Source organism: Canis aureus, chromosome 31 (genome assembly GCF_053574225.1).
Source record: "Canis aureus isolate CA01 chromosome 31, VMU_Caureus_v.1.0, whole genome shotgun sequence".
NCBI classification, from domain to species: domain Eukaryota; kingdom Metazoa; phylum Chordata; class Mammalia; order Carnivora; family Canidae; genus Canis; species Canis aureus.
Window position 1 is genome coordinate 44,930,525 of NC_135641.1, and position 72,089 is coordinate 45,002,613.

Consider the following 72,089-nt stretch of genomic DNA (forward strand, 5'->3'; position numbering starts at 1 on the left):
AATCACAAGTGTGATTATGTCATGCTCCTTCTCAAACACTCTTAGTGATTTTCCAATGTTTTTAAGATAAAGTGCAGACTTCCTTGGAAGGCCTATCACTATCAACAATAATCACAACTAATATTTACTGGACACGTACCATACATTAAGCATTAAGCTAGGTGCTTCACATATCTCAACTTTCCAATCTTCACCAAAACGTGACAACATTGGTATAGCATCATGCTCAAGTTGTAAATAATAAAATTCGGACTAAATGAAATAACAAGGCTTCACAGACATTGAGCTAATGTTCAAACTCAACTCCACCTGTTTTTCTGCCTAAGAACTTTCCATTATACCATAATTCCATGTTATGGCCTTCTAGTTATCTTTGTGGCTCAACAAAAGCTGACATTTAAAAAAAAAAAAAAAAAAAAAGGTTGGTGTGTGCATGTTTTCTTTTTCAAGATATTTTACAAATTTCCCCAAATTGAAGCAAAGACAGGTAAATTAATTTGTCGAAGACCACACATTTAGTAAGTGGCAGAGCCCTAAAATCAGGCAATCAATCAGATAATCTGGTCTTGAGCTATATGACAGAAATACTGCCCTCCTTCCTTTATTGAATATAAATTGCCAAGGAGGCATGGGTTTCTGGATGATACCTGAAATCCCCATGAAATCAAGTAGAAGATTTCAGATAGTAGGTTAGGTATGGCTGGAGCCAACCAGAGAGGTAGCTATGATCTTGCTTGCTTAGCCATCACTGTCATCCTCATGGCCTCATTTCCCTTCCGCATGAAGGCATAGCACTCCTAGTGCTCACGACAGTGAAGCCAGTTATTAACAGCAATGGGTGACGTTTGGTGAAAATTTTTTGGTGTTTAGCAAAACAATAAGACATAACCACTCATTCCAGACTAGTGTTAGAAGTACAGGACTGGATGCCAAGCTTGACTTGAATTCCAGGGGCAGCCACCTGCAAGGGCAGCAGGATTAGCTAAGAGCGATCATATTACAAGGGGGTAAAGCCGCTTAGTTGAGGCAGAAATCCGAAGTCAATTGTCAAAGCCAGGTTGAGGGCCAGAGAGGTCAGTAATCACTCCTAGATGAGAGGCTAGAGTACAGCCATAGAGAAGTTAAGAGTGAGACAGTGAAACAAAACATGGTAGTCAAGAATGGAGTGTGGGGGTAGGAGACAGAGGACAACGGCCAGGTGGTTCTACTGCAGTGCTACGCATGGTCCCTTTGCTGGTTATGATAGAACAAATGAGTCATTCTTGCTCCGGGGCTATACCAAGGTTTTCTTGATAGTTACTCTCTTTGACACCATCTACCTCGTTCTGTCCTATGCGCACATGTTTATTAAGCAGCAGAACTGAGAGCTCTGCCACTTAATGGATTCAGGGAAGGGACAATCGAGGGTAGGATGTCAATACTGAAACCCATCTTGTTAAACATGATCTCTCTGGACTGCTAAGGTGAAAGTAGAGAGAATAGAGCCAGTGTGACTTGTACAACTTTGGATATAAAACCTTTGCTTTTCCTTTTGAGCTAAATAACACTATCTCAAATCATTTATCTGCAAAATGGGACTGGTATTAATCTTATGGAATTCTTAAGAAAATTAGATGAGTTCATGTACGTAAAACACTTAGATGGTACTTGGCATAGTATGCAGGAGAAATTAAAAGATAAACTCTAAAGCACACCATCCATACTTTTAAACATTTCCCACATCCTTCACAACTGACAGCTCATTCTAAAGAGCGGAGGCATCATCACAAGAGACAAGAACCAGCAACTGTGACCTTTACCTCAATTTAAGACATTTATCCAATAGTGTGGTGAGTCTTACCCTGTATCTCACCCCCTGGAGAGCTCTTGGCATCTTGTATCACAGAATCCTGAGCCATGAGCAGTGAGAAGATCCTTTACAGAGAACTAGGTGCTCTGCCCATCAGATAGATATCCCCTCCCTCACATGCAGCTTTGATAAACAGCACAAAGTGATATTAATCATAAAAATCACAGCTCAAATGGTATCATAATCACAAAAGCAGCCCAAAGTGAAAGAGAAAAGAAGGTGTTAGAGAGTGAGAAGAGCCCAGAAGAACAAATGGAAGGACAACACAGGTCACTCCAAGCTATCCAAAGACTTGAATGGGCTGGGCATGATTTTGTTTTATTTTTTTTTTTTTAAATCTCTTTTTAACTTTTCCCAGGGTAGGACATTGAATGAATGAAACTAGCAAGCACTTTGACTCATGATAGGACTTCTTACCACTCCATCAGCGCTGACTCAATAAGGTGACTGGTGTCCAATTTGACTTTGCCTTTACCTACAAGGCAGCAGATGGGTTCCAAGAGAGAATTTCTGGGAGACCGCAGGCAGGACCCCACTTGGTAGTTCAAGAGCCTAACAAGTTAATTCTAGCTGGGGCTTCTTCACATATCAATAACTTGAAGATAAATTATTAGTATCCGTCTTCTGGGAATTTAGGGGAAATAATTTCTTCCTCAGGTTTCTATAGATTTTACTTCCCGTTCCATTATCTTTCAGATTTTAGTTTACTTCTACACAGGTGGTTCTTCTTTGGTTTTACATTTTCCTCACGTGTGCTGTGAACACACACAATGGGCTTCAAACCAGAGCATTTGATCTCTCCCTGTGCTTAACTTTCTGGGAAGATGTCACAATTGCCCCTTCATAGTAATCAAAGGGCACTTCTATCTCTTCCTCAGAAAAATCACAGCTCTCAGGTGGGGAGGCAAAGGGAAATGGTACATCTTTCACATCCTTGGTTCAGTTATGAGAGTGAGAAGAGATAAAAGAAGATGAAAACGGGCTTCAAAACACACAGAAAACTCCTGTCTTTACAAAGGAAGAAAATGGTGGCATTCAAAACACTACAGAGCAATGTAAGCAATCCTTCTAACTCCCAAACAAATAAAAGACCTTTCACAAAAGAAATCTTATGTGACCTGAGACAATAAACCCCTATACAGTTCAGCAGTTGGTTTTATAGCTTAAACAGTCAAGCTTTGTCTTCACACATCCACAAATCTGGTACTTGGAACTTTTCAATACCTATTGTGTTCAAATTATTGCTACCCTATAATTTTCTTGATCCCATTCACCTGAAAATAGAAGGTAAAGGTACCCTATGTTAAGCAACCTGACTTTCCTTCATAGCAGCCATTTAAAACAAGAGGGGCTGAATGTTATATATACATGGTCTTTTAAGAACTTCCTAGACTTACATGAGAAATGTTCTATTCTGGGCAAGTAGAAGTCAATGATAAATTCATGATATGTTTTATTTGTTTTTTAATTAACAAATTTTTATTTTTTTAATTTTTTTTACAGGGGAACAGGTGCAGAGGGAGAGGGAGAGAGAGAGAGAGAGAGAGAGAATCCCACGCAGGCTCCACATCCAACATGGAGCCAGAGCACATGGGGCTCAATTTCACTACCCTGAGATCATGACCCAAGCCAAAACCAAGAGTCAGAAGCTTAGGTGACTGAACTTAATAAGATCTTAAGAAGAACTGTCAACTTAAATAAAAGCTTACCAGCAAAAAAGAAAGAGGCAAAGCAGCTGTAATGGAAACAGTGTCAGAACTGGAGAGTGGAGGTCAGGCAACCCCGGGAGGAGCTCTGACTTGGGTAGTAGGTGTCAGCACTAACTTGGAGGGAACACCAGGGCAAAGTGGGTGATGGGGAGTGGCAGATGGAGCAGGTGGATGTTAGTGCCAGAGCATGTGGCGTTTGGCGGCAGGACTGGTGATGATTGTCATCAGAGACATAATCGATAAGGTGAAGTCCCCGCAAGTAAGGGTAGGCTGTGACGGGTATCTGGGACGGTGACCAACCACAGTCAAGTCTGGCAGTCACGGGAGAACCTTAGCTCCTGTTGTGTAGCAGTGAGATTCTGGTGACTGAAGGAAAGTGGAAGGAGCAAGTGATAGTTCCAAAACAGAAACCAACAAACAAAACCCTGTGACCATTACCAACCACCACCACCAACAGAGGTTCACCCAAGGAGCACAGAGGGCCAGTCCTCTGCCCATGATTAAATCAATCATGTCATTCATGAAGCACTAGCCTCAACTGACAGATGAGGAAACTTAATTACTCAGTCTTCCCAAATTCTCTTAGCTGGCAAGTGTCACAGGCAGATTTTTCCAAAGTCAAACGTACTGGGCTCCAAAACTCTCAAACCTTGTAATTAATTTATGCTTCCACGCTAGAAGAACAGAGGCACAGGGAACTCAGCAAACACAGAACAAAGCTGTGGTTATAAGATGTTTGCATTTGCGTAGCATTTTCACAGCTTTAAACATGAGGAAACTGGAGCCCAGACGGCTAGCTGACCTGTTGAAGATGACACAGCCAAGGAACCTAGAGCACTCCAGAACCTGCCGTGTACTTTTCGCTTGAAGGCATGGTCTTAGGGTCAAGATAGAAACCTAGACTTTCAAGGACCCAGCAGACCAGCGAGGCTGATTTGAACATTAAGTCACCCTAAGTAAGGCACGCTTACAAGAATAGAGGAGGGGGACATTTTTGAGACCTTGGTTTAGGCGGAGTTCTTAACACCAAAGGCATAAACCATAAAATAACAATAGTTAAATTGGGCTTTATTAAAAAAAAACTTTTAATCCATGAAAGACACTGTCCATAGTGTGAAAAACAAGCCATATTAGAGTTTATTCACAATCACAGATCTGGCCAAGGGCTTGTGTCGAGGATGTGTAAAGCACTCCCATTAATTAAAAAGAAATCTTTTTAAATGGGCAAAAGATTTCCATAGACACTTCCGCAAAGATCTATAAACGGAAAATACGCTCAACATCGCTGGCCATCAGGAAAGCAAAACTGTAAGTCCCGATGAGATACCATCACACATCTATTTGAACAACAAAAAGCAAAAGGACTGACAACCTCAAGTCTGGCGAGGATGGAGCAACTGGGTGCTCACACCCTGCTGGCCGGGATGCACAACGGTAGAGCCACATTGGAAGACAGTTTGTTTCTTGTATAGCTAAACATACATGTGCCACCTGACCCAGCAATCCTACTCATCAATATTTATACAAAAGAAATGAAAACTTAAATTCACAAAAACAGCGGCTGTCTAAAGCATTTTATTCATAATAGCTAAAAAAAATAAAAAATAAAAAATAAAAAAAACCTGGAAACCAGCAAAATGTTCCTCCTGGTAAAAACTGTTGTACATACATTCAATGCCATACTACTCAGCAATGAAATATCAAACTATTGATATTTTCAACACGAATGAATTGCAAATGCATGACACTAAAGGAAAGAGGCCCGACCCAAGGACCCAAGTCCTGGATGGACTCATTTATGTGACATTCTGGAAAAGACAATGACCCTCAGCCAGAGTACAGATCAGTACTTGCCAGGGATTAGACGGGTTGACTACCAGGAGGCAGCACAAGGATAGCTTTTTCTTTTATGATGAAACCCTGTGTCTCTTGATTATGGTGGTAGACACCAGATCCTATGTATTTGCAAAACTCAGAGCCCTACACACACACACACACACACACACACACACACGCACACACACACACACATTTGACTGCTGTAAATCAGATAAATTTCTTAAAAAGAATTTTTTTAAAAAAACTGTGTATGTGTGTGTAAAGAGAAAAAGAGAAAGACTATGCCGAAAGACAGATTTCACATGAAAGTTGGAAAGCGTGGGCCTTTCCCCCGTGGTGTGTCTTGTGCACAGCAGCCCTTCAATAAGCATTTATTTGTTAAGTCAAAATGAAAAACTAAAAGAAGAGCAGAGGACACAAGTTACCTCAAACTAACTTCATTTGCAAAATATAAATACCAAAATTAAACAATTAGTGCCATTCTTAATTGTCTCAGGAATGATTCAGATCAAGATATTTGAACTTTTACCATTCTCTACACACCAATCTTGGAGAGTTACATAAAAGCAACAAAATCGATTCAATTAATTTATTAGCATATTTAAAATTCAGAATGGCCACTGGTCATTTTTATTGTCACTTAAAGTTACAAAGTAGCAATTTGAAAAGTGTAACAGTGAAAAGAAAGGATAAGACTTATATGTAGTATGTATAATTATGATTTTCCAGACATATTAAAATTCATCTTTATTATAATTGATGAATATATAATATAGAACATTAAATTAGAAGAACAACGTGGGCACAATGAAAGTATATCAAATGAACAATAATTAATAGGCTGAGTGAATTTTATATTTTATTTTTAAATCCAAATGTTTTTAGAATGATTCAACAATACTTAAAAAAAAATAAACCACCTGTAAAGAATACAAATTACAGTCATTATCATGATTTGTTTTAAAAACAGGCCATTACAACTAAATAAGTTTCATAAGAAGGAATCAAGTACAATTCAAAAAGCAAAAGAAAGTATTGAGAAAACCATCTAAGTGTAGTATTAGTGGACATGTTTCACTTCTGAATATAGATAAATATTAAATGAAATTATCTTTTTAAAGTATAAACTTTTATGAGATTATTCCAATTAAAAAAATAGTCACAGCTGTTTAGTACAAAAAAAAAAGTCTGATAGTACTCATTGACATGCACTGAATTGCAAAAATAAGGTATTCTAGTGAAATGAAAGGTAGGTACATTTTATTCAACTTCAAGACACTTGTGTATTCCCTAAACTTATGCTTGTTTAGTAGGAAGCAAGAATCAGATTAATAATGCAGCTATCCTCAGCCTTGAAAGCGGAGTAGAAAATGCTTTTTTTTTAATTATATCACTTTGCAATTATCTACTCCAAGTTTACTCCTACTTTGCAACATGAAACACTATTTTCAAGATAATCAATGCAATCTCACATATTAATACTTAAATTGCAAACGTTTTGGTAGCCACTTGATGTGGGCCTACTTAAACAGTGCAGGCACAAAGATACGGGACTTAAATCCAACACATTTTTTGTCCAGAATAATTAGTGCAATGTTTGCCCCTGAACCAGTAATGCATTTTAGGGTGATTACAACTACTGCTTTCCTAGAAGCTCAATATATATTTGCGATAAGAATGGTAAGAATGGATCACACAAAAGTTATTTTAATTTATCTCAAATATAAGCTTAAATATTTGGAGAAAATGTTAAACCTTCTGTCACACACCCAAGATGATGATAAATTATTCTCAATAGATTGATTGTAGTAGGTGCCACAAAACTAGTACAACTTTCCTCCAATAAAAGCTCCTCTAACCAGATTTACTTATCTTCTGTCTTTGTCTCTAAAAGTAGTTGACCATGTATCCAGTGACAAAATGTTGACTTTATCGAAAATCACAGATTCTTCATCTTTGTGTACTCAGCACACAGCACAGTGACCGGCCCACACAGCACACTGGAATAAAAGTTTATGGAATTTTCTGGAAATATAAGTGAATTCTACATTGTAAGACCTAAGCAAAATTATGCTCTTAGGATATCATGCGGAAGTCAGTTTTCAATAAAATGGGATTGGGTTGGAGGTATTGGGAATATTCTCCTACACTGCATGTGTGAATAAAAACTTATACAAATTTCCTGATGGCGATTTAACAAGATCTTTTTTATTTAACAAGATTTTTTAAAATTTAATAAGATTTTTTTAAAAAACGTTAAAAATGTGCATACGCTCTGCCCTAATATTCTATTTCTAGGATTTAATATACAAATATTTGCATATGTTTTTAATATAAGCAAAAAGCTGGAAATCATCTCCTAAATATACAATAAAAAATAAGTGGTTAAATAAATTTGACAAAATCACACATTGAAATATCTTTCAGACCATTAAAAATGATGCTATGTTTTAGGGAAACTTGTTAATTTGCAGAGTGTAGAGTGTAATCTCAATTTCTGTACCAATATACACATGTGCATTTATATACAGAAAAGGGATACACACATTAAGTTGTTCTTTATGGTTATCTCTGGATGGTGGATCTAATTTTCTTGGTTTTTGTCCTTATCTGATTCTTATAATTTTCCAGTGGTAGACCCATATTGCTATTAGCAAAGGAAAATGCAAGTAAGAATGTGAAAAACAGATGCTTGGAATGAAATTGTGGCAAGGCCACTCACAACTATCAAAATAACAAGTGTCCCTTCTGACTAACCTGAGTGATTGCTGCTTCTTTACCAGTGCAACCTGCAGCCTTACTTTAATCTTTTCACCCATCACATAAAACGTACTGAGAAATCCAGTCATCCAGCTGCCCCTGTTTCTTGATAGCAACCAATCCAGATTGAGTTTCTGCTCTGTAATCCAGCCCTAGAATCATCAGCACACACCCACATCCTATAAGAAGTGCTTCTCAACCCTCCCTTCCCGAGGTGCTTTCATGTCTACACTTGTAGGCATTCTCAGACTCTGTAGCACCCAGTTAAATTAACCAGGCTTTGTGACTGGGTGTGTTCCTGGTGGGCTTTCATTGTTTCGGGTGTTGTAATGATGGTAGCAATGAAGGTGATGAAAGTGATGCTGGTAGAGGTGGTGGTGATGATGATGCCGGTGATGGTGGTGATACGATGGTGGTAGGGGGAACAGTGACAGTGGTGGTGGTGGTAGAGATGGAGGTGCCATGGTAACGGTGGTAGTAGAGGTGTGATAATGAGGTGGGGTGATGATGGTCATGGGATGATGATGATGATGATGGTCATGGTGGGCTGATAGTGCTGGTGATGGTGGGGTGGTGATGGCAGTGGTGGTGGTGGGGATGGAGGGGTGATGGTGATGGTAGTGATGGTGGTAGTCATGGTGGAGACGGAGGTGTGATAGTGACAGTGATGGTGGTGGTGTGATGGGGTGCTAGAGTTGGTGATTATACATGTCTATTAGATTGGTGAGCTTTTAATACTAGTAGTATCTGGACCTCAGGAAACCAAAGAAAAATGTTCTTTTATCTATGTTACAACAATACTATAACACGTCCTATTACTCCCAGCGAAATAGAGGCCATATAGTGAAGCAGAGAGTATAGCAGGAGCTAAGGGCTATAGGTCAAGTCTTAGTATTGCCACTAGTTTAATCTGTTACCTTAAGCAAATCACCCAGCCTCTCAGGACCTCAGTTAATTCACCTAAAAAAAATGAAGGAGTTTACTGGGTTAACTCTTAAAGTAATTTCTCATGTTGTGTCATTTTGTGTTTGCCCCTTTTCTTCAAGTCATGAGAGTCAGAGGCGTAGATGGGATCCTATGTATAGTAGTCTATGTCCACTGCCTGGTTTATAAATAAAGCTTTATTGGGACTTAGCCACACTTGTTTACACATCGTCTACAGCCGCTTTCACATTACAATGACAGCTGACTGGTTGCAACAGAAATAGCAGGGCTGGAAAAGCCTAAAATACTAATCGTTGGTTCTATATAGAAAAGGTTTGCTGACCCTTGGCCGATGGTCTCGGTGTATGTTAAACAGGAGTTTAGCATGTTTAAGATGTACGTATCTTAAAAAAAAAAAAAAAGATGTATGTATCTTATTAGCAGAAGGTGTACTTCACAAGGTAGAGACTTCAGCTTATTCTGCTCATGACTGTTTCCTAAGCACCCAGGACTGTGCCTAGTACCAAGCAGAGGCTGAAAAAATACTTATTAAATAAATGAATGCATGAGAATGGGTGATTGAGTGAGTGAATGAATGAATGAATGAATTGTAATCTCTGCAAGCTTGAAGTATTTACTCATCAGTAACCTTCCTGCCATGGCATGGTTTTTATTTGCTGTAGAATTTAAACCATGCTCCGACGGGGACATCTATCCGCAATACCCCTCTACGGCGTTGTTCGCAGCTTGCCAACGGCACAAAACTCCAACTGAAGTGAATTTCAGCATGAATTTCAAATCCAGTAGCAACATAATACCTGATCCCGCTTAGAAGATGAGCATGGATTAATAAAGGTAGACTCTTATATTTCTGGAAAAATACTCTTTTTTTCTCCTTTCAGATGATAAAAGAATCAAACAAAAAATAGAAAATAGTTATCAAATACTATAATCCTAGTACTAGTATCCATTATTTTCAGATTTCTAAAAGTAAGTTTTGGTGCTAATAAAAGAAAACTCATGAGTAAGGCATGTAAGTCGAAAACTAGGTTTACGGAACTTGCTTTTGGGGGTTTTCATAGACTGGCACATTCAGTAAACTTTTACCTTCAGAAAAATTTATTCTCTTATTTTTTTTCTTGATAAACAAAAATGTTTTCATCATATTGCATATCGGTTTCATGTTTTGCTTTGTTTATTTTTGCTTATTTATTCACGTTGCAAGTCATCGAAGATGATGTGATAGCTACCAACTAAAAAGCACAGCCTTTGGAATCACAGATCTAGGTCAAATTTCTAGCCCCATAAGTTAGTTATTTGCTCTTGTTAAATTACTTAACCTCACTATGGCAGTTTCCTTATCCTTTAACTGTGGATAATAAAATTTCCTTTATAAAACTGTTCAGGACAATAAATAAAATGACACATGTAACAGGCCTAATACCTTTCTCTGCACAGGTTTGTACTAAAAAATTGACAGCAATGATCATCTCTACCTTGATATACTGTATATTTAAATTATTGTCGTACATCACATAACCATATTGTAATATTTGTGGCACATCTCTGAGAAAATTGATTGCAAATTGGAAGAACAAAGTGTTTTAAAGTACTGTCTGATTAAGGTCACTTTTACTTTGGGGTTTAGTTTTCATCTTTTGTAGTGTCAGCAACACCCCAAACATTTTTCCAATTATAAGTCTTTTTTTTTCTTCGAAAAGAAAGGCTGTTGAATTGTTTCACCAGTATTCTTCCTTAATAATAATGCCAGGGAGATTTGCTCTTCCTTTCTCTCAAAGAGGTCATAAAGGTTCAGCAGTGCTTCAGGAACTTCCCTAAATAAAGCCACTCTCATTCCCAGCTGGCCATAGAGTAGATGCCACAGAAGTGCTTACATGAAGACACAGCAAATGGGCATCAGTTGCTGGTATCATTAAGGAGTACAGAAAATGTTTTTTTATTTAAAAGTATGCTATAAAATTCTGAGTGCGTACACAGTGCTATTCAGAAAATAATTCTCCATATCAGTATAAAAACCACCAGAATCGTCTTGAAATGATGAACTGTTTTTTTTTGTTGTTGTTGTTGTTTTAAGATTTCTTTTTTTTTAATTTATTTTGTTTTGTTTTGTTTTAAAATTTCATTTCCAAAATATCTGAGTGCTAATTGGAGTCTCAGGTTGTATTAGGTGCATACTAGCTACAAGGATGGATGATGTAAACTTCTGGAAGGCTAGCTCTCTTTTCCTGTCTGTTTCTACTCTTTGGTTAATACTGGATCCAGCTTGATTACCACACCTTCCACAGAATTTACATATTGTTTTATATTTGTAGTTTAAACATATCTATTAAATAGCCTTGGAGATGTGTGGGCAACTACCTCAAAGGCACTTGGTGACGTTCGCTTATTGATCTGAGTTTCTTAGAAGACTAGAAACACTGTCTAAAAAAATGTTTAAGCTCTTGTGTGAATTCAGGAAGTACACTCAATATTTATCCCTGTGCCTAAATTACTTACGTTCTTTCTGACCATTCTACATGGCCAAAGTTGTTAAAGAGCATTGTAGGAAAGGCAATGCAGAAAAAAATGTGTTGTGGATAGAAAGAAACATTAAGACTTTCACAGAATCGTGGAATTTTTAGGAAAGCAGATGATGCATATTTGGTTTTCCAGCTTTTAAAATTTACCTTGGATTCTGTAAGGAATGCACACCATCCTTCTCCCACCCTCCTGAACCCACCAATAAACCCTGAACCGTAGAAAAACATTAATGGTGATCAAGATTAAAATAATAGCATTTTTGGAATAATGTGTTGATGTCAATCAAGGGTTTATACTTTTCTTTTTTGGAGAGAAGACATTTAAATCATTTAATTCAGGTAGCTCATTCCCCTGGGATTCATCCTCATTTTGGGACTCGCCTTATTTTGATTCTATCTTCTCCAATTCATTTAGGTGGATCTGGCTCTACTCTGCTCAGAAGAGGCTCAGTCTTCAGAAGGTGCTTAGACCAGAAACTAGGAAAGAAATAGTCCCATGTTACTTTAAAGAGATTTTCCTTGGAATTTTCATCTTGCTTGTTCTCATCATCTCACTTCTTGTTCTAAAATCAAGACAACTGAGCGTAGACTATAGGCATTGGAAAAAATACACAAGTCCTCTGGGAACATCAGTCATTTTTTTCCTCTTAAAGCTTTTAATTTATTACATGAGGCCCAACACATTATGGTAATCTGCTTTATTCAAAGTCTACTGATTTAAATGTTAATCTCATCTAAAAATACCTTTGTGGTACATCTAGGTGCCTTGGCCTACCCAGGCTGGCACATAAAATTAAGCATCACATACTTCTATATAATTAGCCCCGCCAAGCTAAAGATTTAAAATGTGTACTTAACCTTTTCTCAACTGAAGATATGTAGAGAAGTCTCTTATTTTTACATAAGCTGATAAAAATTGGAAAGCCTTATCAGGTGTCCCATTCAAAAGAAATATATAGACAATAACAATGAAAGAAAATCATTGAAAAATATTTATTAATGTCTCTAGAAGAGGCAGCAGAGGGAAACTTCCATTCAAAACACACAGCAATGGCATGAAATATAGTTTCCCAATATTTTTTCATTATCTAACATAATATAGCTACCAATAGCCTCTGGTCTCTAGCTTCTAGGCTCATGTGTTTAAAGTCTTCAAAAACTCAAATTCAGCTTTTACTGTGCTTTTTTCCTCTTTTTATTTCCATTCTTTCACTTTTCCGAAGATAGTCTGTAATGGACTACATGCGACACCCCCCCCAAAATTCATATGTTGAAACCCTCGCTTCCAATGCCATGGTATTAGGAAGTATGGACTTTAGGAGGTGATGGGGTTATGAGGGTCATGAATGGGATTAATGCTCTTGAAAGGAGCTGAAGAGATCGGAGTTCTCATTTTCCACCACATGAGAACCCAGCCCAAAGACAGCTGTGTATGAAACAAGAAGCAGTCTCTCACTAGAGCTGAGTCTGTTGGTGATTTAATCTCTGACTTCCCAGCCTCCAGAACTCTGAGAAAGCAAATTTCTATTGTTTGTAAGCCACCCGCCAACCTATGGTATTTTTGTTATAGCAGCTGGAACTAAGCCTCCCCCAATTATCTATCATTTATAATTCGTCCTTTTTGCCCTTTCCAGTTTCCCTGCACTCATTACTCTGGTGGACATATGAAAGGTCTGAGCCTGGCGGACACATAAAACAGAAGGCAGGAAATGCTGAGAGGTTTTTAACACTCCAATGTTAACTACTTTTAAAGTTTTCCTTTTTTTCGGGATTTTTTAAAAATTGTCAATATTAGGGCTGAGCCTGTGAGTTGGACAGGTGACATATCTTTTTTCCACGGGTATAAACTTTTCAAATTCTACCGAAACCCACCTGCCCTACCTCCAGAACTCAACCTCATCTTCCATCTACTTCTCTTCATGGTTTATGAACTTCTTTTTTTTTTTTTTTTTTAAGATTTTATTTATTTATTCATTCATGAAAGACTGAGAGACAGAGAGAGCCAGAAACAAAGGCAGAGGGAGAAGCAGGCTCCATGCACCGGGAGCCCGATGTGGGATTCGATCCCGGGTCTCCAGGATCGCGCCCTGGGCCAAAGGCAGGCGCCAAACTGCTGCGCCACCCAGGGATCTGGTTTATGAACTTCTTACAATCTCTGAACACACCTTGTATTTTCTGATTTCTATGCTCTTACATGCTATCTCTTTGATTTTCGTAAGCCCTCTCCTCTCTTTTGCCTTCCTGACTGTCCACACAAAATTCAACACCTAGCTCAAATACCATTCTCTGAAGCCTTCACACACTCCCTTAAGACACGTTTCTTTCTCTTGTCTGGTTCCACTACATTGTGTACATACCACAAACAGTGCTTTTCGTATTGCACTGGAAACATGGCTTTATAAATCTGTCAAATCAGGTGGAATTACTTAAGGGCTAATTTTTATTATGGCTGCATATTTTATCTATGGCTACATCCACAATTTTATTAATCTGGACTTTTGACTATAAGAGATAGAAATCCAACCCTAACAGGAAACTAGTGAGAAACTGATACACTCTGTGATCTCACGTTAGCAACTGAAGGAAAGCAAACCTTCTTTCCCAAACATCCACAGATTAATCCCCCTGAGTCACAGCCTCATCTATGAATTTGTCACTATGCCGAATACAATGATTGCCTTAACCTAAGTCAAATGCCTATCACTGTGGGCTCAGAGGACATTGCCTTCATGACCATTCCCCTGGGACCAAAAGGTGAAGGGGGAGCTGATGCAGAGAGGGAGGATACTGACATCAAGGGAAAGAGGGGATACGGCTACATGAAAGACAGCTGAAAACCAGGGCAACTGCAGTTTGCTACTCCAGAACCTTGCCCAGTATTTGGTACTTGATAGGTGCTACATAAATGTTGAATTAATAACTAAACACTAGTTGTTCTCCTGTGTCCTAATAATGTTCTCATTATTAAATGATCTATCACCAAGTTTAATACATTGCATTTCCAAGGTCAATTACCCACAATAATTCACCTCAAATTTCACAATATTAAATTCTGATACTTCATGGACCGATCAGTTTCTCAAATATTTCCAACTCATAGTGGGAAATCTAATATTGATGCCACTTAAAAAAGCAATTTAGAAATCCTACAAATAATCAATAAAGCTTTACAAGACTTAAATATATATAAATATACTACATTAACATATATATTTGCACACATACATACATTTATATGCATGCACCCATATTGGAAGAGGTCATTGTCATATTGGAGAAATAAGTTTTAATGTAGAATCACCAAGCTATAAACTTGATGAAATTCATTTTGCAATCTGCCCTACAACTACATACTAAAATTTTTTTTTATTTTCTTATGTATACATAATAAACAGTGTTTTATCAGGCAAAACTTAGGTTTAAAGAATAGTTCCTCCTGTTTGGGATAGTTTAGGCACTGTTTTGTCTCCAGAGAAAGTGGCAAGTGAAATGAGCACAAAAGAACAACTGAATAATAGATAACACAGTGAAGGTAAGCTTTCATGGCCCTTTTTTCTGCTGTCATATTTAGATCACTCTTACATTATTGAAGGACACTGTCTTTAGCAATCAGATCATAAAAACATCTTTCAAGGTGCAAATCTTTATGGTTTGAAAAACTAATTAAAATAAGTCATGTTCTTTAACTTTGTTTTACAAAAGAAGCCATTAGCCTTAAAATATCACTTTTAATAAAAATCCAGGATTGACACATAATCAGTGCAAATAAAAGCATAATCCCTCACAATAACATTTTATAGTCTCTCATTCTCCTTTCACTACCTCTTATCCTTACAGTTATTCTCAGCAGCATCAGAAACCCAGAAATTGTGTAGAGCAGATATTTTGTCCCAACTTGTCAAAAATAAGCAACAGACATAGTTATATACAAATAAAGCCATTACTGAATCCACAGGAGCCAAATGAACTATACAAGGTGTTAATTAATTTTGCATTTCTAACATTTCAGTCATCATTTCCTTGGAAGTGGACACCTACGCCAAGAAAAGAAATGTAGCCACATGTAGCTATTAGGTACAAAAACTATTCTTAATATACAAATGCAAAACTTTTCTTGGATAACATTTATATTTTCCATTAGCATCTGGCTCTTTTTCCAATAAAGTTCAGTATTTGTGACAGCCTTTCTTTCAGAAATGTGAAGGCTTTCTTGCCGAGAGCATTTCAAATGTTCAGAAATACCAACTGTGATTCAAATGATTTATAAGGTCATCACCCAAGAAAAGTCACATACACTGAATCTCCAAGTAGCCAAACTGAGGGAAAATATAAAGAGAGGGATGTGTGTGAGAGTGTGTGAACTGTGGGGGAGGTGGGGTTCAGGCCGACACTTGGGGGGGTAGCTTCTAAAATAGATAGTGAGACAATGCAGTATTAAGTAACAGAAGTAAAATGTAGACCAGAAAGAGTTCTTAGTTTCTAAATATTTCTTTAGCCTTCCACACCATCCAGCCCACTGCCTTACACATAGTAGGTGCCCCATAATAATTTGTTTGAATTGATTTGACAACGTATAAGTAAATTTGTGTCAGTACGTAGAGTAAAATAGGTGTAACTAGTCTCCTTTCCAAAAAGAACAGCTTGTTCTACTTTTATTCTTAATAATATCACCAACAAATATTTGTTTAGTGCTTACTATCAACCAGATGGTGAGAGATATACTTTATATGGTTGATCTGATTCAAGTCCTAAAGTCCTCCTATGTGACAGTTACTATTACTGTCTAAATTCACGTGTGAGGGAAAGGAAAGCACAGGGTTCCGAAGAATTCTCATTTGCTATGTGTTCCTCTCCTCTGTTCAATCTCAGCTTAAATGTTGGCTCCTCACAAAGGCCTTCCCTGAACACTTTTGCCCCATATAGTTACACTCCATCCTGTTTCCCTTACAACACTTTACTAAAATGTTATTAGGTAGATAAATAAATAGATATAGATATGATCTCCAACCACTCTCTGTCCCCATAATTGGTCACCCGTCTTCCTGTACTCCCCGGGTTACAGCACTTGTATAGATAGCACTTGTCTCAGTAACAGCTTGCTCATTTGTCTCTTACATTCTTTATACTGTGTTGTCCAAGGTCCTTTTCCATCTTGTTCACCATTGCTTTCTCATCACTCAGAAAAGTGCTTAGAATATGGTGGGCACTCAGGAAGAATGAACACAATGAATAAATTAATAGGCAGCACTGCTGGGAATCCAACAGCTCAAGTCTGGAGTCAAGTAAATATCTGTTGGAATTCCCTCTCCACGCTTGTTAGATCTGATATATATATATATATATATATATATATATATATATATATATATAATTTTTTAAAGAATAACATGGGTGGATCTTCAAACTTTTATAAAATTTTATAAAGAATAACATGGGTGGTATCTTCAAACTTCCAAAGAAAGCAAAAAAGAGAAAAAAGGCCAGTAGGCAGAGGCCAGGTCATGAAGGTATATGTGAATGAATTAAGCAATTAAGAATTTAGGCTAAGAAAAATGGGACACAATTGAAAGAGAGTGACATAATATTATTATATCGCCTTTTGGGGGTAGAGATGCTGAGATGAGATGGGGGCTGGAGGCAGCAAGACCTACTGCGGTGGCCTTATTAAGAAATAGTCCATTATAGGGGCACCTGGGTGGTGTGTTGGTTGAGCATCCAATTCTTGATTTCAGCTCAGGTCCTGATCTCAGTGTTGTGGGATAGAGCCCTGCATCAGGCTCTGCAGTCAGCTAGGAATCTGCTTGGGATTCTCCCACCCTCTCTCTCTCTGCCCTTCCCACTTATGTTCCCACTCTCTCTCAAATAAATAATCTTTTTTTTCAAATAAATAATCTTAAAAAAAAAGAAAAAGAAAAAGAAATAGTCATCTATTAATAGGTAATAGCAAGAAGTATGGGGAGGAAATAAGCACATCTGAGAAAGATTGTGGAGATATTTAGAAGGGAGAATCAACAGGAATTAATTGATTTTGTATAGAATAAATGAGGAGGAAAGGAAAAAGCAAACTAAACTTCTGGGTTTATAACTTGAGCAACCAGATGTCAATACTGAGATAGAAAAAAAATAGAAAATTAAACTCCCCAGGGCAGTGGAATGGCCAATGGGTCAATGTGCTATGGAAGACAACTGGAAGCACGTGTGGAACATATTGAGTTTGAGACCTCTCTCAGACCTCCAAACTGACAGATCCAGTACAAAGTTTTATACAGGCCTCGGTGTCAAGAATGAGTTCTGAACTGGAGCTGTAGATTTTGTCTTCATGAGTATCTAGATGTTGCCATGTCAGACATGGGGAGGTGCTAGGAAGACACGTAGAATGAGATGTCCTAAGGAACAAAAGTCAAGGGAAGTATTGAGAACGGGAGCTTTAAAAAGAGACTAATAAGGACCATTTAGAGGACAGGAAGAAAAGTAGGAAGTGCCACAGATGCCAAGGAGTGAAGACTCCAGAATTAGAGGAGCCCCACAAGCCCAAATGAGTTATAAAGTACATGTGGATTGAAAATAGCCCCAACACTGACAGAAAGAAAGCAGCAATAAAAGTTACTGATGTACCTACCATGAGGCACCTGGCTGGCTCAGTCAGTTGAGCAGTTGACTCTTGATTTTGGCTCAGGTCATGATCTGAGAGTTGTGGGATTGAGCCCTGTGTTGGGCTCCACACTCAGCGGGGAGTCTGCTTGAGATTCTCTCCCTCTTCCTCTGTCCCTTCCCCCCTTCTCTCTCTCTCTCTCGCAAATAAATAAATAAATCTTTTTTAAAAAATTATTGATATTCCAGGACTGAATGACCAGTTAGGTGGAGCCAGAATGGCAACAGGACATGGAATGGCAACGATAACTGGGAGGCTAGTGCTTAAGACTTTAACAAACAGCAACTGGGTGTTCATGGATGACGATGATGTGGAGATGATAGAGCACAACCAGAGGCACGAGCGTCACAGGGCAGGAGTTTTTCACTTGGGTAGAGGAGAAATGGTGTGCACAGCAAAGCACAGTAAACATTAGCAAATCCACTTCCCAACTTAGAAACACTCAGTTGGCCTTGAAAAAGTGTTTCTGACACATGGAAACTACACAAGGTCCTTTTATCATAAGACATAATTTATTCAACTTCAAAACCTATGTAATGTTCTGAAAATTTTCTATATCTTTTTTAAGTCAGGAAAATATATATGTGCCTACTGCTTAAGATATTTCATGGAAATTCCCACACATCTCAATGCTTCAAATAAGGACAGGTATGATGATCTTCTAGATTATCTTCTAGATTTTGAGAGAATGCCACGTAAGCTCCAACTTATGGAAGTAATTTTGAAAAACCTAGATAGTAAACACAATTCTCTCTTCACTGAATTTAACCTCTTAGAGTTCTAAATGTATACCTCACTGCCTTCAAAAACTCTCAATTCATTCATTAAATCCCAGCAAATAAAAGGGCATTTCCTCTGGTGTTGGCAGGTTTCCTTAAAAAATATACTAAGAATAAGATTCATAACAGCATTTTCATCCATTAGAGAGAATTCATCTTGGAAATGGTAAGGATTTAAACTTTTTAAACTTTCACACAGATTTATTCTTTTATTCTGGGACTAGTACCCATTCATCTTTCAATCAAAAACTTTAAAAGGGAATTTTATGTTTTAACCTTAGATGTTCCATGTTATTAAGAGTTTTAAATTATCTGTGTAGGATTTGCCTTTCTACACAACCCTTTTTATCCTTGATCTCCATAAACACAACTTTTAACTAAATTAGCTTCTTTTATGTTTGCATAAGGTAAAGAATCCAAGGTTGCAGATTTTCCTCTAGAATAGGAGAAAAAAACAGAAAAATTAACTCACATACATTAAAACAAAAATTATAGTTACAATGGACAACATATGAGTCAGTTACTTTTCCCACCACACTCCCACAACAAGAGGAGATAAGCATTGGGATTGGGTAGTGCCAAAAACAGGAAAAAATATGCTATCTCGTGCCTCACATCAACTTCCTCCACAGTTCCCTGGACAAGGAACCCCACAGTTCAACAAGAGAGTTTATCTGAATAAAGAATTTGTTTTCTACACATTTCTAAAACTGTCATTGTCAAATAATCTTAGGCACATATAAAACAAAACAAAACAAAAAACCAATGGTGACTCCATGCTCTAGTCTGAACTTAGTTTAGAATCTTTTAAAATAAGCAGTGTAGGTAGACATTATAGGACTCCAAGAGGCCTAGAGACCAGTCGGTTATTGTGCCAACCTTCATGGTTACCTGCCCCTAATTTCACCCCCTACCCCCATCCCTTGGTTGGCACTTGATACTCGATCTCTCTTTAACGTGGTTATGTGTCCAGACCCAGGGGGGACAATGAGCGCTCCCTGAGCTCCAGCTTCTATTACATGTAAAGGTGCCCACACGGTGCAGCTGGAACATATGAGGCATAAAGAGAAGTTTCCTTGAGAAACTTGATAAATGTTTGCTTTCCTAGTGAGAGGGGCTAGATGTCATTGGCTGCTCTTCTTCTCTTGTCAAGCTGGACATAATACCTGGCACACGAGCAGCCATCCTGTGGTCAAGAGGCTAGCAAGTGCACGAAGAGGGATCAGTAGAATCAGATGGCAGAGAAGAGGAGAAAGCATCCTGGTCTCTGATAATAACTTGAACAGCTGAACCCACACCAAAACAATCCACCTTTGGATGTTTGGTTTTATAGGAAGAATAAATACCCACTGATGTAGGCCTTTTAGGCAGATTTTCTATTATTTGAAGCTAAATGTATTTACAACCGATGCATCCTTTTGTTACTTTCTCACATTAGTCACCTTGATTTTAGCACTTTGCTTGTCAATTTTTTTTCCTTTTTTTTTTTTTCTTTCCAACTGTCTGAGCAGATCCAAATCTTTCTCTCACCCAACACCCCCTATGGAGTGTGACACTGAGGATGAGTTCCCTCAGCTTTCAGAACTGTTCTAGCCCTTTCCTTTCCCAGGGGCATAAGTTACCGAGTACAGTGAGGAAAGTCCCAACTCCCTACTTCATTTGCATGGGTTCATTGGTCAGGTCCCACATCAAACGGCCAACTAGACCAATTTAGGGATAGAAAATTCTTGCAGGAACTTTGAAAACATCTATTTCATTCTTTGCCAGAATGTAAAATCTATCATTCAGGGAATAGTACACACAAATATTTTCATAGCTTATTAAAAACAATAATTAACAGAACCATTATAAATGTATATTTTTTCCAAGAAAGAAAAAAAAATCATTGCCTATAAGTTCAAAGGAAGAGGGAGCCTGAGACCTCTGAGGGGGAAGCTGATCAAAAAGTAAGATTGGTCTCTCCATGGACAGGACAGAAGGGAGAGCCCTAATATTGGAGGAATTAACTCACTTAAGGCAAGAGGTAAAAAGCAATGTTCAGAGTTTCCAGACTCTGTGGAAAGTACAGAGCAAAGGGAGCAGTGCAGGAGAAAACTGTAATAAGAGACAGCATTATGGAACAAGACCGCCTTCAGCTCGGATTAGGGCATGTGGCCGCTGAGTCCGAGGCTTGCAGGGAGCTGTTTGAGGTCTCAGGGCTTGACAGCCTGTAGGTGATACGCTCTAGGGCATGAATGGAGGCCATTCTCACACTCTGAAAGATTGATGAAAGCCCTGCAGGGGGATCCCTGGGTGGCGCAGCGGTTTGGCGCCTGCCTTTGGCCCAGGGCGCGATCCTGGAGACCCGGGATCGAATCCCACGTCGGGCTCCCGGTGCATGGAGCCTGCTTCTCCCTCTGCCTGTGTCTCTGTGCCTCTCTCTCTCTCTGTGACTATCATAAATAAATGAAAAATTAAAAAAAAAAAAAAAAAAAGAAAGCCCTGCAGGACATCTTAAAATGGAATATAATATTTTCTCTTGCGTCCCAGTGCCTAGTAAACATGTAATCAGTGTGGTAAACTAAAATGAACTTTTTTGAGACGATGTCTTTAAAATGTGTTTATAGTTCACATTTAGGCCACCCTTTCCAGGATAAAATGGCTTTAGACGTGCTCTGTTCTAGTTTTGATTTTTCTCCCCTAGGTAGGGGACTATGCAGCACACGTGCTATCAACAATCGGAAGTTTCTCCATCCAAGTAAGTGTCTTGAATATCTTCATTGTTTAATCTAATCTAGTTTAATTTCTTGATTCATTCATTTTAGCATTTACTCAGTTTTTAACTATGTAAAAACAAAAAAGTAGAAGGGAACACAATTCCACCACCTATCTGTATAGCAATGTAGAAAATTCAAACAGTAGACAACAGCCTCCAACTCCCTCTTACTAACAGTAACCATTGTTAGCACCTTACTGTGTCTGTGTCCAGATTGTCCTCACCCTCCTCCCAAAAACAAAAAACAAACAAACAAACAAAAAACCCAACTTTTTGGACATCTAGCTAGATTCTGTAGTTTTATCTAAAGAATACCATCTTGCTTATCATTGTTCTTTTTTCCCCCCTCAAGTTCAGATATTTATTAATCAGTGTAAACCCCAACATACACATGATTCCGTGCATTTAGAGGGGAAATATTTCCTGGATAGGTGAAAATTGTGTGGGTGGCTTCTGGAAGACCTTCATGCTAAGCAGCTTTACAGTGAGACTTTTCATTTAGAAGTCTGGACCTTAAAAAAAAAAAAAAAAAAAAAAGAAGTCTGGACCTTCTTTCTTCAGTTTGCTGTAATCTACACTCATTGAGTAGAACTTGTACTGGTCATTGGGACCCAGTTTGTTCCAGGCTCTGGGTTATTCTTCCTATCTGCATTGACATCTGGATTGAACAATGCCAGGTGCAAGACATACAGCTCTGCTCTACTAAGTCCGCCCCGATAAATAAGAAGAGGGGGATCAAACTCACATGCTTCTTGGCCTGAGGATCTGGTGTAACAGGTTTGCAGCAGAGGCCTCCAGTCCAGGAGGACATAGCAAATCTGCAAGGCCCAGCACTAAGTAATCCCCATACCGAGTGCTGATCAGCTTGTTCAAGTAAGTACATGCACCCTCAACCAATGACACCAAATACAAGCATTCCAAGTCCTCATTAGACAATACAGCAATCCCAAACTATCTATGACCTGGAAAGTTTGGTTAAACAGAGTGATTTTCCATGTCCTTGAAAGTTTGGTTAAATGAAGTGATATTTCTTTGAAGGAGATAAAATGTTTTATTATCTTTGCATAATTTTAATTTCTATGCTTACTTACATCAAGCAACACAAATTTCAACTATTGCCTTAACTGTCCACTAAATGATCTTCGTTTGGTTCCTTTGTAATCTCATGAGGCCAACATTCATCTTAGAGATAAAGGAAATAGCTATTTTATTTTGTCCTCCTTATTTTTATTAAAATATTGTTTTGGACACTATCCACCAAATCACTCAGCTCTCCCTACATAAAAAACTAAGTGAAAAACATATCTTTTTAATTTATTGCTGGGAGAAGCATGACTTCCCCTAAGCAAATGACAAGCATCTTCTTCTCTGATAACAAAAACTGTGTCACTGACTATATCTTTCCAATTTCAAGGAAACTGAGAGTTAAACATAATTTACAATAACCTGATAAATCCTTATTAGTTGCATATGTGTGTTCTTTTTCTCTTGACTTTCTACTTTTATGTTTTCTCTGGACTTGTCTTTTTTATTTCTGCACTAACATTTATTTTATTTATATTCTTATTGCAAACATCTTCAATTCCTCCATAAAATATATAAACAAAAACTAAAGCTATAAAATCTTATAAAGAGATGTAGATAAATGAATGATAAAACCATTACTTTCGCCCAGTGAAATCTGAGTTTTCTATTTTCTCCCTTCCATCTGCCAATTCCCTACATTCTCACTGAAATGGAAACCAACTAAAAATCCCCAAGCTAAGAAGATACAATTTTCCCTCATGTAAATATCCCTCCCCAGAGTATGTCCATTCTACGTTTATAAGTAAAATTTCCACACAGCTCTTAATAAAGCCAATGTGAAACTTTTGGCCAAGTCAGTCAAGGTGAAAGAGTCAACAAAATGAAATTTAAGGGTAGGATTCTGTTGAGTAAGCCACAGCTCAGCCCCTGCCAGATGTAGAGGTCATGAAGATGGCAGAGGTTCCAGTGGGTCAGGTTAGAATAGAGATTGAGTGGCAGAGGGAAGAGGAACCCAGGCAGTGCATTGGGTGACAGGAGAGCCAGAACTAGGAAGATCTATCCAGGAAGCAGTTATCAAGCAGTTATTGTATGATCATAGCCACAATTAACTTACAAAGTTTGCATTGAAACCAATTTCTAAGCTTGTGAAGTATCATAGCCTAGCAAAAACTAGCAAAAAGGCTGAATTTGAGTTTGTTTCTCCACTCTGTCACTTACTAAATGACTGACATAGAGTCTTTCTTATCATCATGAATTTCATTTCCTTATTTATAAAAAAATGTAAATAATAGCACATATCTTAATGATAACACATAGGTTATGTATGGGTTATGTATATTACATATATAATCATATATCTATATATTGCATATGTATATGTATTTATTTATTTAGGACACAGCTAATGATAAATTATGTTGTTTCTTCTTGCCTTTAGTAGCATTGGCCTTGGATTTGCAATAGAAAAATTAGAAGTGTTGCTTTGAATTGGGATGAGAGAGTAGAAATGAGAACATAGCTGGTTACAGTTGAGTGTACTATCTGTCCTTTAGAGTTCAAAACTGGTTATGGTATTACACTGCTTTTTATTTTCCAGAGGAGAGCTTTAGGAATACATATTTAAATATTCATATAAAATGATATGATGTCTGGAATTTGTTTCAAAACACTCCAGAGGGAAGAAGGAAGTGGTTGGGAGTGTAGATAGAACAAGACTGATTGGTCATGAGTTCAAAATGATTGAAACTGAGTGATGGCTACATGAGAGTTAATGATACTACACTACTCTTACAAATATTTCAATGAAAAGTTACAATAAAAAAAATACATAAAATACTTTATTAATCAAAGATCAAATAAAAATTGAAAATTAAATTCTTGAAAATATCTATTTTGCTGTAATATGCTATCTGTGCAATTATTGTTTTACCCAAAATTTATCTTTTGGAACTTAGACCAATAAAACTGGATAAAGTATATTTTTAAATTAAATAAATATATAAATCTTTATAGTATTTATTCTCATTTCTGACACACTCGATTTTTTTCTTTTACTTTTGGTTCATATTAGTGGGATATTAGAAAGAGACAATCAAAAGAATTCAGAGTGGCATTGTGATCTGAGCAAATTGGCCCCTTGATGAAAAGAATTAAATTAAGTGAAAGTAACATTAAAAAAAATTATTTTCGTGCCAGGTCATTACTAGAGAAAAGAGATGTGAGACTAATCAGGGATAATGGCAAGAAACCAAGAACTCTGAAGAGTAGGTGTTAAAGGAGGTCTGAGATAAAGCTGAAATAACTTTACTAATTTATGTAGATGATACAATGAAGCTAAGAATAGGGAATGTGTGTGTAATAGAATCAGGTTAATTAGAAGGAGGGAAATGACTTCAGAAAACCACACTGAGTTCAAAATTGGAAGCAAAACTAAAGAAAGTAGAAATGTAGACATTTTAGGAGAACATTCTGAGAAAAAAAAAAATCAAATGTTAAGGGTATTGGAAATTTTGAAAGGTGAGGACAAGAAAAATGCCAAGCTGTCCTGCAAATACAAATGTTTGAAGGATTGATCATGGGCACATGGCACCTATTTCTGAACTCTGCGGGCCAGTGGTGGGTGAAAGGGCCAAAGGGCCATCATATGAAAGACTAAATGACCTCTCTGCGGTAAAGACACGTTTCAAAAACTCCTTGGAACCTCCACGGCAGCATAGACTCCACCGACAGAGGATAAAAATTCTACAAAACATAATCCAATCACCTCCTGAACCTTCAAATTGCATGTTACAGTTAATAGAAGTATTGATTCAATTGTCAGAGTCACTATACAATTCTTCATTGAACAGAATCCTGGATGGTGAGAAGTCTAAAGCTGGGCACAAATGAATAATGCACATTTTTCTTGATTTTGCAATTATATGGGGAAATCTTACCCTGCTGTGTGCACACACACATACACCCACACACACACACTCAACACCAACTCCGCCCTATTCTCATTACATCAGTTCTTGATAAGGCGCCTACACAAATCAGTGGCAAAGGTTACAGCTTTTGAATTCAGGTTGATCTCAAGTCCTGTCCTAACTCCGCCATCCACTGGCTGTATTACTGCAGTCACGATCCTTAACCTATCACCTACTCCGTAGGATTGTAAGAATTGAATGTTATAACAATTACACAGCACTTAGCCTGGATTGCAGCACATAATAATTTCTGGTGTGGTGGTTTTCTCAGGCTGCTATTAGAAAGAAAGAGCTACTGAATAGACTCAGAAATGTGGTAAAGTGTTGCTGGGAAATCCCGAGAAACAAAAGCTACAAAAGCCAAGGAGTGGTATGTACCTCAGCCACCTCTTGGTGACATCAAGCATGTTGCATGAGCAGCTCTCACAAAAATATTAACCGTGTCCAAAGTGGTAGAGATTTGTGCCTATGGTGTGATTTGGGGACCAACTCAAACTATTCTCCCGTCACTCTGCTGTATTGCCTGAAATTTCCTCACTGAAGACAATTCCTTTGGGGAAAAGAGCATGAAAATAAGAATTACACTGTAACTTATTTTTAATCCCCAGCTCCTAGCACAAAAAATTATTCTTAAAATTTCATTGGATAAATATATGTTACGTATATACTATGCCTCAGACACCGTGCAAGGCTTTGGGGAGACAACAGTGAACAAAGCTACCTTACAAAGAGTTGCTACCCTTACAAAATTTATGATCTAGTGGATAAAAGAATTAACTCATTAGTGAAGTCATGAGTTTAGGGGCGCCTAGGTGATTTAGTTGGTTAAGCATCTGACTCCTGATTTCCACTCAGGTCATGATCTCAGTGTCTTGAGATTGAGCTCTGCATCGGGCTCCACACTGGGTATGGAACCTGCTTAGGACTCTCTCTCTCCCCCTCTGCCCCCCTCCCTCACTCCTGCTTGCTCTCTCTCTCTCTCTCTCTCTCTCCCTCTCTCTTAAAAAAAAAAACTGTTTAGAAGTTTGGATCACGCAGCCTTCAAATCATGTTAATGTTTCACAATATGTAATTGATAAATCTCCTGCTGTAATTTAGGATAATTGTAGTAACTACTATAAAAAAATAACAAACACGTTAAGAAAAAAACCCTCAGATTCATTTTCCTTAAAATGCATTCTAAAATATCTAAAACTTCCCTCCTCCCCTTCCATTCTTATTCCTTTCACACGACAGCTTCACCGAATGAGCCAAATGTGATCAGTTTCAGAAGCTCTTCAGGATCATTTTCCAATTTTAAGATACGATCTTCTCCAGTGCATGTTTATGACTGAGTTGCCTAAGCTGAAGTTGGGGAAAAGGAAGGGTGGGATGAAGCAGAGATCATGAAAACCATCTGGCAACAGAAATTGGAAGATTACCTCCTCAAAAACCATTAAAAGGTTTAATGTCAAAAGAAGCAAGCACTCCATAAGGAAAAACGGTGAAAGCTAAGGAAGTGGACCAAGAGGTTAAAGGGTGTCTTCAATGGAAACTGCATTGTTTAGAACACACTCAGGGATAAATTTTATGGAGTTTGTACCTCCCATTGTCTTTAGATATTTTATAATTCTGAGAGATATACAATAACTGGCAGAAAACACAGTAATCCAAAAAATTATTGGTGTTAGGAACACAGATAAATTCTGTCCAGTGGAGGTTCAGTGGAATTCCCTCTCCACTGTTGACGTCAGCTTTGCTTCTATTAAGTGAATTCAAACCTGCCTTTCTGATGAGTTTATATATTAGGTGGCCCTTTAGACTCCTTCATACCCATTAGTTTTAATATCTTTTTTGGTTCCTTCATTAATTAATGAGTGAGATAAAATGTTTGACATGTATTCATTCTATATCTGTGTGAGTCATGATTATATTCTCTTTCAACATTCATCCTTTACCAATAAACCAAGTCCTCAAACCAAGTGAAAAATCTCCACTGTGGTCTTTATAACTCCTTTCCCTTAAGATAAGTGAAGGTTAAGACAAGTTGAGCCAGAGAAAGTGTTATTTGATCTAATAAAAGAAGACAGTTCCGATGGACATGAATTTGATAATCACCTTACCTCCCTGAAAGGAGTCAGAAAGGGCATTTCAAAAGTCCTGAAGGAACTATACTTTGCCTGCGGTGGAAAAATAATAATTATATTAGCTGCAAACCATGACCCCAGGCTGGTTTCAGAGGACTATGACGAACTATAGGCATAAAGCGAGTAGGTACTTATTATCGTATAGCTCTATTTAGAGATGTTTGTCTCGAGAAATGAATCAAATTTTATTAGTTTACTAACAGATTTTGCCTCACCAAAGTTATACCCATATCCAAGTGCATTTCCCTTACTTGTAGAAGTTACAGAGCCCACATTCCTTCCCATTCTTTTTTTGTCACATAATAAAGCCATTCCAAAAGTGGAATAGCATTTCTTTCTTTAATGTGTTCCTAACGTGATTTGTGAAATCTAAGATATAATTTATGTTGCTGCTAAATTCCCATTATCATGTCATTATTCTTGGCTTGATTATTATAAAAATTGAACCTGGCTAATTATTTGAGACTGGCCACATGACAGGTCTGAGATAGTGACTCTACCCGCAGGAAACAAAGTATGAAGAGGCCCAAAGACACATGAACCAGGTCCCTGGATGACATAAACCCTTGTGTCAGATAAAACTAAGATCAGACTTTTAAACATGGACTTTTAAATATAAAGCATATAATTTCCAGATGTTACTGTTGTCGGTCTAAAGATTTGAAATGTTATGAATAAAGAAATGGAGATGAACATACCTAGAGAAATGAAGACTTTGTAGCTAACAACCATCCTTTTTTCATTATATTTAGTAGAAGCATAAAGATTTGGAAACCCAATTCACTCCCATCTGATTCTAATTCTAAATCTATGTAGTGAATAATTACACTAAATGACCTTCAGGATACTTTTGGGCATTTTAAAAGTGTGTATTTTGAAGTAATTGGCAGTTCTTCATAAAAGTAATTAAAATTTAAACAGTGAATTTTGAAAAACAAAAGAAATCCTTGAACTCAAATTTAGCCAGGAAAAAAAAAATTTAATAAGATTTTCTTCTCATTTCAATCATTTTCTAAAAATCTAGCACAAGTCAAGAAATCATAGAAAACTTAACAAAGCTCTCTAGAGCCTGAGTACATGTGATAACGACTTGGTACAAAAACATCAAAGGATGGAACAGGAAAAGCCATAAGCTCAGTGTTAGACAGGTTGGGTCTGAGGTAGAAATTCCACCAGGTATGTGAAAATATAGACCTGGAGCTCAAGAGAGATGTCAGGGCAGGAGACATAAAGTTGAGCTCTGAAGCCATAAAAACAGGGTACATTCAAAATTGATGGCATATTGGAAAGGGAAGCTCCTGAGAGTGAACCCTGAAGAAAACCATAAAATAAGAACGTGAACAGAAGTGGACAAGCCATCCAAGAAGACAGAAAAGGCCTAAGAAGTAGGAGGAAAACTGCTCCACAATTCTCCACAGTCAAGGAAGAGGGCGGAGACTCAAGGACCATGGACAGCGAAGGCACAACTGCAGCCAAGTGCCCCTGAAATCTGGCAAACTCGGTCCACAAAGCACGTGATCATGGCGAGCTCCCATTTGCAAATAAAATGTATCACTCCAGTCCTCTCCTCCTAAAGGGAAAGACAGTAATTCTGTATTTTCATTCAAAAACAAGAGTATGCAACATTTCGTTCTAATTTGGGCAAATACGTGTGAACACTTGCCCTTTCCTACCATATATCAACCTGGGATCACACAAAAAGAAGTTTTCCGTCTCCTTGTTTGTTTACTTGCTTATTTGTCTTGCAGAAGGTTTCAACTAGCAAATGGGAAATTGAGATTAGAATTCAAAGTGCTGCCAAAACCATATGGCTAAGAGTCATTTGGATTAAAAAACACGAGATTTGTCTTTGAAACACACCTAATGTAGTTATCTACACTTACATAATACGCATAAACATGTAAAAGACTCCAGATTCATTTATGGCTAACAAATAATGAAAGAAAACTAATCATTTAACAAATGTTAAAAGAGCCAGACACAATAAAAATTAAACAAAAATCAAAAAATAAATTATAGATAGATAGATGATAGATAGATAGATAGTAGTGGTTTTGGTTGGGAGGGATGAGAAACAGGATTTTTGTTGTTATTTGTTTTTAAATAAAATCCAAAAGCTTTTCCACAAGTTTGGTGGTACAAAGAAATAGCAGCCTGAATAAAATAAAATCCCAGAATTTAGTCAGGCTGCCTATAGACATTTACGAGCATTATTTAAACAGATAGCTGATTCTTATGCTGTTTAGCTGCTATTTATGCCCAGAATCTTCTTCCCCTGGCCAGACCACCATCACATCCAAGCAGCGCTTGCTCATAATTATTCTCAAGGCAACTCACAGCAGAGAGCTGGAAACAGGAGTCTCAGTGGAATAGTGCTCTTCCGATTTGATAAATGCCCCCTTTGGTCTATGTGTACAGTGTCCCGTAACATTTACAAACGCTCAGTTGTACCAAAGAGTCTTGACAAAGCTTCAGATGCACACAGGTGTGCTTTCTCTTTATTTCTTTTTAAGTCAGAGTAGAGGGCAGGGTATAAGGTGGGGAGATGTGATGGGGTGCTGCAAGCACCACTCTGAGACTAAGAATGTTTCCCAAATAGAAAACAATAGACATTGCTAGAAGAAGGATTTCTAAAGCCGTTGCGCTTGTTAAAAAGACATACAAAGAGCCATATGGAAAAATAACAAACCTGCATTCAGTTTAAATCCCTCCAAGGGATTAATGTAGGTAAACTAAAGCCCCATCACATCTCTAATTGCAGAACTATATATTCCATCTCTAAGTTTTACAAATTATTACATAATTTTTATCACACTCAGACCCTGGCTGCCTGATTTTCCCTAGATTGGGGATACTCAGGAGTCCACTCCTCCCTCAGCCCTCAGAGTCTAGGCCGTGGGAACACAGGACTGTGAGATTAAGAACAAGGCCCTGCCACCAGTGAACGGCCTTGGGCCAAGACCAGGGTAGGAAGGGAATTGTGCAAAATCATGCCTTATCTTGACATCGGTGTGTGACCCCTAACAATGGAGTTTCCTAAGTGTCAAACTAAATGGTATGCTATTTTAAAACCCTAATATCACACTTGAATTTAAGACAACATGATGCCACAACACCAAGAGGAAAAAGCAAACCCGTATGATACTCCCACAGCGTAAATGTGTGATACCGGCATAGTGTGATTTAAAGGTGAATATTAGGGGCACCTGGGGGGCTCAGCAGTTGGGCATCTGCCTTCAGCTCAGGTTATATCCCGGGTCCTGGGATCAAGTCCCCCATCGGGCTCCCTGCAGGGAGCCTGCTTCTGTCTCTGCCTGTGTCTCTGCCTCTCTCTCTGTATCTCTCATGGACAAATAAATAACATCTTTAAGAAAAATAAATAAAAATAAATAAATAAATAAATAAATAAATAAATAAATAAATAAAATGTGAATATTAAGCAGGGTTTCACCAACTGTCAAGCATCTTACAAACTATTTCACACTAACAATGCTTGTGGTATGACTAAGCATGTGGGAAGACATATAATCCTTGTTCCCCCACCCTCGCCGCCCTAGATAACACAGGACACCCCACGCTCCATGTTCACAAGTCCTCTCTTACCAATTCTCGCTAAGACCAGTTGACCATGTATTTACTGTGTCGTCACTATTCTGTGTGCTGACTGGATCCTGGTCCCATCGGGAACACTCTGGTTATAAAGTTAAAAAAGAAAAACAAAAAACCAGGCTTTCAAGTCCATAAACCAAATCTCAATTCTACTGCTTAGATCGATTGACCTTTCCAGATAGTAGAAACCGTTACCTGTTCTCTTGTAAAGTCAAAGCCTAGGGATTCTTCTGGGATGAGCGAGAGGCACACTCCCTGGCAGCTCAGACCCTGCCCCCAGGCTCCCATGTATTACAGGTCTGAAGCTCATCCTTCCACGACCTTCCACTTTGATCCTTACTAAGGAACCCCTCTCTATGCTGCAGGGGCCCCGACAGGCGTGGACAATGAAAAATGAAAATCAACCAATTATTCATAGCTTTTATCTTTGTCCTTATATTATCAGCTGGAGGGCCTGCCTCTGTCCCGTGGTCAACCAATAACGCCGTGGTCCACGTGGTACTGATTGTGTGCCAGCCACTTCACACGCTGTCTCGTAAGCTCGTGAGGGTGAGGGCTCTTAGCATCCCCATTTTGCAGATGAGGAAATGTGGGGCTGAATGTTTCACCTGGTGTTCAAAGGCTATCCAGGAACCAGGTCAAGATTCAATGCAGGTAATGTGACTCCGGAATCTGTACTGTTAACCACCACCCTCTACGGACTCAGAATAATAGTACTGGACTAACCAAGAAGAAATGCCGTCTCCCTGTGCACAGTGAGGAGCTACAAGAATAAGAGAAGATAAAGGAAGAGAAACCAGGTTTTATCAAGAAGACTTAATTAAGAATAGGCATTATGTGTACATCAGTGCAATAAATACGGAGAGACAACACGTATAGGGGCTTAAATAATAGCTAAAGAAAGAACACAACAGTGTAATTCTCTCATTGTCAATATGTAATAGAAACTTCCAAGCTCTACAACAATGCCCCCATAGTGTACCGTAATTATCTATTTTCACACACGTTTCCCTGTTACATTGAGGCTGTAATCAGGGTCCCATTCACCATCGTATCTGCAGAGCCTGGCACCTGGACTGGCACATGGCAGATATTCAAACCATGCTGAATGAATGATGGCTGAGTGAATCAGTGCTTGAGACCCAAGTTAACAACAACAGATGCCAAACTCTTGGGAGATTTTCAGGGACAGAAGCAAACTACAGAGGGGTGACGCAGTACCATGTCTCAAGGAAGTAGGTCTTTACCCGGGTTATGTAGAATGAGTGGAATTTTACCTTGAGAGGAGAGCTGATTGAAAGACAACAAGCTGTCACTTTTAACGGCAATGCCATCCTCGCTCACCTAAACTTGGCAATTTCAGGAAAAATTCGTAGAAAGACAATATTGTTTTCTTTTTTTTTTAATTTATTTTTTTATTGGTGTTCAATTTGCCAACTTATAGAATAACACCCAGTGCTCATCCCATCAAGTGTCCCCCTCAGTGCCCGTCACCCAGTCACCCCCAAATATTGTTTTCTTTTAAGAGCTAAGTTGAGCAATCTTGGGAACAAAAAGCAATGAATAAAAGATATAGGAAATTTTGGCCAACTATAAGAAAGGTGCTAAAGTCAGGCTAATTAAAAAGTATATTTAAAGAAAAATTCTAGAATTGTATCCTCACATAACTGCCTACGGACTTTCTACTGTCTGGTAGGAATACTGCAATATTCCAACAGCCTTATAATTTAGATCTCTACCCCTCCCTAATTCTAATGGGTGTTTAAAGAGTTTCATGGTCTTCTGATTATTGCTTTAAAAAATGCGTTCTCATAAAGAATACACAGTAATGCTGCTTTAGAATCAATATACATTTTCATAGTTACTCTTTCCAAGGGATATTGAGATTATAACAAAATGTAATTTATTCCAACCTGAGAAGCATACTCAGAACAAGCCATTACTCTTCTGTATTTCTAATACATCATTTTCCTCATTAGATTTTGCTGGCACAATCTTCCCACTCGTATGCATTCTTCAATGATATAAGTTTATATTCAATTTGATTGCTTGGGGCAATCAATTCTTTAAAAGCTATTCTTAGATTAGATGCCTGAGTTTACATATACAGCATAATATCTAAGAGAAAAGCTAAATTGTCATAATCAGCCATGGACCTGCAGTTTGAAAACAAAGGAACCAAACTGGAAAGGAGAAGGGAGGTTAGTACAGTAGTTTTACCTTTCTTAGTGTAGATGGAATCACTTGCAGCACCAACACCTGAGAGGTCTTAATGCCCATCAGTTATTTCATGGCCTAATTTTTACCTTTTCAAAGATTTTAGGACTGTGGTGTTGAGTTAAACTCCAGAATAGTTTTTAACCTGTTTTTGTATAAGGAACACCACTGAAATGTTGACGGAGCATGGGGATCCCTTCTGTATTAGTCTCCTAATGCTGTTGTAAATAATTTAATGGCTTGAACCAATATGTATTTTATTACAATTCTGTAGGTCACAAGTCCAATATGTGTCTCACCAGACTAAAATCAAAATGTGGGCAGGCTGCATCCATTTCTGAAGGTTCTAGGAGATAATTTGTTTCCTACTTGTTTAGATTACAGGCTGATATTCAGTTCTTTGCAGTTGTGTGATGATAAAGATCCCCATTTTCCTGTTGTCTGTAGCTAAGAGTCTTTCCCACTATATTCTTTGACTTATGGTTGCTTTCCTCCATTTTCAATGCCAGTAACTGTAGTTCCAGTCCTCATGTCTCATGTCTCTGAGCCAATATTCTTCCTTTCTCTTCCACTTTCAGGAACTTAATTATTAAATGAAACCTATTTGAACAATCTGGAATAATCTCCTGACTTAAATGTCCTTAACCTTAACATATCTACAAAGTCCCTTTTGTCAAGTTATATAACAAATTCATTAAGTATTAGGATGTGGACATCTTTGAGGTCATTTTTCTGCCTGCCATACCTCCTCAGAATAATTTTATAAGATAAAAATAGATAAAATCAAAAAGGAAACCAATTATATCTAAATATGGTTAGTAAAAAATCATTTCAAAACCAATTTGTGATACAGTTACATATGTGCTTCTTCACTGGTGCAATAAATAGTAAGACCAAGTGGTAAGTCTACCAACTAGTGAACTTTTCAATGTTGAACAAAAATGATATTGTGATTAATGGCAAAAACTGCAAATGTGATATAAAAATATATGTGAGTTCGGGACACCTGGGTGGCTCAGCAGTTGAGCATCTGCCTTCAGCTCAGGGCATGGTCCTGGAGTCCCAGGATTGAGTCCTACTTTAGGCTCCCCTTGAGGAGCCTGCTTCTCCCTCTGCCTGGGTCTCTGCCTCTCCCCGTCCCCCCCCCCGCCCGCCATCTCTCATAAATAAATAAATAAGATCTTAGAAACAAATGTATGAGTTCATTGGTACCAATGCCCCAGGGACTGCCAGTTTCGTTGTAGTTTGTTGCTTATGTTTATAATTGAAAAAAACTGCTAAATTTCAGTTTGCAATTAGTAAAAATAAATATATATTTGTGTACCCTTCCCCCCAAATTCACAGAACCCCTGGATCTTAACCCCTGATTTCTTGGTACAAAAATCCTGAAATTCTGGTTTGAAATGCTCTTCACCCTCACCCAAAGCACACTTTAGTTTGGACTTCTTGGACAGAGATTTCTAGTTAGAGCAGTTAAAAGACACAGATCATCAGAGTAGATCAGAAAACAAGATTCAAAAAAAAAAAAAAAACAAGAAAACAAGACTCAACTATATATTATCTGCAAGAAACTCACTTTAAATATGAAACCACATATATATTATTAAAATAAATGGATGTAGGGATGCCTGGGTGGCTCAGTGGTTAAGCATCTGCCTTTGGCCCAGGGTGTGATCCTGGGGTCCTGGGATCGAGTCCATGTCGGGCTCCTGGCATGGAGCCTGTGTCTCCCTCTGCCTGTGTCTCTGCCTCTCTCTCTCTCTCTCAAATAAATAAATAAATAAAATCTTAAAAAAATAAAAATAAAATAAATGGATGGAGAAACATAAACCATGCTAATACCAATGAAAAGAAAACAAGAGTAGGTATATTTGTTTCAGACAGAACAAACTTCTTTGCTTCTTTTCAAACAAGCAAGGAAATTTATTAAGGATAACAGGGGCATTATATAATGATAAAACGGTTAATTCTGTAAGAAGACGTAACAATCCTTACCATGTTTACACCTAACAATAGAGCATCAAACTACATGTGGCAAAAACTGATAGAACTTCAAGGAGAAATAGATAAAGCCACTATCATAGTTAGAGACGTCAACACTCCTCTCTCTATCAGAAATAGATCCAGCAGGCAGAAAATCAGTAAGGACATAGCTGAATTCAACAACATCATCAATCAACTGTATATTATGAACATCTATAGACTATTTCACCAAACAACACCAGAATACACATTCCTCTCAAACTCAAATGGAACATTCACCAAGATAAACCACATTCCGGGCCATAAAACATAACAAATTTAAAGGAAAAGAAACCATACAATGTCTTTTCTCAAACCACAGTGGAATTAAGTTGGAAGCAACAAATAAATAGCTAGAAAATCCCAAAATGCACAGAAATTAAGCAACATATTCCTAAATAACGCATGAGTCAAAGGATCTTAATGATTACATTGGACCCATCCACATAATTTAGGAAAATCTCCCCATCTCAAGATTCTTAATCACATCTTCAAAGTCTATTTTGTAGTACAAGGTTAAATATTCACAGATCTGAAGATTAGGGCATCTTCAGGTATCTTTGGGGAGCCATTATTTTGTCTAACCACAATCAGCAATGAATATTTAGAATTTGAAATTTGAAATTTAAAAAAATGATCATTTACAATAACACCAAAAAAAGATAAAGTTAGGCGTAAATCTAACAAAATATTATAAGAACTATATGTGCAAAACTACAAAATGCTACTGAAAACAATTCAAGAAGATATAAATAGCGGAAAGATATTCCATGTTTATGGATTAGAAGAGCCAATATTATAAAGATGTCAATCCATCCCAACTTGATCTATACATTTCAGTGCAATCCCAATCAAAAACCCAGCAAGTAATATATAAAACTGTTGAATTACTACTGTACATCTGAAACTAATATAACACTATATGTTAGTTATACTGGAATTTAAAAAAAATAGATAATTGGTAACCCCCGCTTCCCAAAGAAAACCCAGCAGTCTATTTTGTGGAAACCAACAAAGTGATTCTAAAGTTTATTTAGAAAAGCAAAATACCTTGAATAGCCAATGCAATCATGAAGAAAAACAAGCCCAGACAACTCACACATCAAATTCCAAGGTTTACAAAGGCTAAGGTAATCAAGACAGTGTGATATTAGCAAAAGAACAGACACATAGTTCAATGGAGCAGAATAGAAAGCCCAGAAATAGGCCCACACAAATATAGTCAGCTGATGTTTTACAAAGGAGTAAAACAATTCAACAGAGAAAGGGTCATCTTAAAAAAAAAAAGAAAAGAAAAGAAAAAAAAGAAATGGTGGTGGAACAACTGAATATTCACGCACAGAAATAAATCCAGACACAGACCTTATACTTTTCACAAAAATTAACCCAAAATGGATCACACACCGTAATGTAAAATTCAAAGCTATAAAATTCATTGAATAAAACATAACAGAAAAAAACTGCATGACCTACCTTGACTTTGGTAATGATATATTAAATAAAACGCCATTAGCATGATCCATGGAAGGAAATACTGGTAATTTGGAGTTTATTAAAATCAAAAACATCTCTGTGAAAGGTATTGTCAAGAGAATGAAAGAAGCCACGACATGGAGAAATTATTTCCAAAACTTATCTATGATATAAGGCTTATATTTAAAATCTACAAAGAATTCTTAACAATAAAAAAACAAACAACAAAAGAAACAGAGAGAAGGGCAAATCAGGAAACAGACTTACTTATACAGAGCAAACTGATGGTTACCAGAAGGGAGGTGGGGGGTGGGCTGGGTAATGAGTTAAACAGGTGATGGGTAGTAAGGAGGCCATCTATGATGAGCACCACATGCTGTATGTAAGTGACAAATCACAAATTCTACACCTGAAATTAATATTACAGTTTAACTAATTGAAATTTAAATAAAAAGTTGGAGGAAAAAAAGAAAACAACCCAATTTTTAAAAATAGGCAAAAGATCTGAATAAAGACCCAACCAAAGAAGATACACATATAGCAAATAAGCATAGCCTAACTTTTCACTTGAGCACAGTAAGTTAAAATAAAATGAGATATTATTATAAAACTACTAGAGTGACTAAAATCTGATGATTGATAGTCCCAATTGCTCTAGCAAGGATGAAGAGTAATCGGAACCCTAATTCATTGCTGGTAGAAATGCAAAATGTTGTAGCTGCTTTGGAAAATGGTTTGGTAATTTCTTATAAAACTCAAGATAGGGATGCCTGGGTGGCTCAGTGGTTGAGCATCTGCCTTCAGCCCAGGGCATGACCCCGGGGTCCCGAGATCAAGTCCCACATCGGGTTCCCTGCATGAAGCCTGCTTCTCCCTCTGCCTGTGTCTCTTCCTCTCTCTCTGGAAATCTCATGGATAAATAAATAAAATCTTAAAAAAAAAAATAAACTCAATATAGTCTTACCATATGAGCTAGCAACCACATGGCTCAGTAATTTACCCACCTGATTTGAAATCTTATGTCCACACAAAAATCTACAAGTGAAAGATAACAGCATATCTATTAAAAATCACCAAAAACTGAAAGCAACCAAGATGTCCTTTAATAGGTGAATGGAAAAACTGTAGTGTATCCATAAAATTAAAATTACTCAGCAATAAAAAGAAATAAGCTATCAATTCATAAAAAGACATAGGTAAATCTTCAGCTCATATTGCTAAGTGAGACAAGTTGGTATTAAAAACCCCATATACCTTATGGTTTAAATTTTAGGACATTCAGGAAAAAGCAAAACTCTAGAGACAGTAAACACATCAATTTCTGCCAGGTGTTTGGTGGCAGCAGGGTGATTTGAATAGATGAAGTACACGGTTTTTCCTAGAGTGGCATAATTACGTGTATAATACTATAATGTTCAATATAAGACATTAAGCATTTGTCCAAACCCACAGAGCTTTACACCACAAAGAGTCAACCTTAATGTATGCAAAGCTTTTAAAAATTCATTTAGGAAGACAGGGACAAGATGGAACCAACCTCACTGAAGAAAGTGGAGGAGTAAAGTACTGACCTATATAATATTAGTAAGAATAAAGCCAAAGGGAATTGTGGGTAGCATTTTACTCAAGTTGGTAAAGTTACTTCCTACGGTGATACAGGTTGACAATTCCAAAATGACTAGACAATTATACTGAGCTTGTACATTTATGTAAACGGTGGATGGTGAGAGCCTGGCGGATCATGAGGTGGGAGTTTACAGATAAGCAAGGGGAAGAGGCTGGAATGACCCATATGGTAATGAATCAGAGTCGGGGACATCAGCATAAACTAATGTTTAGCTAAATATAAGGATGGTTACATACAGAAATATTTCTAGACATGGGTGCTAATATTAGTATACATGCATCCATCTCCTTGTTCTGCTAACTGAAAGGGCCTAGGAGCAGGAAGATCCCAACAGCAAAGAACAGACCTATCCCTCAAATCTTGGTTTCTAATTTCATCCTCGAAGAAAAGAAACCGAGGCTCCTTAGAGAAATGGCTGTTTCTAGGATGAGGGCAAAAATTACACAAGATGAGTCTAAAGCAGCTTGCAGTGCCAGAAAGTGAGAAAGTGCGCAAAGAAACAAAAGCACAACAACGGGGTGAGGGGGTGATGTCAAAGGGATATAGGAACCAACTGAAAGCGTTCCCAAGAGCCAAAGGTGGAACAGCTTGAGCAAAAAAAAAATAATAACAAAGTAGTATTAAATTATAACCCCAAATATAAAATACTATCCATGAGTTCTTACTGATGTAAACCAATAAAACAATCTCCTGTGCAGAAGAATTCCAAGTGTTGTATATACAGATACTCCATCCTCAAGGAGGTGGAACGTAATTCCTTACCCTTTAACTGTGGGCTGTTGCACATAGTAGCTTTCTCCCAAAGAAAGTGGCACAGCATACCATGCAGTAGAGTATGTAAGTTACTTTACCGTAGAAAACCCTACAAGACGATACTGCAAGCCAGGTGACCGAGGTTAACATCAACAATGATTAGCCATATCGATGAAATATGATGGGAATGACACTTTACAGCTGTGGTTTCCTCAGGAAAACATATATCCTTAGTCTAACGATGTCAATATTTATCAGAAAAATGGCAGACAAATCCCAACCATGGGGCATTCTACAAAAGACATTACCAATACTATCCCTCAAACTTCCAAGGTCATCAAAATAAAATGAAGGGAATTCTGAATAACCATCATAGCCCGGGTGGGCTAAAGATTCCTGACAACTACATGCAGTGGGGTACCGTAGGGAGGATCTTGGGACAGGAAAAGAACATTTGAGGAAATCTGAATGAAGTACGGACTTCCGTTAATAAACTTCCTATACTATCCTCACGTGTGGTTTTGCATTTCTAAAACTGCTCTAAAATAATTAATTTTTTAAAAATAATAAAATATTATTTTATTTATGAATAATTAGATTTCCAACAAATAGATTTCATGCTTTTTTTTTTCTTGTGAAGAACGTGCCAATCTTTAGGGGATACTCCTGCCTCAGCGGATCTAGATCTAGAACATTGGACCACAGAGTCTACATCATGATGAGCCATGGTGGATTCTGCTATCTTTTTCTCAGATATTAAGTTTAGCTTGAATTCTCTTTCTCTCTCTCTCTAAAAAAAATAAAAATAAAATAAAAATAAATTACCTACAACTGCTTCTAGCTTACAAAGTCTTCAACTAGAAGTCTTAGAGGAAGGCTTAGAAAGCCCTGCGCTTTGAGAAGAATCCAGATTTTTTCCTCTTTTTTACTTGTCCTGATTTTCCTTGGATACATATTTCTTTGTTAACTGAACAATACTCCAGCCATCATTCTCGTCTTGGCTATGGTCTCCACAACACTGTCAGAGTGCGACTCTAAAATGCAAAGATTCTTACCCCACTTAAATCATATTCTTAGCCTGCTTACAAACCTTCAGGGAGTCTCTGAAATCTATAAGAAAATCCGAATTTCATTAACATGAATTACGAGCCTCTCACCTCATTATCCCACCTCATTCTTTACCACACTCTTATTTTGCACTTTCCACCCCAGACATCAGTCTGTTGCCTCTCTCAGAGGCCCTGCAATTTCTCAAGACTCTGCTCTTGTTCTTGCTCTTCTTTGCCTGGAATGATCTTCCAGCCCCACCCCCAACTTGCATTTCCCAGATTCTCCTCCGAATATCCCAAACATCTGTCTCTGAACTAGCCCTACTACTTTGCGACCACACACTTCTATTTCCATCCCAGAAGGTACTTACTCAGTACTAGGCCACAATTTTTGTCTTCACTCAACCTCGTAAGCCCCAAAGCAGCAGTGTATAATCCGTAGCAAGCGCTCAGTGAATGTGTGTTGAGGAAAGGAGAGAGTGAAGGAAAAGTGGAAGGGAGGGAAGAAGAGAAAGAAGGAGGGGTGAGAGGAAGGAACGAAACTCTAAAGAGGATTGCTACCCGAAGAAAGACCCGTTAATAGCCACGCACCTAGAGCTGCAGCACTTGCACAGGTAAGTGGGCTTAGGACATCGGAACTTCACCAGGTCCTCCCTCTCAAACAGCACCGCACACAACTGCGTGCCTTCCTCACACCTTCATTTAGAACAGTATTTGAAAAGCTTCAGGCAAATTATAGGCCGGGCTGATGATACCAATACTGAAAACTACGCTATTATTAGGTGTCCCCTTTTTTCAGAGTCATTCTGAGGAAGATGCTTGGGGAATTCTTGACGAACAACAGAGCTAAGTACTATTAACTCCCAATTTTTCAAAAACTGATTACCTGGTGTGTGGATTTTCCAGACCTTTTGATTGTTCTGCTTCAGGCTATTTAATTGCTCATTAGAGAGTCGAAAGAGGAAGAAGATAAGTCAACCACATCTGTCACTTGCTGGTGTCTGTAGTAAAAATGTTTTAGTAAAGAGGCTGAAATCGTAGACTACAACATGAATTTTATTTTTATATTATACCAAATCCTCATTATCACAGGTAATGGAAAGTGGTCTCTATTCAGCTCACATGTTCCTAAAACTAATTTCGGAAATCCCCGTATTGCCACCACTTGGGATTTTTCTGAGTACGTTAAGTGTATTTAATGTACATTAGGCATCCTCATTAAGGCGTCCTTGACACAGGCAAATATATAAATCACTGTGCTGCCAACCAACACAACTGAGCATGTGACTTCAGGTCAAGGGTCAAGTAATGGAAAAAATAGCCAACGACATGATAATTCCAATAGTTTGACTTAAATTGAATGGATATTTAAAAAAAAAAAAAACTTAATATATATACTTTGTGTAAAGGTCTGAATCTAAAACCATAATTTTTGTTTTTCTCTCTCTATTTACAAACTGCTAATGCTAAGTACTTCTAACTCGCATCCCTTGATAATATTTACCTGGTCATGTTGTTAGATTTTTATTGTCTGGTGTTTTAATACTTGGAAGCATTTATGACTCCTGCCTATCAGACCAGTTCTAAAATCTAAATTCGCTGTTTCACTTCTGAAGCCCAAAGTGCACCAAGCATTGAACAAACCTGTTGGCTATCCAATGTAACAGAGGCAATTAACCGTGCTTGAATGACTTTCTAAATTTAAACCATGCAAAATGGAGCATCTCAAAGGCCAAGCTGAACTGCAGATTATAATTGTCATTTTTTACATTACCACTTTCATAATTTCCCCTACCTTCCTTTTTTATTTTGTCAGAAGTTGCTGTCAAACCTTCGTATAGTTAGAGGCCACCTAAGTCCTCGTCAAAACTTCATATTCTGGATTGCTCCTAATTGTTCTATATTAGTGTTTTCTGCCTCATTTCACGCCTGCCTGACAAATAGGCTAATGAAGGCACTTCTTTCCTTGGACTCTGACAAACAAACGGGTAACAGATTTATTACCTTTTTCTCTTTTTGTAGCTAATAAGTACAAATGTTATAAATTTCTCTACAGGTGGTCAGTCTTCTACAACCTTAATTGTTTTCTCAGCTGCTACTTGTCCATAAAACATGAACACAGAAAATTTAACTTTCAGGAAAAATGACGTGTATCTGCTCTATTTAACTAGGAATAATTTCTTGTTTCTTAAAAAAAATGCTATAAATAATATGCACATTATAAAAAAATACAAATCAATTTACAAGTACACAAAGCTCAACGTTTTTTTCATGTGTCATTACAAATTAAGCCATTTTATCAGCATCACCCAAACAGTAGATCCGCTTGTGTAGCAGCCTTGAAGACTTTCTGAAGAAATGATGGATCAAAAAGACCAGAAATCATCTAATAATACAATAAGATACATGTCTACTCTTTTTTTTTTATTTGACTTTTGTGTGTGTGTGACAGGAAAGGGGAACTTTATCACTACTGTTAAAAAATTCAGCTGAGTAAATGTTAAAGATCTAATTGGTTTTATTTAATGATTCTTGAATCAGGAAGCATCCAATCTAGCAAACAAAAAGGATCCCTAAGGACTATACAAAATGAACTTTTATAGGCAGAGGGGAGCAGCAACAAGAAAGTCATTCTAGGAAAAAAAAAAAAAAAAAACAGGTTATTGCAAAAGTACTTTCCTTTAGGGAACTATGGAGCAGGGGTCTATGGGGCAGATCACTAACTAGTGCTGACCCGGTGATTCCTGACTCACTGGTTTAAGATTCATTTCTGGGAGAGCTGAGACTGTAATTAACAGGGGCTTACTAGCACAAGTGACCCATTTGGGACTTGTTGTCCTGTTTTTAACTCTACTGTCCCAGAGGTTTTGTATGTACCTATTTGCTAGTCAATAGAATGGCAAAAACAAAACCCTAAAAGTTCAGGAAAGCTTGGCTACATTAACATAGCCAAATCTTACACGTTTCATAAAATAATGTTGGGCCATGAATTTTTTTTTTATTTAAGAGAGAAAATAACCATTTGGAATATCTACCGATTTCATGATTTTGATTCATTTTTAAGTTTTCAGTGAGGTGTAAGAAACCTACAGAAAGGTGCTCAGCTCATAGCTGCATCACTCTGAACCTGTTCGCAAACTGGACACACCTGGGTAGCGACCACTCAAATTATGAAGCAGAACAATGGCAACCCCCTCGAGGCTCCTCTTATGTCCCCCTTATATCACTATCTTCTCCTTATTCCTAAATTTTCCCGCCTTTTACCATCATAGATTTGCCTTGTCCGTGTTTGCAACTTATATAAATGGAATCCTATAATATGTACTATTTTGATTCTGAATATTTCCATTCAACATTATCGTTGTTGTGTGTGTGAGATTCATCAGTATCATTGCATGTAGCCACATTTCATCCATTTTAATTGTTGTGTGGGCATTTCACTGTTTTTATACACAACGATCATCCACTCTACTGTCGAGGGCAGGTGGAGTATTTCCAATCTAAAGCTATTACAAATAATGCTGCTATAAACACTCTCATGTATATATTTTGATGAATATATGGATATCTTTCAATGTGTCATACATGTAGCAGTGGTGTTGCTAGATCATGGGTCACGTGTGTACTCAGCTTTAGAGATACTAGCAAATAGGCTTCCAAAATATTTTATAGCAATTTACACTTCTATCAACAGTGCCTGAGTGTTTCACTTGTTTCACATCCTCAATAACACTTGGCATTTTCTATCTTTTTTATTGCAGCTCAATCAATTGTATTGCTCTCATTTAAAACCTCCGTGGAAACAGAAAAATGAAAAAAAATAAGTATTACTATCACTCAAATATTTGGCCCTATAAGAAATAAAATGCATGTAGAAATTGGCATCCAGGAACTTTTCAACAATAGCAATAAACTTGCAAAGTATTTCCTGTGATCCTAAGAGATACAGTCATAATCAATAAAGGATTAACAAGGGGCACCTGGGTGGCTCCGTTGCCTAAGCATCAACTCTTGATTTCAGCTCAGGTCGTGATCTCAGGGTCCTGAGATAGGGCGCCTCCCCATGCCCACCCCACTGCTCCCCACCCCCACCCCAGGAACACCCACCACACCCTATGTCGGCTCTACACTCAGCAGGGAGTCTGCCTGAGGTTCTCTCTCTCCCTCTCCCTGCCCTTTTGCTGCCCCCCCAACCGCACAAGCTCTCCATCTGTCTAAAATATATATAAGTTTGCTTTAAAAAAATAAGGGATTATCAAATAAATTGTCTTTTAGAGCAACTGCACATGTATGTTATAGCACGTAACGCCGTATTTTGTATGAGTTTGTAGAAGGTCCACCAATGAAACCAAGAAGGTGAAAACACTACACGTAGATTCCTTTCAAATGTCTTTCCAAATTATGTGCTTGAAAGAGTCCAAAATTGTTCCTTCATTCAGCTTTGTTATTACCAGGAACTGCCAGGTGCTAGAGATACAAAAACAAGTGATGATCCCTACCTACTCTTAAGCCATTTGAGACTAGCCACAGGTACGAGCAGGTACTAACAACGATGTAGACTAACACGTGTTGTCATAGAGACAAGCACATGCGATATTGAAGCACAGAGATACTACTGTGGGTGAGAGATGAGCCGTTCCAAGAAAAATTCCCAGTGGAAATGAATTTCAAGCTGATCTGTGAAGAAAACAGGAATTAGCTGAAACGTGGATTTGTGAAGAGGTCTTCTAGACGAGTACTGTGTTCAGTACCCCAGCCTGATATTTGAGTTCCCTTTACTGTGTTCTCCCAGGGGCTGAAAAAGCCAAGATAGTCAAGTCTAAAATCTTTTCTTACAAAGACCCAATGATCCCCTGAAGATCTCACCATGTATTCTGCTTCTATACTTGGAGGTAATAGGAGACAATTCTAAGTACTTCGTTCCATAACTTGTATTGTATGGAGCTCCTCTCCATACAATAAAGAATAAAATATCTCCACTTTCCAAATGCACTGAAAGAAATAAATACATAATAAAGATAAAAGAATATTGCCCTAAGTAAAGATAATAACAAAAACCATATGACAAAAATGTTCTAGACAATATATTCAGAGAAAATGGCATCGTTTTGCTTTGTTTTCTCTTTTCAGGACATTTCTGGCACTTAAGAGAGGAAGAAATAACTGGTGGGGGAGGGGTGTCACACTCTAACAAAAGCATAATGTCCTCTTCAGGAAGAGGGAAATAGTTCCAAGTCATTAAAGACAAAATAGGCATTCCATAAAAGCATAAGAATTTGATTGAAAAAGATTACTTCATTCACATGTGTTCCTGCAATTATTAATATAATTTTTAAAATAAAGATGTCAAATTACCTTTGCAGTAGTTTCCAAAATGTAAACTAAAGCTACACTTCTAGCCAAAAGAGCTGTATTGAATTTTTTCAGGTATATTAACTTTCTGTAAATGTGGCAAGGTCAGAGCTTTTGTTCTGAAAGGAAGAATAGACACAAGGATTTTCATGTTCCATTCTATTTACTGACATTGAAATCATTTGATGGGGAGATGTTTATTGGAAGACACACAGACATAGCACAATTCATGTTTAGGGAGATGGATTTCTTGCAATTGTAAAAGTCAATGGCATTTCACAAATGCTCTCAGCACTCTTTATTGACTTTCTGGATAGATATTTCTACTAATGAAATGAGTCAGTTTCATGAAGCCCTGATGACACAGATAAATACCAACTTATTTCAAACATCTCCCAATGTCCTAATACTTTTAGAATTGGTTTCTGTTGCACCTTTTGGAATTAACTTGCTTTGCATACTTGTAACTTCCTTGCAAACAATCTACACGTATTCAGTTTGATCAGCACATGGGAAATCACTATCTTTAGATAAATAACTGGAAAGTAATAACTGAGTCATGAGTCATGAGGAGGTCAGAATGTAAGTTGGTTTAAAGGCAAAAACAAACAAACAAAAAATAAATAAATAAAGGCAAAAACATTTGCCCCTTATCTTTGCCCCTTATCAATTATGCTACACATAACTGTAGTAAAAATGTCATATTTTCCACAGTTTCAGTCAGAAAATGCAAATTTTAATTAAGGAAGACATGTAGAAAGCTAGATTACCTCCCTGGGTTGTGGATACCTTCTTCTCAAGAGAGAGAACATTTAGCAGGATGAGACACGGTCTTCACAACCATTCAAGAACACAAAATATTCAATCTCTCTTCCTTTTATCATGACTTTAGAATATTTTTAGGATTAGTATATCTAGTTAATGCTTTTTCTGTCCAAACATTCAGTCTTACCTACCTGGTTGTAAACAAACATCAATCAAAATCTTAATAGACCCTAAAAAGTATTTGTTTTGTTTCGTTTTAAAATCTGGCTTGCAGAAGGTTATTTTACAGCCATGATATCCATACATCAAAACCAAAAAAAAAAAAAAAAAAGGCAAAAAAGAAGAAGTCAGTCATACACTGGAATTTTACTTTATTATATGGTTTACTGATGAAAATTCTACCTACGTGAACTGGGAAAACAAATGTATACCTCACAATGTTGCTTTCTATGTATATTTCTTGCTCACCCCTTTTGTACCCTTTTCATTTCCATAAAGGATTTGGGGCAATTTGGAAAAAAGCATATAAATAAACCCAAGACTATTAACTCATGATAAAAGATTTTAAAAGAACTATATATAGTAGAACTAAAGAGAAAATGAAAAAAAAAAAAAAGAAAAAAATAAAGAGAAAAATTGTATGAAGTCTTAACTGGGGAGAAATAAAACAAATGATTCCAAACCTTACTTTTAAGTTCCTGGCAAACCAGGTCAAAGGACCACACGATGAACTGCATGCTCTCATCATCTAGTAGATAATGAACTCACTAGGAAAGTTCCCAGCTCTTGGAGGAATTCGTCACAAGGATTTTTTACAAGGGACTCTGAACAAGGTACTGAATGAAGACCTCAACAGCGGATGTTGTCGTTTTTAATGCCACCGAAAAAATTCCCTATGATATCATAGACCACTACGAAAACAGCATATAATATTTAAATAGAGTTCAATAATAAGAAATGTTCAAGAGAACCAGAGGAATAGAGCCAAGCTATGTTATTTTTTTAGTCTTCAAGTTTATATTAAGCTAGAGAAGTAGATGGGAACTTTTCAATTATAAGTGTTTTTCGATTATTTCTACTGGAAATAATTTCACGCCACAAACCTTTGCAATATTAGTAATATTATAGTAATAGTAAAGATGTTGTGTTCACAACAGTGGAGTAACGTGATTCACTCCGGAGGGAGGTATGTCGTATTCACATAACCTCTGAGGAAACATAATAATAATAATAAACATAATAATAATAAACATCCCAGACTGAGGGACACACAACCAAAGAGATTAAGAAATATAACCTGAGAGACAAACACACCCCAGACCAAGAAACACAGACTTACGCTGCTTCCGTTCAAGGTCTCGCTCAGCTAGAGCTTTGACAAGGGTTCCACGTAAAGGTGTTTGCTAGAAGGGCAGGACAGTCTAGGGTTCAAAAGTCCAGGCTCTGGACTATGACGGTGGTCAGACTGCCTGGGTCATGGCCCCACCATGATATTCAAGTTCGCCGGCAGCCTATTCCTCTTTAAAATAAGGTTGATGAAAAAATAAAAAATAAAAAAATAAGGTTGATGCTAACAGTATTCACCCGGCAGGGTGAGGTAAGTACGGAAAGATCAACCATGCAAGCTGTTTAATATGACCCCGGGTGCCTGGTGGCATCCCCTCCATGCTGGAGACACTTGATGCCCTTTGTTGGTAGAAATTAACAGATTCTAGTTATTAGGCACGTACACGAGACAGTGTCTTATTCCAGAGGTGAAAGTCCTGTTCTTCGTTTTTCCCTGAAAAGCAAGTCATCCAAATGCACTACTCCTCACCGCCAGGCCGTTTCGCAGGATACGTGGGACCCAGAAAAAGAAGCGGGACTTTATATCTGGAATCCAATTTTTAATCGCAGACTTCTCAGCTGGGCCACGAGTTTTATAGGATTAGATTTTATTTGTGGTCAGTAGCTGAAGCCTTCACTTCATAGTGAAAACTAATTTACAAAGATTTGCATCCTCCGAAATCTTATTAGACCCAAATGTTTAGCTTTGGGATACTTCAGCAGAGTTCCTAGGTGTTCTATAAAGCTCTCTAAACCTAGGATATAAAACAGAACCCTGTAGCCTCTTTACTTTAAAATGAAAACATACATACACATACGATCAGCAAGCAAACAAGTAAATTATTAACCTTCTTTTGATAATGAGCTGGAGATGGCGCTTATTTCCCTGGTCATGGCGCAAACGTTAGAATGGACTCCGGCTCATGGGCTGCAGAGTTCAGAATCCAGTATGAACTTCATCAGAAATCCATCTCGGTAGGAAGAATTCTATAATTATACTTGACGCGTCATAATAAATTTTTAAATATATTGACATTCTTTTGCTTTGCCTCTTATCTTCTGTGCGATTTAATCAGAGCCCTTTGAAACATGGTTCCTCTTTTGTCTTCTGCTTGAATCTAGAGACAGAAGTTGGAGAAAATTTTCTGATATGAATGTCATTGAACAAACTTTCTTCAATAATTAATTAATTCACTCTTCCAGCTGCATATTCTAACAAATATTTATTGAATAGTTACTGTGTAATTTTTCTTTTCCTAAAAGGAGAAAAATGATGAGAGAAAATCTCATTTCTTAGAGGGAAAAAAAAAAAACCTGGAAAAGCCATCATTTATCGAGTACTTATGAGCCAAAATACCTAAGAGATGCGTACAGATGTTTTTACTGTTTCATCAATTACAATCGAAGTTTATTACAATCAAGTGACTTTCAGCAAGTCACAGGCTAAGGAGGGCACAGCCAGGTGGCACCTCAGGGCTGTCCCACCTGCACACCTGTGCTCTGCACAGCTTCCTCTCCTGCTGTCAAAGAATTTGTAAAGAAGAGAAGCCAGAGCATAAATATATACTGACATGGAATATGACCAAAAATCTCCTAATACCTAAAATCATTCAGTAACCAAAGACGTGTTTTAGGGGGAAAAAATAAGGCTAGCCTATATTCTATTCCTAAGAAAGATCACTCTTATTCAGTCCGAGAGTGTACCAAAAGTTTTAAATCATGCTTTCAAATTCTTTCTACAAGCCCAGTGCATTTTTGTCGTTCTCCCATTCTTAGCAAAGAGCCTATGATTGGCTCTTTGTCTGGGTAAAATTTACAGAGAAATTCTTATTCTTAGCAATAATAATAGTGACAGATATTTCACGGTTAAGGATGAAAATGAGCCAGAACAAAACTATGATTCCGTTTCTTCGTGGGCCTTCAGGAAAGGGCAGCGTTAGGTCCAAAGGTCAAGATGCTAGCTTGCTGAAGGTGATAGTTTCCATTTACATTTTCCTGCTGTTTCTTCGCAGTCTCCCTTTACGTACATTTGAATTTTTCATCTTGATCTAAAAGCAAGGGAGTGAGCTTATCTGCCTTATCGAGGCTTTGTATTTTAAATAAAACTCTCTGCATATGGCTCGCCCCCTGTTTTTGAAATCCAATCCACGGAATGAGAATAACAAAGGGCGTTGTTTGAGGAAACATTCCCCTCCCACCTCAGTCCCTGAAGCCTCAGGGCTCAGAGGCCCAGAAAGCAATGAACTGTCCTTGGAGGCCCACGGGAAAGCCCAAGTGTGTTTATGCCTGTGCTCCTTGTCTTCCTGTTCTGGGGTGGCTCACTGACTGGCGTAAATTGTTTAAATCTGTAGGTTTTCGTAATGACCATGTTCATCTTTCAGCCAACGTGAAAACAAATCTGAGACCTGACATAATGCATTATTTTAAAAAGAGAGAGAGAGAGAGAGAGACACCACTTAAGAGGAAAGTACACAGGTAAACAAAGCATTCCCTAAAACCATCACAATTTCAAATGTAAATGCTGGCACTTATCGATATTTATCTGTTCCATATGGATTCCACATCTGAAATATATTTTCCGAACCGTATACCTTGAATTGGCATTAAAGCTCTTGTTCACTGGTTATCGAGCAAGGCTGCATCTGGGAAACAGACTCTGTGGATGCAGTTGTCTGTTTATTTTGCAAGTGCAACATTGCCATCTACAGGATGTGCCATGCCACGGTGCTACCCTCCTTCCTTCGGAGCCCCATTTACAACCCCAACTAGAAGCCACTCGGTTGAAAACACATGTGTCCAAAATCAGTTTGTCCTGTTGGCCACCACTGTTCGGCGAATGTTCTAGTAATCTCACAGCTCACCCCCCACTACCCTCTCCCCGCCAAAAAAGAAATGCATTAGATGGACTTTGCCCCAGCTTCTTTGGCTTTGGAGACTGTGTTAGGGGTTTGCTCAAAGGCTGCACCATGATCCCATTAAGGAGCTGGAGAAAAGCTGGTATCCACACGAGGTTGCATCAAGGGCCAGGCGTTGCACCTCCTACAAATACTCTTGCAGTTGGCTGCATGTGTGTTGCATACACTTCCTCACAGAATTCAGATAACAAATACAGCAAATTGCCTTTCTTTCACAGATTTCAAATACCAAAAGAGCAAAACGTCTTTCTCCTCCAACAAGGAGGCAAACGCCACAGAGTTTACTTAATGAGTCTAATAATCTAATCAGACTTCATACCATTCAGACAACACGACAAAGGCGAAGCTCTCTGCCTGTTTTGCAAATGAAGAAACAGAGGCACATAACGTGCTGACCTTGAAAAGCTTAGTTCCCTGTCAGACTGTCTTATTTTTGAAAAAAATGGGAGAGTGAAAAGGAGAAACAACATAACTCATTTTCTCCATTTTGACACACAGACTAAAATATGGGCTGGGAAAAAATATAGAATATACAAATGGTATTAAGAAGCTATTTTTGACTGCTCATTGCGACCTCAGTTCCGTTGAAATTGGAATTACAATATTTATTAGAAAAAGCTTGAATGTTTCAGGAAAAGCTATTACAGTTTCCTAGTATATTCCTAATCTCCTTTCTTGGAGATATTGAATATTAGGATGTATAATTAGCTCACTCCAATTCCTTAATTGTGGCTTGTCTAGAGACTAAGGGATGGACACGATAGAGTCCATGTGCATCCGTGTTACCCTACCTTCCTGCAATTTTTAAAATCAACTCCCAGAATAAGGAATGGGGAATCTACCTCAGTATAAAAAAATCATATAGTCCATAAAATTAAGCTGACTTTGTTACCACAATTCTAACTAGAAAGTAGCCTAGAAAGAAACAGTAGTGTGTTGGTGCCAAAGAAAAAGCCTCATTAAAAGGAGAAAACAATTTTTAAAGACTCAGTATCGGGGTTTCATTTCAAATGTTTACTTCGGAGTTCTTCGTCACATATCCAGCATATCCTCCGGGTGTAAGAACCAAATTTAGAGCGAAAGATTAAAGGAAAAAAAAAAATCTTAGCCACAAAAACAAATTCATTTTCTCTCTAGTCCATCTACATACAGGTTATCAAATAAGGGACAAAATGTTTACATGGACTAAACAAGCAGCTTTTGATTCAAAACAAATTATATGAAATAAGGGTCCAGTCTTCGGCTGACGCCAGTATGGTTTTCCTCTTCGAAAAGCAATTTATGTATCATCCAGTGGTAGCAAGAAAGAGAGGGCACCTCTTTTATAGAAACTTTTCTCAAGGTCCTCAATGACCCCAACATTGGCAAATCCAGTGGGAAGAACTTAGACCTTACCCTACTTGACTCCACAGCACCCAACACGATTTTCCCCTCCTTCCTGAAACCTTATCTTCACTTGCCTTCCAGATCAAGGCACACTCCTAACTCTTCCTTCCAAGACATTGGCCACCTCTCTCTGCCCCTTTTGCCACATCCACTTCCTCCTTCTGAGCTCTGAATTCTGGCACGCTCCTGGAGATCAGTCCTTACACCTGTTGGCTTTCCTAGTTATACTACATATCCAGATTCTTTCATCTGTCCCATGCTTTGTACATCATCCTTACCCTGATGACCCCCAAATGTACATGACCAGCCCCAAATTTTACTTCCACTATAGGTTCCTCTGTCCAACTAACTCAACAGCTCTATTTTAGTATCTAAGGGAGCATCTCATGCTTGATATGTTTAGAACAGAATTTTTTTTTTTTTTTAACTCTTCCTACACACCTGTGCTTGCTTCTTTTTAAAAGTTTCCTATCTCAGGAAACAATACTTCTTAGGCACGTCATACATGTTTCTTGAATTTGTTGTGCCCAAGATTGCGAATCCAAGAAAGCACCAAGGAGCCGACACCAATGTAATCACACGAGGGTTTAATCACAAGCTCGAGTTTGGGTCCAAGTATACCCGACGCAGCGGAGCAGGGACTTGAACCCCGAGACTAAGGAGCATAGTAGTGTTATAGTGTTATAGGGGTCCGTGGCCAATGAGATTGTAACATACGCAGAAAGTTGCACAGTCATGTCGGTCCACACACAGGTGGCCAATTGAATTACGATTCACCATATAGTGACCATTTGAACTAGCCTATTATTCTGGTTAGAATTGGTGTGCAGGTTTGGCAGGCAAAAGAGGGGTTTTCATTCCTTGGTGGTTAAAGTCAGAGGCCCCACATTCCTATGTGTGCTGGTTTCTGATAAAGGTGTGCTTAATAGCTAAACTAGGGTGAGGGAGTGCCTTAAACAATAGGCAGGTCATGCGGGGGGTTTTACATGAGATGGTGGGTGTAGCACAAAATGGAGTTAGTCCTGCTCTGCTTGTCCAGGGGCAGGGGATTTTTGTTAGATTTCCTGGGTCCCACGGAATTAAGTTATAATTAATCAACATAAGAGAGTACTAGTGAGGGATTGAGACTGTGGTTAGGTGCCCCTGCTCATGCTCTCTCTTTCTGATAAAGAAATAAAATTTTTTTTTTGAGATTTTATATATTCATTGGAGACACAGAGAGAGAGAGAGAGGCAAAGACACAGGCAGAGGGAGAAGCAGGCTCCATGCAGGGGAGCCTGATGTGAGACTTGATACCAGGACTCCGGGATGATGCCCTGGGCCAATGGCAGACGCTCAACCACTGAGCCACCCAGGTGTCCTAGAAATAAAATCTTTAAAAAAAGAAAGAAAGAAAGAAAAGAAGAGACTGTGGTTAGGGAAATCTTCCCAGTAATGGAAAATGTAATCAGAATTTCCTTTACAGCACAGTAGGGCTTGTATGAAGGCGGTGAAACAAAAGACCACTTGCCATCCACACCTTGACCCACTTCACGGTACCTACATAGCGCTTACACTTGACAGATGCTTAAAGTTTATTTGGAGAAGACGTCATTCCACAAAGATCCCTGTACTCTATAATCTACCCTCCTGAGTGCTAGTCCAGTAAGAAAGGCTCTTCTGCTATTGCTAACTATGTCCAATGTTGTGAGAGATTGATTTCTGCCCCGTTGTTGACTAAGAAATGAAGTCAGCCACAAATCCCTGGGAATTTGATTTAGAACCTCCGTGAGGCTCAGGAAAGTGAGCTGTCCAGGGCTGTTTGTGGGGGAGTATGTATGAGTGATCACATCTGATCTTTAAAAGAGTTAAAAGTCACTTTGTCCATCTCGATGTCTTGGCCTACACCAATTCTAAAGCACATTCTTATAGAACGTAAGTCCACAAAATTGCTCTGTGAAAAAAGGGGATTCTTCGAGGTCAAACACCTGAGAAAAGCTGTGAACTTCATGCCTCTCTTAGAGAAACACTGAACACAGAAGCAGGTGACAGTTTCTGCCACTTCCTTAAGTACGGAAGCCCATTTCATTTTTTTTTTTTTTAACCTAAAGTTTATTTGACCACAGTCATGTCCTTGTGTAGCACTACTAACATTCTTTAAAACTTCTGTTCCTCGGGATCCCTGGGTGGCGCAGCGGTTTGGCGCCTGCCTTTGGCCCAGGGCGCGATCCTGGAGACCCGGGATCGAATCCCACATCGGGCTCCCGGTGCATGGAGCCTGCTTCTCCCTCTGCCTGTGTCTCTGCCTCTCTCTCTCTCTGTATCTGTCATAAATAAATAAAATATTAAAAAAAAAAAACTTCTGTTCCAAAAAAACCAAAACCAAAACCAAAACAAAAAACAAAAAACAAAAAAATAAAATAAAATGAAACTTCTGTTCCTTGGAACATACTGTGAGAAATCTTGAGCAGCAGAGCACCAATTAGTGATTCTTGGAATTATATGGTACGTCAGTGGAGATTTTCAGATTCTCTCCTGATTAGATGGGCCAATATTTTTTTAAAACCTACTAAGCAAAATCTCTGTTCCATATCCACATATTTGAAAATGTACAGAAATAGCCTCTGAGTCTCCTTCATTTCTACAAATCTTTAAAAAATGTATACCTGCTTACAACATATTTGGGGAGTACACTTTGTAATGTTTCTTATGGTAAAAATATTCAAAGAATTCCATTTGTGAAATGAATATGTAGACAAATAGAGAATCCGCAAAGTCTTCCCTGGATACCTCAAAAACATCAAAATGCAATTCTGGCATTAAAAGAAAGACTACCTTAAAAGTTATTAACTCTGAGATATATTTAGAGAAAAAGAAATTAGAGAAATCAATATTTGTAGAAAAATAGAGATGTCATTGGCTGATAATTCTTGTGAAATAATCAGATCGAAAGTCTGACCTTTCAGTTAAGAAAACAATGTGCTGAGCTTAATTCAAAAAAGATGCAGTAGAAAATTGTGGAGATAAATGGTCATTCCATAGGGCTAAGAAAAGGCTTTAGGAAGATCACATCCAATTACCCCAAAGGAATGCGTTCATGAATGCCAAGAAACTAGGACAAGTTCTGATTTTTAAGACAATGAGAATATAGAATATAGATATGTCTACATAATTTTGGTATTTGCTGCCTTCTAAACACATTCCTGTCTCTCTCCAGCTGTATCTACATAAAACAAAAAAGAAAGCAACAGAAATTCAGAAAAAGGCAATTTTCACAATAGAACACACACATCAATGAGCCTAGTTCAGGACACACTGAGCTATACTTAGGCACATATGTACGATGATGGAGGAGTGATTTCAGGGTGGCTGGGTAGCATGTGTCATTGACATTTCTTTATTTACCTATTTGTTCCTTTATTCAATAAATTTGTTTTGAGAGACAGATACCAGCATATCGCTAGGTTGTTGGGGGTGAACCCTATCAGAGCCTGACAAGGAAAAGAGAAAACTCGCAAAAGTAAAAGTTAGCAAGTGATGCGTACAATTAACTAACAAGGGGAGACAACCAGACTACTACTCCAGAAGCAACTGACGCAAGCAGAGCTTTCACAGAGCTGATGTGTGGCGCCCAGAAATGATTACCGCTCTCCTTTCTGTATGTGCTCACTCCTAGCTGGCCGAGGCTGGACCCGTGCAGAAATGTGAATTTGGCAGGAGCTTCTCTTCAACGCCTAATGCCTCATTATTCTTCCCTCACACCAGCTGTACAAGTTGCTCCCGACCCTTAACTGAGGAGCTTGAGGGCTCCCAATCTGAGGCCCCTACTCAGAGCATCAGCAAAGCAGGGGTCCAAACAAAAGAAAGGTTAAGCATTTGATTTTGGATATATTTTTTGAGGCATCAGAGTAGTCAGCATGAAAGCAGAAAGGCAAAAAAACAAAAACAAACAAAAAAATTAGAAATAGCTACTTATGTGTCTATCTATCGATTTAGACCTATATACATATAGGTGCATGTATAGACACATATGTATATTCAGAGAGAGAGGTAGGTAGATGATTGATGGATAAGATAGATCAATCCATCAATTGATCAATAGATAGAAAATAAATAGATGATAGACGGTGGGAGGAAATACCACCCTGAGGTTGTTCCAGCCTAAGGATGTTAAAGGTTTCAACTGGCCCCAGTCAGAACCCTATTTAGCAACCCATTTACCTCCCTTACTATTCTCCTCCATCGAAATAAAATCATCTCAATTCTCATATAAAGTTGCTACAAGTATTCATTTCTACAACCCTCCTAGAGATTAGTTTAGGATATTATGAATATAAATAGGATATATGCATGCATACATGTCTATGTGTACCTTAAATTGTACACATTCTTTTAACCAGAAATGTATCTTAAGGGCCACATATAAAATTTTTATTATAAACTCAAATGTTAATAGTAAGAAATGGTTCTCACAGCATAGTTTATAAATGCATCAACTAAAAATGTGTAAACCTTATAGTTAACTTATATGTTCTTTTCTCTCTTTTTTTAAGATTTTATTTATTTATTCATGAGAGGCATAGAGAGTGGCAGAGACAAAGGCAGAGGGAGAAGCAGGCTCCCTGCGGGGAGCCAGATGCAGGACTCGATCCCAGGACCCCAGAATCAGGCCCTGAGCCAAAGGCAGATGCTCAACCACTGAGCCACCCAGGCACCCAACTTATAATCAATAGAGAACTACTTCAGTAAATCTTGCTGTATAAAAAACTGAACATTATAAAGTAGTATCATTTGAGATTCAGTTTAGGAAACCAAAACCTTTCTGGGTATCTCAGAGGAGTATAATACTGACACTGGGTGCCCTCAAATTACGGCAAAGAGCGAAGTCAAGGAGCCACAGCTGGACCACCAGCTCCGAGGCTGCATCAGCCTGGATGGACAGCAGGAATAAGAAAACCATTGGTGCTGCTGCTGCTGCGGCGGCGGCCTCTACATCCATGAAGATGGTAACCCAGCCACGGGCACACGGAGTTTGACCACAGTAAACAAATCTACCTGACTCGCACACCAGTAGCCATGGCAGCAAGAAGATGGTCTCTGCCTCCCTTTTCTCCCATAAATTTCATGTATCATTGGCCCGCTTTGTTGATAGAATCTAAATTATCCAGAACCTTCATAGGAACGGAGCCTGAGAAATGCAGCACTTAGCTTATAAGTCCCTGCAACTCAGGGAACACGGAAGACAGTGGAAATGCGTGCTGAGCACCAACAGGCCCCTTCCAAAGCTGAAGTGTTTCAAAATTATTTTGTAGAATACCCATCGCTGACAAGAAAAAAAAAAAGAAAAAACTCAGAAGGCAAAATTATGGAGATAATAAAAGATCGTAGTTGCAACGATGGTGGGGGCAGTGGGGAAGATGAACAGGCCATGCACAGAGGATGTTTAGGGCAGTGAAAATACACTCTATGATGGTGTAATGATCACATATGTCACCATACTTCTGTTCAAACTCATAGAATGGACGACCCGAAGGCAAACTGTCAGTGTAGGTTCATCCCACCACTCTGGTGAGTGATGTGGACAACGTGGGAAGCTACGCATATGTAGGGGCAGAGGATGTATGGAAAATCTCCGTACCTTCTCAACTCTACTGTAAATGAAAACTGATCTGGAAAAAAAAAAAAAAAGGCTTTTAAAAAAGAGAAGAAAAAAAATCCTAAAATTTACAAAATTAAAAAAGAAAAACAACTCATGTTATATTGACCTACCAAAACCATATTTCAAAGCAGAATGTAACAGTATCCTACTTTTAGGGGAAACCCAAAAGTCCACTGGCGGTCTTAGTAAGTTCTTACCATATACTTATTTTTATTCAAATTAACGGAGCAATCATGGCAGAAAAGATGAAGGAAGGAATAAGTCTACCTTGTGTTCATCTTTGCCTTTTCTTGTAAGAAAAGCAAGGGTTGAATCTATCCTATCAATTTAAAAACAAGTTAAAATACTAATTTGCCTCATTCATTTATTTATTCATTCAACAAATAGTTATTGGTACAAGGGTTTCTCTTTAATATAATTTTGTAGGAGACTTTTATACTTTTCAAATATATTCAAGAATTATGTTTCCATTAAATTGACTTCATTTTTTACTACAAGGACATAATCTCTTTTTACTACAAGAATATAATCTATCACTTATGTGAAATAAGGTAACAGATATTTAAAACCTATATTAATTTGTATATTTTTTTAGCCAAGGGCTTTAGTAGAGACTCCTTCAGATTAGTCAATGTAAAGTAACTCTAAGAAATTCCATAAATGATATACTAAATAGAAATTAATAAGGGAGAAAAACCTTGGAAGTTAAAAATATTAGAAAAAGCAAGGTATGGCTAGAAATCACTTAACCATACTTAAAATTTTGAAAAACTGTGGTTATGTGCACTTTATTCTATGACTTCTTAAATATGGAGAGATATCCTGGGGGCTTCTACTCGCAGTATGTGATGTGGCCTCAGTTATAAAGGAAGGAGTAAGAGAATAGGGAAAACGAAAGGGAGAGGGGGATTTACCCATAGCTGGGGTGACCACCCATATCTAGCTTCCCTGGAATGGCCCACTTTATACCTCTAGTTCTGTGTAACTATTAATGATGCTCCTTTTATTTTACAGAGTGTTCCAATTTGAGAGATAAATTATATGGTCATTCTAATTGGTGAGAGGAGTGAAGAACTGGGATTATAAATAACATTAAATTAATGGCATATTTAATGGTACATGCAGGGAGTGAAAATTTTTAAAGAGAGGAATCACTGAAATTGGGTCAGTTGCCAGTAGAGAAAGCATTATCAAACTACCAAATGGAATGATAAAGTGCAAGTCAATAGTCCACGGTCAACTTACAGTCCTTCACTAAATGATGTTGGATTTTATCTCCTTTCATCTTTAACTCTTTACCAAATCAATTGAGATATGACTACTAATAGTTGATCATAAATCATTAATCTGAAGGGATATCAGTAAGTCATGCTGTTCAACCTCTACAAATAGCCCTAGGCCCAACTTTGCCGAGACAAAGTGCTAACAGCAGAAGGCCATTAGTATTTACAGATTTAGCGTGTGTCTGTATCACACTTTGGTAATTCTCATAATATTTCAAACTTTATTATTATTTTTATATTTGTTACAGTTATCTGTAATCAGTGATTGCAACTCACTAAAAGCTCAAATGATGGTTAGAATATTTTTGGCAACGAAGTATTTTTAAATTAAGGTATGTGCATTGTTATTTTTTTTTTGACACAAAGCCACTGAACACTTAGCAGACTACAGTATAGTATAGGCACATTTTTATCTGCAGTGGAAAATAAAAAAAATTATTTGACTTGCTTTTTTGCAATATTTGCTTTACTGTGGTGGTCTGGAACCAAATGAACAGTATCTCCAAGGTATGACTGTATGTGTTCATGATATTGTTGTTATACAGAATAGTGTCTTTAGTTTTAGAAGATGGTTGCTGAAATATTTAGGGGTAAAGGGTCATAATACCTACAGCCTGTTTTGAAATAGTTTGGAGAAGCTTTGCACAGTGGCAGTATCATAGCCAATGAGGTTTATCTGAGGCGCAATTATCACTAATTAAATAGTTTGGAGAGATGTGTAGACAGACATAGAAATAAATGCAGATATAGATGTAGATACACAGATAGGTAGATGAACAAAATAAAGCAAAATGTTAACAACTGTTGAATCCCCCCTGTACTACTTAGTGTATGGCTGTTCATTGTACCATTTCGCCTTGCTCAAACTTCTGTATATTTGAATTTTTTAATAATAAATAGAAAAAAGTAAAAAGAGAACATTAGGTCGCCTATCTTTTGCAGTCCTAACTCCTACTGCATATCCCACCCACTCCCCACCCAAACCCTTTAAACCATATCAATATTTTTTTTTCTCATCCTCTTTCTAGGTAACCTCATTTACTCTTTCACCTTAAATATCATTCAAATATAGTTCATTCCCCCAAGTCATCTCTGACTCAGATATCACCTCAAACTTCTAGATAGATAGATAATAGATAATAAAGCTAATTAAATATCCCACCTAGATATCACAGATGCTTCTCAAGTTGACAGATCCACAACTGACATCTCCATACCCACTCTTCAATAAATTGATTCATCTACAGTGTTCTTCAACTAAGCATTTAATACCTTTTTACAGCCAAGACCCTAAATCAGAATCCTGGGTACTATCCTTGATTCTCACATCTCCCTCTTCTTCCACCCAATCAGTTAATAAATTCTATCCATTTCAACTCCAAAACTCAGAATTGAATTTTCCCCCAGATTGTCACCACCACTCTGTTCCAGCCTACATAATTATCCTTGCCTGGGCTAAAACAATAGCCTTTAATCAGTTTCTGTACTTCCTTTCTTTACCCTTTATAATCTATTCTCTATAGATAACCTGAACTAATTTTTTAAAATATAAATCTAATCTTTAAATCCTCTGATTAAAATAAGATGGCTTCTCAGTGCATTTAGACTAAAACCCATGTTCCTTAACCAGGATCTCAAGGTCCAAGTATATCTAGCCCCTGGTCACCTCTTCCACCTCATCTCAAGCTTCTCTCCACCCTTATTCACTGTTCTCCTCATACTAGCTTCCTTTCTGTGCACATAAACTGCCAAGCCATTTTCTCCTACAAAGTTGTGTCCATCCTCTTTTATCTGTTTGTCATGCACTTCATTTTTATTTATTTAGTAAATTCTCAAATAGCACTTAGTGTGTCTGGGCTCTTTTTAAAAGAGTTTTAAGAATATTGATTCATTTAATATGTCAATCCCATGAAGTAAGTTCCGTTACGATTCTTCTTTAATAGATGAAGAAAAAGTGTAAGAAAGTGGAATGATTTGAACAATTTTATATAGATCATGCTAGCCCCCCACGTGATGGCATTTGGAAACAGGCCCTTGAGAGGTTAAAATGTAGTCATAAGGGGAGGTCCTTATGATGGTCCCAATGGCTTTATAAAAAGAGGGAGGATGGGAGAGAGACAGAGAGTGAGTGATTATTCTCTTTTTGCCATTTGAGGATATGGCCAGAAGGAGGCCATCTGCATGCCAGGAAAAGGGCCCTCTCCAGGAGCCGAATCAGCTGGCACCTTGCTCTTGGACTCTCCGGCCTCCAGAACTATGATACATATGTCTGTCGTTCAGCCACCCGGTCTACGGTATTTTCTTAGAGCAGCCTGAGCAGACTAATACATATCATAAGTGATAGAACGAGGTTATAAACCCAAACTGAACTTTCAGCGACTGTTCTATAACACCATAGATTCTGTTCTTCTTTGGGCCTTTGGTATCTTTACTTAAACATTAATTCTTTAGGCAATGTCTTCTCTGAGTCCCTTTCTACTTCATCATAACACTTTAGTGTTCCCTTCATTGCACCTCTCCCAAAGTTTAGTGCCTATCTTTTCACTGTTATGTGTCTACCTTCGTGCTTATCTGCTATGTGATAGGTGTTACTAGGCAATGAATATACAATAATTCATAAGACAGACCTTGTCCCTACTCACATAAAGTTTGGAGTCTAGATGAATTGCCTTTTTGCAATTTCAACACCAGGATCATAGGCACCAGTGGAGAATAAATTCAAGAAGAAGAGTTAAGACCATATAAAATTGGAATAAACCAGGAGACAAGCATATAGATGAATATGAGTCAAGGAATGAGAATTGCTGACCTAGGCTGGGTCATGGCAAATCTGAAGAGACAAAAGTAGGGAACACAGGGGAGCTTCTAATAGAGAGTATCCAATAAGAATTTTCCAGCTTCCTTTAGAAAAGGTTTTCATTCCTTTGGGATCTATACATTTGAGGCAAGCCCTACAATAGACCTCAAGCCAGAATAGCATGATCTGATTGCTAAAAAGCTAGATGTCTCCAGAAAGTTGAACGAACCAGGGTGGAATTTGAGATGTTGCCTCCATCTTTTAATTAGCAATAATCGTGCCTCAGATAAACCTCATTGGCTATGATGTTGCCACTGCGTAAAGCTTGCCTCCATCTTTCAAAGGCACAATAAAAGTATTCTGCAATACAGTGGGCCACTAATTACCCCCTAATTTAGGTATACCAGGCAAATGGAATTTGTCCAACAGTGTAGATGTTTTTCATGAAAGTCGGTGAACTGTTAAACATGCCCAGTCCAAGATGGAAGTCTGTCATTTCTAAGAATGCGAGAACTCCAGTAAGTGCAGTTCCAGCATAGAATCTCAAATTTAGATCCCTGACTGCCCTCATGTGGGGGCCTTTCAGCAGATGTAAAAAAAGGAGGCACCACTTATGAAAATCTAGCCTTCAGCTTGAGCAAATGGTTTACCCAGTCTCAGGGGTCTCAAACCCTTATGAATACCTTCTATATGCCAAGCACTAGTCTATGCTCTAAAGATGCAGAATAAGCAAAAAGAACATGGTTCTGTGGTTATAGATCATACATTCGGTAATGAGAGATCCTGAGAGATTTAGTGAATGAGAAAAATGAATTAACTCATTAATTAAAAATTATTCCTGATAATTGTACCACTATGAAAAAAAATGAAACAAGATCATGAAATAACAGAGTGACTTAGTGTTGTGAGGCCTGTTAGCTCCATCCTCATATAAAGTAGGGGTGAATAGATCACACGGCTACCCAGCCAACTACATTTCCCAGACTCCCTTGCAGCAAGTGTGCTCATGTGGTCACGTCCTTACCAATGAAATAGGGAAGGAAATAATGTGCACCACTTTTAGATCTGGGCCTTAGCATACTGAGCATGCCTACTCTGTGCACTCTTTTCTCTTCCCATTCGCTAAAAACTGAATGCAGCAATAACACAGCTTTAGTTACTCAGATAGTAGAAATATGTTGGGCTCATGACCGAACAAGATGGAAGGATCCTGTGTATACATAAATGACCCCATGCAGTAGAGTTTTCTCATAATATGGACCAATCACATTAATATTATTATGTGAAATATAGATAAAAAGCATCATGGGTCCTTTTTTAAGTAGCAGCTAGGCTTCCTCAAAGTAGTGATTTGGGACACAAGTATTAGCTAGGATGATCACAGGAAATGGCATTTCAGAGACAAGGCCTGAATGATGGGAAGTAATTAGCCATGTAATACGTGGGATTGAAGAAGAAAGAGCATTAATAGCCTGCCAGAAACACACACCCTTTCTGGAAAATTTTTATTTAGGACCTTAGTAAAACTCAACTACTACCTTAACACCAGAGCCCTAGATACTGGTAGACCTTTGGCAGCGGGCTGGGAGCTAGATCATGAAGAGTATGAAAGGCTGAGGGTGAAGAACATAAAATAAGCCAAAGCACAGCCCAGGCCTGAGGCAAGAACCAGATTGGATGATCTCAGGCTCCCCTACGACAAGTATATAGCTTCCATTAGTCAAGGTAAAAGCAAGTGGACCGCTGATGGTAGGAAAATAAAAGTAGCAGGAGACACGGCAAGCAGCTGGTCAGATAGTGAGTGTCAAGACAAACCAGACAATTTTAGTTATTTAGTCATTCAACATAGGGGTTTTTTTCTTAATTAAGATACTATATCTGTGCGTATGTGATGGTTTCTGCCAGAATGATGTACCCAGACCTTTTCTTGTTCCCCAGGGTGATAATATATCGCTGTATTTTTGCCTTAACAAGCGTGAAGAACTGTTTCTCTGTTTTGTCGTTCAAGTAACTTATTGACCTACACATCGTGGTCTGTATGTGCCTGAGATTTCAAGCAGATTCACAAAACCACGTACAGAAAAAAGGAGAAGGGAAAGAACGTTTTACTATGAAAAGAGAATGTTGGCTTCTAATGATTTTCAAGCACTCATAAGATACATGTAAAAATCGTTTTCTGAAAGGTTCAGGGACCCTTAAAAAAATGATGGATGAAGGACAAAATGCAAAGACCTAGGAGAATAATTAAAAACCAAGTGATCCAGAAGAGCAGACAAAACAGAATAAAGCAAACAGGAGGCCCCACCAGGGATGCCAGAAGCTGAAAACGTTGGTATAAGCCTAATTTTATATGTTTCTCTTTAGGGCATAAGTCTAGGATGACTAATACAGAACCCACAGGCAGAAATAAGTAGAAACACTAGGCAGGCATGTGTAACAAAGAAAGCGCTTGCCATAGGAGCTAATTTCTTTTTATTCCACCTTCGATGAAAGTGGAGAAAATATTTGTTAATCACAGTACCATTTTTTAAGTAAATGTCAATGGGCTTAATGCTCCCCATCTGTCATGCAGGACTATACATATTCTTGCTCAGTTACCATTTTTCATCTTCTATCAGAATGAAGGAAAAAGAAAAACAGTTTTCGCTAGGTAGTCAGAAAGATAAAATGCTAAGAGATCTAATTTCAAGTGTCGTGATTGCTGTTCTGCCGATAGCAAGGGAGTCTGCAGCTCCAGCGGACGTGATGTCTGAGTCTCCCCTTCAGCAGCTAAAGGAGGTGGAGGGAAGCACCCTATTGCTCTGTGCTCCCCTGCAGAGTAAAAGGGGGTAGGGGGCCCTGGTGCTGCTGCAAAGCACCATTAGTTGTGACAAGTTAACTGTCATCTCACTCCTCTAATGAAAAACCTTCAAAGCTTCCCTGTTCCCCTCAGGATTTAGGAAAAATTCTGGAACATGGTTTAGAAAATCCTTTTTCCCTACCCTTCTCTCCCAGTCTTTCCATATCCTCACCTCGCATTCTTGAGCTCTGATCATGTGGAACTACTGAGAAATTCTCAGAAAACACAAATACAATCACCCCCTGCCCCCCTTCTCATCTTCAGACCTCGGGTTGCCCTCTTCTTGCCCAAGGAGCTTCCTACTCATTCTTCAGTCCTCAAGCTAATTCCCACTTTTTCTGAGAAGCAGCCTCCCGTGCTGCCAACCCGAGGCGATGCCCCATGAGCACTCATGAGGCTCTGTGTCGCTCCTGCCCTGACGTGTGCACGTCCGTTCCAGCCCTACTGCCTTACTTGTCTGTGTCCTCTCCATTATCATGAGGTGGTTTTACATCTTGTTTACCACTGACCCATCAACATTGAGCTCGGTGTTTGGTATATGTTAGGCAATCAGAAAGAAATTGTTCAGAGAATATGTTTCATTAAAGAAATTAAGTCAATAAGACAATTTTTAGGTAGCAAGGAATAAACTAAAGAATCTCAAATGAAATTTCTGGGTGCTATTTCTCAGTATGTCCAGATATCATGGCCTCTGAGTCCTGCCTCACTTCTCCACCTCACATATTTTTGCACCAGTTTTAAAAAGGCAACGCTGTGGCCCCTAAAAAAATAAAAATTTGAATTATGTATATATGCAACTTTGGTTAAATCCATCACTTGACACAAATTTAAACAGCAAATATTAAGGCAATAACTGCATAAGATACTTTCTGGGAAGATCATGGAAACTTTACAAAACACCTTTATATAACTCTGTTAAAGAGGAAAGAAATGGAATTTAAAAAATATATATCTATTTTTGACTCACAAAGTGTTAGTTCTGCTTTTCATTTAATACCAGTGTTTGACACAAAGCTTTAAGGTTAAATAACTAAGATACTAAAGAACATGTATTCGACATATTTTCTCTGAGGTAAACTTGGCCCAACTCATTTATAAGTACATTTTCTATCGCGTCCTTGGAGAAGCTGACAGAAGAGAACTCCAACTGAGGCAAGACAGACAAGGAGCCACCATGACAATTCTTATCTTACACGCTTCCTCAGAAAATTTCTGTGGCTTATTCAAGTTCTTTCACATATAGCAGAAAGTGATTCATTTTTTAAAAGGAATAAACAGCCGTAAAATAAAAGAGCTGGTTATAAGTGTCACCAAATTCAAGATGTGCTACTCTAAAATACTGCTCTTTACATAGGAGGCCGTGGTCCTCATTCCTCCCTTCATCCATTCAGTAGGCACTGATGCAGCACTTCCTGTGCTCCGGGCACTGAAGACTCCAAATAACAAGGCATGTCCTTATCCTAAAAACGTTCAAAGAGTGTCACATTTATTCTGAAAAATAATAATCACAGTAGGACGGCAGGTACTGAAAGAGGATTATGACTTTAAAATCACCTACATACATATATTTTGGCTTTGACTAACCTACTGATGTGTATTTTGCTGATATTCATTAATATACATACTTTCCCTTTGTACCAAGGTCGACATATCTTATTGGCAAAGAACTTATACTGCTTTTTTATCACGTGTTGCATTGTTTCTCTAAATTTTCTATGACCTAGAGTGATAAATACATTTTGTATCGTGTTTCAGTGATACATATACACCTACACACCTAAATATATACCTATAACAAGGTTTCACAAAAATATACCTACCATTACTACATCAATTTATTTTGGTGTTTTATATCTTATAATATTGTATATAGTCCCTTGAATTTAAAAATAAACTGGGGCACCTGGGTGTCACAGTCAGTGAAGTGTCTTGGTTTTGGGTCAAGTCATGAGATCAAGCCTCACATCCAGCTCCATGCTCAGTGCAGACTCTGCTTGGGATTCTCTCTCCCTCACCCTCTGACCCCCCACCCCATGCTCTCTCTCTCTCTCTCTCTCTCTAAAATAAATAAATACTAACTTTAAAAAAATAAATAATAACAAAAATACATACTAGTCATAATTCACTAATAAGCAATAACCATGATTTGGAAAACAAACAAACAAACAAACCTGTGGGAGTGAGACATCACCAAGATGGCAAAATAGGTCATTCCTGACTTCATTCCCCCTCACAAGAACAACAATAGTCAAGAAAAAGACACCATGAAGAGAATCCTGGAACATGGGAAACAGCTGAAGAACACCATCCCCAGCCTGCACCCCGCACTATGGAGACCAAGACAGACTGCACTAGAAGGGTAACAGAAGCAGCTACCTGTTGGCCACATTGCCCCTCCCCAGTCCAGCACAGCACCATGCAGAGACAACTCTCTTGAACCTCCCATTCCTCTATCAGAAAAAAAGAACCCAGGGAGGACAAGCAGCTCCACCTCACCCAGCATTGTGTGTTGCTTTGTGGGAACCTCTTATCTCACACCCTGGGGAATCCTCAGGACTTGACTACTAGGAATTGGACTGTGACAGGAAAGTGGGGAGGGGCTTGCAACAACCAGCATTTGGATCTTGGCAGACCAAATTCATACCTGCAGTACCCAGGTAGTAATCCCAAGCAGCAGTTTTGCTCACTGACAGAACCAGATCAGGGGCACATTCTAACCTGGGAACTCCCAGGGGTGCAGAAGTGCCTGATTTGGATCCCCAAACAAGGAGTCTTGCTTTAGAGCACTGTTTGCCAGGCAAGGAATAATGTCACAGCCCCACCCACCATGGAGATACCTTCCAGCTCCCTCTGACTAGGAGACCTGGCAACAACTAGAAGCTGTGTAGCCCAGCAGCGCTTGACTCTGGAGAAAGGCAGGCCAAGTCAATAGTTTGTAAAGCAAAGCCAGTGGCCCTGTTGAGCCAGAGAACTTGGAGGTACGGGCAGCTTGAGTTAAGACAATAAACATTTTTACCAGTTTTAGAGATGCTTCCCCCACTGCGCCCAGGCGAGGAACCTATATCCCCATTCATTGCTGAGTACAGCCCTCAACCCGTCTGAGTAGGGAACCTAACCAGAGCACACAGGACACTCCACAGCCCATCTGACAAGCCTGTTTACAAAAATAGCACAGCAAATGGCTTCTCCCATCTGCAGAGCAAAACCAATGATTTCATCTGACCAGAGAATTCAGTGCACGCTCTGGCCTGATAAATTCTCAAATAAGTTGTACAGACCCTGGGTCCTGTCACACTGCCCTTCCAGGGCAGGCAAGTTAATTCATAGCGCCATATCCTACCGAATATTGTGTCCATTCATGACCTCTAGTAAGTCCAATCAGAGAATCCAGGCAACCTTGAGCCCATCTTACAGTACCACTTGGATAGGAAGCCAAACCAGCAGCCCTATCCAATTGTTATCAGCCAGTGACACACCTTCTCCCTCCTAATGTCAGAGTTCACACAGTTCCTTGCCCCAAAATAGACTGTAATAGTAGGTCCCACCTGCCCAAGGACATTACCAGCAGACAGAACCAGAAACCCAAACTGAGCTGGCTAACGAAGAATGGTCTCTGCAAAAGCAAACCTGTAAAGTCTAGAAAAAGAAGCCTGATTACTCAAATGCACAGTTACCAACATAAAGAATCAAAGATCACAAAAACAATCAGGTAAATATGACACGGCCAAAGGAAACTAATACAAGTCTAACATCTGACCCAAAGAAATGGAGATCTATAAGCTGTCAGACAAAGAATTCAGAAGAATCCTCTTAAGAAAGTTTAGTGACAACTAAAAAAAAAAAAAAAAATAGACAACTAAGCAGAATCATGAAAACAATGCATTAACAGAATGAGATGTTAGACAAAGAAATGGCAAACATCAAAAACAACAGAAAACCTACAGTTGAAAAACACAATCAACCGAACTGAAGCACCTAATAGACAGTTTCAAAGGAGATACAACCATGCAGAAGAAAGAATCATTGACCTAGAGGATAATACTCAGTCAGAAGAGGGAAGAAAAAAAAGGAGGAAAACAAGTAAAGAAAGCCTATGAGAATTAGAGGTCACAATGAAAAAGAAGTGATATTTGCATGGGAATTCCAGAAAAGAAATAGAAGGGGACAGATATATTTAAAGTAATGATGGCTGAAAACTTCTCAAACCTGGGGGGAAAAAATGGGGATATAGATCTGTGAATCCCAAAGGATCTCAAAGATGTTGAACCTAAATAGGGCTACACTGAGAGATATTATAATTGTCAAAAATTTAAGACAAAGAATTTTTAAGACTAGCAACAGAAAGGAAAGAAGTTACAGACAAGGTAACACCCATAATACTTCTGGTAGATTTCTCAACAAAAACTTCAGGCCAGGAGAAAATAAGATGACATACTTAAAATATTGAAAGAAAATAACTGTTAACTAAGATTTCTACACCCAGCAAATCAGTCCTTCAGAAACAAAGGTGTAATACTTAAACAAAGGCTAAGACAGTTCATTAACACCATACTCTTACTTGCCTTACAAGAAATGCTACAGGTGGTTCTTTAAGTGCAAGTAAAAAAAATGCTAATTAGCATGGTAAATGTTATAAAGTAGCATAAATCTCACTTGGAATAGTAAATATATAGTCACAGATTCTGCAATATGGTAATAGTATTGCATAGTTTACTTGTAACTCTAGTTTAAAAGGTAAAAAAAAAAAAATGAGTGCAGCAAAAAGTAACCATGACTATAAAAATCTGTTATCAGTTACACAATATAGAAAACATGTAAATTGTAATAACAATAACCTAAAATGTATAGTGGAGGAGAAATAAAAATGTAAAGTTTATGAATTTTATTGAAGCTACGTAGTTATAAGTTTAAAATAAGATGTTATAAGTTTAAAATATGTCATGTAAGCCTCATGGTAACCCCAAGGGAAAATATTGTAGTAACCATGCAAAGGAACATAATAAGGATAAGAAACAAGTAAAAGACTGTAAATGAGTGAATTATTAGAGAATAAAACTAGATCTATATCTTATACCATTCACAAAAATTAACTTTAAACTGATTAAAAGCTTAAACATGAGACCTGAAATCATTAAACTCCTAAAAGAGAACATAGAAATAAAACTCCTTGACATGGGTCTCAGTAAGGACTTTTTTTAATATGACACCTAGAACACAAGCAACAAAAGAAAAGAAAAAACCAAGTAGGACTATATCACACTAAAAAAGTTTCTGCACAGCAACAGAAACCATCAACAAAGTGAAGACATCCTAAACGTCCATCAGCGGATGAATGGACTAAGAGGTTGTGGCATATATATGCAACAGAATATGACTCAGTCATAAAAACAGGAAAAAAATCCTATCAGTAAAAAAAGAGAAAGGCAAATACCATACGATTTCACTTAGATGTGAAATCTAAAAACAGACAAATTCGAAGAAAAAGAGATCAGACTTGTGGTCACCAAACATAGAGGGTAGGGGGAGGAGGAATTGGAAGAAGATGGTCAAAAAATACAAACTTACAGTTATAAGATAAACAGTTACCGGGGACGTAACGTCCACCATGATGACCGTGGCTAACAGTGCTATGGGATATATAGGAGAGTTGTTGAGAGAGTAGATCCTAGGAGTTCTCATCACAAGGAGATTTTTTTCCTTCGGTTTTTCTTTTCTTCTTCTTTCTCTTTTTACTGTATCTGTATGAGAAGATGGATCTTAGCTGAACCTATAGGGGTAATCATTCCGCCATCATGCTATATACCTTAAACGTACGTAGTGATACATGTCAATTTTTTCTCAATAGAACTGGCTAAGGAAAGACCTGCAAAGTGTTAGAAGAACATGTGATGATATGTGGTGAATAGTCACATGGCTGAAGGTAGTATATAGCATAAGGATGACAGTCCAGGACCTGCAATGACACAGATTTAAATTTAAATCCAGGCCCCACCAATCACAGGCTGTATAACCCTGAGCAAGTTACTCAACATTTTTAAGCCCTCAGTGTCTTCATATTGAAAATGGTGAAAATAATAGTACCTCCCTATTGAGAGAGAAGAGATGATGCATATTAAATCATTTACTATATTGCAAAGCAGAAAATGAGTACTTAGCAAATGTTAAATTCTAAAAATCTATCCAAAGAAATAAAAACAAGACTTGAGAGGGACATTAAAAGAATTTGACTTTGGCCAATTTCAATAAGATATTGCGGGGGTGGGGTAGACTTCAAGTGGGGATTTCACAAACTATCTAAGCAAACATATGTATTTCATGGACTGGGGAGATATTGGAGTATGTTACCAAGGTGGTCCCTTTCCTGTTGAGTTGCAGAAGAGAATTGCATTCCATTTATTTAATGTGGTTTCTTAAATATGGTCAAAAAGAGGAATATCGAGGGACAAATGGAAGAGAGAATATTTTTGAGGTTTCTCCAAGTCTCACGATAAGGATGAGGTTTGGCAAACAAATCGAGAATGGGCACCCGGACAAAACGCCTCCCAGGACTGCACCCGCAGAGCTGCACCATGCCCTGAAACCCATAGCCTGACCCTAGGGGTAAATCATACGGCATCACAGGAGCATTTTGCCCAGATTATGGCTACTACTTACTCTGCCATTTACAATAACTTGGCTTCGTAGACTCACCCAAAACATCATGTAAAGCAGCCTCTTTACCATGACCCCTTAGTTTGGGACCTACCGAACAGGTGGGGCTTTTAGGCAGAGCGTATGTAAGAGATTCACTCCAAACTTTCCCAAGGAAGCCAGGCCATTCACCTCATCTCAACATCTCCCTCACCCAAAATGGCTCTACTAACCCTAGAATCATCTGGTGTAGGGACAAGGTCCACAGGACTGAGAGATTCGACTTCCACAGGACATTTTTTACGCAGTCCCCCCTGCAAATCGACTGGATAATCCCATGCCCTCAAAGCAGAGGGGGTGCAGATGAGGCACAGCTGTAGCTTGCATCCCCCAAATCCTAAGGCAGCTGAGTGGTGAGGGAATGAAAGTCACTGTCGGACCACGCGCAGCAGCTTGGTACTTACTGGAGCTGGTTACAGA

At 38.2% G+C, this 72,089-nt stretch overlaps 1 long non-coding RNA gene and 1 other non-coding gene across 2 annotated transcripts; both read right to left on the reverse strand.

The window, feature by feature from the left end:
• Nucleotides 1-11,915: 11,915 nt before the first annotated feature.
• LOC144302268 (uncharacterized) lies at nt 11,916-49,087 on the reverse strand. The gene is made up of 3 exons (XR_013369105.1): nt 48,970-49,087; nt 41,565-41,679; nt 11,916-12,098 (listed from the first exon to the last, which is right to left on the reverse strand). It is a non-coding gene; the product is annotated as an uncharacterized LOC144302268 (long non-coding RNA).
• A 13,236-nt stretch (nt 49,088-62,323) lies between these two features.
• On the reverse strand, nt 62,324-62,466 carry LOC144302767 (U4 spliceosomal RNA). The gene has a single exon (XR_013369823.1). It is a non-coding gene; the product is annotated as a U4 spliceosomal RNA (small nuclear RNA).
• Between the last annotated feature and the right edge of the window lie 9,623 nt (nt 62,467-72,089).